Source organism: Gobio gobio (genome assembly GCF_949357685.1).
Source record: "Gobio gobio genome assembly, chromosome: 5".
In the NCBI taxonomy this organism is placed as follows: Eukaryota; Metazoa; Chordata; class Actinopteri; order Cypriniformes; family Gobionidae; genus Gobio; species Gobio gobio.
Genome location: NC_137101.1, coordinates 39406999 through 39479087, shown reverse-complemented (window position 1 = coordinate 39479087; position 72089 = coordinate 39406999). Strand labels below are relative to the sequence as shown.

The window sequence follows — 72089 nt, the reverse complement described above, 5'->3', positions numbered from 1 at the left end:
TTGATCAGTCAAAACTGAATAATCGTTGATTCAAACCTCTTTCAGCAGCTGTGGGGGATGAGTACAGATCAGTCTACGGTTTAAAACTCGAAGATGTCCTGGTCAGTGTGCACACGATGATGGACAGGAGTCATAAGGTGCGTTTACATGGAGCACTGTAATCGGTTTAAAAGTCCAATCCGAATAAAAATACTCCATATAAACACCTCAATCGGAATAAAAATGGCCAAACCGAATTAAATTGTAATCGGTTTGAGAGGGGTGGGATAAACCTTTTCATGAACCGATCAGACGAAAAATTCCACCATGTAAACGATCTGATCCGATTACTTTGAGTGCACGTCTTTCTGTGACGTGATATACAGTGCGCGCCTCCTCAACTGAAGAGTGCGCGCCGCGCTCACACCAGGCTAACGTTGACAAGAGAGGAAAGGTCATTTTTCTGAGGTATTAAACTTTTTATTTCGTAACATGTTATGAACATGATGTTTGAATAATGACACAGACATAGCCTGGCTACACCATCTCATCTTGACAGTGTTTGTCCTAGGCTTCAACTGCGCCTGACAGAATAATTTATTTTTCTGAGGTGATTCTTACACTTTACGACAAATAATAAATAGCTTTTATAAAACTGTACAAGTCCTGGTGGCCGTTGAGAGCTGCCATTTCAACGGGGAACATTCAAGCTGCTCTCTGTTTCTCGTTAGTTAAGTTAGCTATAAAAAAAAATTCAACAACTGCTTCAAATTGGTTAAGTAACATTACCCACAGTCTACTTTAATTACTTTTGTTAATATTTATACCTTTGTGATTATGGTATCTTTCCTTAATCATCTTAAATATATATGTTTAGTACTACTAGTATTGATGCTGAGCACGTCTTGAATGCTTCATTCATGTTTCACCGTATATCCTATGTTTTTATTAATAATTTGAGTGCATTTTATTGTTCATTTTGTGTTTTTCAAAATAAATGAATTGAATTCATTTTTGATTCCGCATTCATCATTCACAGCTGTTGAAATAGCCATTGTATAGGACATAAACTCTCAAACCATTGGTAGGCGAACTCATGAACTCGAACGTGATATCAACACACTTTTTTATTTATAGAATTTTTCTCCGCAGCCAAACGCCGCACGCCGGAGATCCGGCACGGTGCCGGAATACTTTAAGCCCTGCATTGTATGATTTTTTAAAAATTAATTTGCATTTTATTGCATGACATAAGTATTTGATCACCTACCAACCAGTAAGAATTCTGGCTCTCACAAACCTGTTAGATTTTCTTTAAGAAGCCCTCCTGCAGTCCACTCATTACCTGTATTAACTGCACCTGTTTGAACTCATTACTTGTACATGAGACACCTGTCCACACACTCAATCAAACAGACTCCAACCTCTCCACAATGGCCAATACCAGAGAGTGTAAGGACATCAGGGATAAAATTGTAGACCTGCACAAGGCTGGGATGGGCTACAGGACAATAGGCAAGCAGCTTGGTGAGGCGCAATTATTAGAAAATGGAAGAAGTTCAAGATGACGGTCAATCTCCCTCTGTCTGGGGCACCATGCAAGATCTCACCTTGTGGGGCATCAATGATCATGAGGAAGGTGAGGGATCAGCCCAGAACTACACGACAGGACCTGGTCAATGACATGAAGAGAGCTGGGACCACAGTCTCAAAGAAAACCGTAACACACTATGCCATCATGGATTAAAATCCTGCAGCACACGCAAGGTCCCCCTGCTCAAGCCAGCACATGTCCAGGCCCGTCTGAAGTTTGCCAATGACCATCTGGATGATCCAGAGGAGGAATGGGAATAGGTCATGTAGTCTGATGAGACACAAATAGATCTTCTTGGTCTAAACTCCACTCGCCGTGTTTGGAGGAAGAAGAAGGATGAGTACAACCCCAAGAACATCATCCCAACCGTGAAGCATGGAGGTGGAAACATCATTCTTTGGGGATGCTTTTCTGCAAAGGGGACAGGACAACTGCACAGTATTGAGGGGAGGATGGATGGGGCCATGTATCGTGAGATCTTGGCCAACAATGTCCTTCCCTCAGTAAGAGCACTGAAGATGGGTCGTGGCTGGGTCTTCCAACATGACAATGACCCGAAACACACAGCCAGGGCAACAAAGGAGTGGCTCCGTAAGAAGCATCTCAAGGTCCTGGAGTGGCCTAGCCAGTCTCCAGACCTGAACCCAATAGAAAACCTTTGGAGGGAGCTGAAAGTCCGTATTGCCCAGCAACAGCCCCAAAACCTGAAGGATCTGGAGAAGGTCTGTATGGATGAGTGGGCCAAAATCCCTGCTGCAGTGTGTGCAAACCTGGTCAAGAACTACAGGAAACGTATGCTCTCTGTAATTGCAAACAAAGGTTTCTGTACCAAATATTAAGTTCTGCTTTTCTGATGTATCAAATACTTATGTCAGGCAATAAAATGCAAATCATACATGTGATTTTCTGGATTTTTGTTTTAGATTCCGTCACTCACAGTTGAAGAGCACCTATGATAAAAATTACAGACTGCTACATGCTTTGTAATTGGGCAAACCTGCAAAATGAACCTGGTTCAAAATACTTGTTCTCCCCACTGTATCTTCCTTTTGTGTTCAGCTTTTTAAATGTATTTATACAGAACAACTTGAAGGTGAATTAATGATAGAATTTTAATTTTTGGGTAATGTTTCCTTTAACAACACAATGTAGTGTGTGTGTGTGTGTGTGTGTGTGTGTGTGTGTGTGTTCAATTGTTATAAAGTTGATACAATATTTTGTGTTGTCATGTCGAATGGGTTCAATTTTTTTTCAGCCATCTAGTGAAATTGAGGACGTTGTGAAAGGAACTGACGTGGGCATTCTAATTGTAACGGAGAGCAGCAATGTGATGTGCTTCCCAAAGACACAATTGATGTCACTGTCATTTTGGAGGAACATCTTGTTGTCACTGACATCTCCGATGTCCCCAAGGCATTTGGACTCCTGATGGGTCTTCTTTATGTTGTCAATATCGACTACCCCAAGACGATGAAAAACACCTTTGAAGCTCTGCAAAAACTTATGAACATTGGTGGGAGCAGCTGTTCATCATGTGTTCATGGGCTTCGCAACAGGCTCTTGTGCAAAAAGTAGACTTTGTTTTATTTTTTGGAAGGAGCTTTAAGCTATTTTGTGCCTTTTACTACTTTTAGAGTGCACATTTAAAGTTTGTCATGTTCCGAATTCGACTATGCCTGTTTACACATCTAATGAAAACAAATGTTATTGTTTCCTGTCTCAATTTTCTATACAGTAATGTGCAATTTCCTCTTCTATCTTTGTTTCTTGTTTTATGACCAATAAATTGCATTGTGGTAGGAGTGTTTGGACATTTGCAAGGTTAATATTCAATGTTTAAACTTCTGTCTTATTTAAGCCATGCTATGTAGAATCAGACCTTTATGCTTTTATTACATCTGTTTTAATTAATCGAAATGTAGTATTTAACATTTGTCTTATGATGTTTCTTTAACAGGCGTGGTCTTTTTATGCACTTTTTGCATAAAGTTGATTTAAGAACTTTCTCGTGATTTTATGCTATGCATATCCTACAATTTTTATTTCTCTTATAGTACAGTACACTCATTTTCCTTTAAATAGATGACTGCCTTTGTCTTGCTTACAAATCGATGCAAAAAAGTGATTCAGTTGATCTGTTGACAGGAAATTGCTTGTTCAACTTAAATGTGAATGAAAGTTGTCTATCATTAAAATAAAGGAATGCAAAGCAAATTGTGTTGTCATCTTTATTTTAAATCTAAGTAAAAATATTTTTCCAGTTGACATAACTTGACTTGTGTTGACTGGACTAGGAAATGATGGTTAATTCCACTCTAATGGGAAGTTACTTCAACAATTTTTGTCAAGTTGACAAAAAATTAAGGCAGCAGGGGTAACAAAGTTTTTTAAGTTGACTCAACAAATTGTTTTTTTACAGTGCAGATGATTTTTGAAATTGCTCCATTTCTAAATCTCGTCACACTGAGGAACACTACAACGTCTTTCCAGAATGAGTTTTCATATGCCGTTTCAGGTCTGAGTGATATGTGAAACTCTTCTCACACTGAAGACACTTGCAAGGCTTCTCTCCAGTGTGAACTCTCATGTGAACCTCAAGGGTTCCTTTCTGACTGAAACTCTTTCCACACTGAGAGCACGTAAAAGGCTTCTCTCCAGTGTGAACTCTCATGTGAGACTCAAGGTTTGCTTTAGTTCTGGAACTCTTTCCACACTGAGGGCAGACGAACGCCTTCTCTTCATTGTGAATTCTCATGTGATCTATAAGATGTCTATTTTCTGAGAAGCTCTTCTCACACAGTTTGCAGGTGTAAGGCTTTTCTCTAGTGTGAATTCTCATGTGAGTCTTAAGATTTCCTTTTTGTGAGAAGCTCTTCCCACACTGTTTGCAGGTGTAAGGCCTCTCTCCAGTGTGACTTATCAAGTGGATATCAAGGGATACCTTATATGGAAAACTCCTTCCACATTGGGTGCATGTGTAAGGCTTCTCTCCAGTGTGAATTCTCATGTGAGTCTTGAGGCTTCCTTTAGTTCTGAAACTCTTTCCACAGTGAGGGCAGGCGAACGCCTTCTCTCCAGAGTGAATACTCATGTGACACTTAAGATGTCCTTTTTGTGAGAAGCACTTCCCACACTGTTTGCAGGTGTAAGGCCTCTCTCCAGTGTGACTTCTCAAGTGGATATCAAGGGATACCTTGTATGGAAAACTCATTCCGCATTGGGTGCAGGTGTAAGGCTTCTCCCCGGTGTGAATTCTCATGTGAGTCTTGAGGATCCTTTTAGTACTGAAACTCTTTTTACAGTGAGCACACATGAAACGCTTCATTCCATTCTGATTTCCCATGTGGACTTTAAAGTTTCTAGTTCCTGTTTTTGTAGCTCTTTTTTGTGCAGAACTCTTTTCAGTCCGTGAACAACTAAAAGATTTTTCTCCAGTTATGAAATCATGATCTTTCTCTTCCATTTCATTCAGTTCTTGACTCTCTTCTTTCAGCAGCATCAGGTCTAAGGTGAACAGAGACAATAACACCAGTTTAATGGCACAAAGCAGTAGACATCAGAACATTTAGACATTATGGCAACAAACAACATATATACTAGATCCTATAGCCACTGTATCATTATCTGTAGTGTGAGTTTTCCTACAACCTTTTATAAATGGGGACAATATTTGAAAGATGAACAAATAATGTTTTGCTCATAATATTTAAAAGTTATTTTCAATGTGATAATATTATAGTTTTGAAGTGCTGGAATAAGACGTTTTTCTATTTTTGTCACAATACCATAGTTACAGATTTGTGGTCTTAAAGTCTTTTATAACTTGTTCATTCATGGCTCAGTGTTGCGCCTGGTTTCCACATCAGTATAGTTTGATCTGATATCTGATAAATATGTTTTATAACACCACTGAATCTTAATGCTTCTCACTAGACCTTGTAGCGATCAAAGAATTTATATACAGACTTTGCAGCGATGTTATTAATTCTGTGGCGAATTCAACGTATTTCTTCACTGGATCTCCCAGCACTGTCTAGTAACCATGTCACGTGATCGAGATCGTCTCGCGAGTAGTTCGCACCAATCTATTTTTGGTTTGAACTAATAAACAGTTGGTAAAGCATAAATGAGTAGCGCAGTTTCATTCCGCTTTAATTTAGTTTTCCATTTGATGTTGGGAAACGTTGTTGTGGTCGTGTCAGCGCGACCTATTTCAAAAATTCGGTCGCACCAGCAGAACATTTGGTCACAGTCTGAGGTCCGGCCTTATTGGTCGACCTCTAATATTAACTTAAACTGTGGTTTTGTCATGTTTCTAAAAAAAGATGTGAAATTCTAATCAAAGGGTGGAGATGATGGTGGACATTAGCAGCAGAGAAGAGCTACAACTCAGTACCAGTGGAGAGAATCAGCTTTAAACATCTCTGAGAACTCAATATGGTCACTCACAGGAGCATCAGATAAGACTAAAAGGGGTAGTTCACCCAAAAAATGAAAATTCTTTTATTAATTACTCACGTCGTTCAAAATTACTGTTGTTCCAAACCCGCAAGACTTTTGATCACCTTTGGAACACAAATAAAGATCTTTTTGATGAATTCTGAGCTTTCTCTCAATCCATTAACAGCTACGCAACAACCACTTTGACGCTTCAAAAAGTTCATAAAGGGCTTCCGATTTGGGCGACAGCAGGAAGGCAGCGTGAGAACAAGTTGCTCCCGACTAAGTGACGAAGAGGGCCTAAACTAATAGTATTACTCGATTTTATTTCTTCTAATTGACTTGGAAAAGTCTTGGGCCATGACAAAAGACAGACAAAATGCTCAGGGTTTTTCCTGCATAGAGAATTACGAGGCGGCCGCCTCCGTCAAATTTCGTGCCGCCTCCGTCTGTCGACAAAACTCAAGACAGGCAGTTACTTGCTCAGATTAGGCATGTCGTGATAATTAAATAATCATCAGAAATATATATTGTCACATGATCCTTCAGCAATCATTATTAGTATATTATGATTTGCAAGTACAAAGTCATCTAAAGCCATTCCATAGCTGAATGTCTTTCCCCGCAGTAGCTGTCAATCATTCTCTGTTCAGCATTCAAACTGCGCGTCACGTTCGGTTACAGTCAGCAGCAAGGTAAAGCTCACTTCAAGATGATATATTCCTGTTATAATACTTGATATGCAGATAAAATAATTAATATCTTCCTGGAGTTTATCTAGCGGTTTCTGAAGGATGTTGTGCTCGCTACCCGGGTGACAACACAAGGACTATTAATTAGCATCACACGCACAATAACCGGAATTTAAAACTGTGAAGAAACAAATAATCAGTGAACTTTTGGACCGATATACATAGTAGACTAGGATTTGTGCGCTCAACGCTCATCTTCTCTTTATGCCGTGAACTTTTCAATGTGCACTCGCGCTGCACTGCGCACTCTGACTCCATGTTGCTTTAAGCACATCCGGGATGCGCATAAGCGCTTTGTTGCCCCTCTGTTTTGAAGCGTTTCATATATTTTCATAGTTTTGTGCACTTAAAGATTATTAAAAAAATATCTTGTTCTCACGTATCTTACATATATTTGTTGTCCCTTTACAGAGCTGCACATTACGTTTACAATAAACTATAAATCTTGTAATTTTATATTATTTGTGTAGGCCCATATAATTATTTACATTCATATATAAATGAGTATATATTCTATAATGAATGTGTACTTAGTGGATTCTGGATTGTGCTTACCAAATAAAAGAGTGACCATTAGTTCCACAAACACAGATGTAGATATTCTATAGTGATGTAGAAAAATATGAATGATACATTTATAACCCTTTTATTTTACCAGTTTGTTGTGCTTGTTTCAGTTATTTGCTGAATTTAATATATATTTTAAATATTTAAAGGTGTTAGCTGAAATCTTACACTGCAAAGTGATAATTTAAAAGGGATTAAATTCATAATTATTTAATGATCGAGGCACACAAAAAATGTATAACAAAGCCCTAAAACTGACAATTAATTGGCAAAATCGCGAGCCGCGGGTCGGCTGGGCCAATCAGGATTTGACCACCTCCACCTCATTTTGAGCCGGGAAAAACCCTGAAGCTAAAGGTAAGAAAACAGTACACTGAAGGTTAATGACAAATCGCTAGCTAATCATAGCGAGGAAGATTTGGGACATGGAAGTGGACTTGAAGACGAGTTCCGTCAAAAAAACAAAAAAGAGTTTCAAGAGCTCAAAGAGGACATCAACAGAGCAAATCAAAGACTTGACAAAACGGAAGAACGGATAACAACAATGGAGGATCGAATGGAGGTTACAGCAGAGGCAATGATGGAGATGATAAAACTCCACTGCCAACTCAAAGCAAGGCTAATCGACCTAGAAGGACGTGACAGGCACAACATAATCTACACTGTACCTCAAGGATCTGAGTAAAAACACTCAATGACGACCTTTATTGAACTGTTGCTAACAGAAAATTTGCAACTCCCTACAGACATGAATCTGTTGATAGACCGGGGTGCTGATCCAGGAGGAACCGTGGTCTATCATTGTGAGATTTCTGGACTATTGAACAAAAGAAGAAATCATTAAAACTGCATGGCAAAACAAAGGATTTGTTTGTTAAAAAAAAGCAAATAATAAAGGGGGAGGGGGGAGGGGCAAATAAACTTTGATCATGATTATGCATCAGGAGTGTTGAAAAAGCGAAGAGAATACACAGTGGTAAGATCTTAAAAGAAAAGGGGATACTCTTCCAAACCCCCTTTCCTGCCACAATGCGGATCTTCTACGAAGACTGTGTATGCACGTACAATTTTGCTACAGAAGCGACGTGAGACATGGCTGAGAGAGGATTACCTGTTGCCGTAGTTAACCTGTTAGCCTGCAGCCTTTTGAAAAAATCCTAAGAAATGGCATAATCAGACTAAAACCGTTACAGTTAATGATTCCTTTGCACTAAAATCATAAGTATGGCGTCATTTGAAAGCAGACACTTGGCCGTTTACTGTAAATTCAAAATTATAATTATTTTCATAATCAAAAATAGCTATAATAAGCTTCAAAGTTTTGTAAAGTTATTAGAAATATATTTGTATGAAATATCTTTATGAAAATAAAATTGAAGTTGGCATTTTAGCAATCTAGAAGTGCACTACAGCTGAAGCCACGTCTGACCATGTTATATTTCAAATCTGAAGTTAAGTCTAAAACTCTGAATTTTATGAAATATTTTTCAAGATCATGTCATATGATTTTATTTTGAGATTTCTCTAAAATGTTAACTGATGTTTATTGCCATCTCTTCCATTCAGTTTATTGTCTCTATTGTTTTGAGGTGCAAACTGCCCATTCAGTTTCAGTCTCCCCAGAACACTTTCACACCTCTCTGGCCAGGTTATGGCTCTTATTAAATTATTATTTTGTCTTCATTGTAATCACTGACGACTCTCTATTCAAACTGTTCTATTCAAACCTAATTTATGATCAAACTTCTCACTTCACCTTCTAAAAAGACTCAAATGCTGTTGTTGACAATAGAAACATTTCAGTTGGTGACAATAGAAACATTTCAGTTGGTTTTTCATTTCAGTCTATTCAAAATTATTAATAAAAATAATGTATTTGCCCAGGTGGCAGGTGCATTGGCTAGCTAGCATGTTAGCTTAGCACACAATCAAAATACAATAAAGATTAAAACCATGTTTTTTTCTCCAAAATTACTTTATATCACAAGTGGGATGTTTTAATAACCTTCTGTGGTCTCATTTGGCTTCGGATCAAAAAATCAGACAGAAAATATATAATTTTACAATATTCTGCATATTGATAAAAGCTATGTCGAATAGCATTGCATTATAAATATAATCTATTATGAATACACCCAACATGGTATAAAGAACACAGACAAACCATACATCGTCGCGATTGTGTGTTTATTTATCTTCAAATGTCTCTATTTGCATCTTTAGCGATCTCAGGAAGCTTTTATTATGGACTTCTATTATGGCACATGGTATCTTCTTCGTCTGTCTGTACCATATATGGACTACATGTGCACAGAGCGCCCTCCGGCTGCCAGTATGAATTGAAAACAACACATAAGAGTCTCAATCGCTCATGATTAGGCTACATCTGCGCATTTTGAGGATGTATTGAATAAAAAATACTCCTCTGTTTAGAAATTTGACACAGACATATGAGAATCTATCAATATTTCTCCTCATCTGCACACTTTTGAACTAAAAGCCCTGAGGGATGTTGATTTGTCGCAAGTCTTCGTGACGAGAATAGAGGAGTTTTTTTATGAATGAGAGCAGCTGAGGCTCATATTACAATCAAACGGTACCGACGCAGTTTTCATATTCATAACTCCTGACACATATTAACAAATTACTGTCACTAAAAGACTTTGAGAATAAAACAGAGGTAAAAAATGGAAGCTTGACTCTTAGATCTTTTAAATGATGTATAGTTTGTCACTTGTAATTACTTCCATCTGACAGTCATTTGAGCTAATTTAAACAAATAAAGCTTAAGGATGAATGCGCCCTCAATCCGGTTAAGAGGTTAAGCAGCCAGAGACACTGATGGAGAAAATCCAGAGGATGACGTGGTCGAGCGATCGAAGAGGAAGAAGCAGTAGCAATAAATCCAACAATTCAGACGCGAATCCGCAGAGGATGTTTAACTTGTTAACCCACAGTGGATCGCCGGTGGGGGGGTTGACGTGTCTCTACTTTTATTTACTTTTGTTCTATACAAAATATTTAATCAACTATCACAAACTATGCATCATTTGAAAGCTAAAACACTCCAGATTCATATTCTGAACTTTATTGTTTTTGCAATAAATACACCAGAGAGGAAAGGGTTAAACTAAATGCTAAAGGGCCGACCATGTAAACATTAGCATAATCAGATCGGACGAATCCAAAAAACAGCAGCATACATGTAAGGGTCCACTCTTTACAATGCATCCCAATTTGTAATCGAAAACAACGAAGAAGAAGAAAAAAAATTCCTCTGTTGTTTACATGAGCGTTTTGATTTGGAGTAATCAATCGTGTCAATTTTCAATGAAATAGCGATTCTAATCAGTATTTTTAGCGATCTCCCCTGTGCTATGGACTCTTCCTCTCTTATTAAACCCTCCCAGGTCTCTCTCCTTCAATCGCAAGCTTTCTGATGAGTCATCATATAACGCATTTCAGGCTTCACCAGGTGTCAGTCAAAGCACCCATGGTTTTCGTTGGATAAAGGCAGTCAAAGGCTAGCCAATGCCTTGCCAGTAAAGGTTTGATTGATGGACGTAGTAACCAATCAAAAAGCATTATCCTGCACAGTGTTCGTAAGCATGGAATGAATACTACTCATGCTCACCCGTCTCCATGGCAGCGGCGCAGACTCTCTTATCGACACTTCTTATCAACTAAATTAGTTTTTTACACTTTGCAAATTCTGTAAATAGTTGATTTAGTTTTTCAGTAACTGTATATCCATTATAATTAGCAGTTTATTGCAGATTTATTTGAATAAAATTATTCAAGAGAATCATCCTCAAATTTGAATCAAAACATGATTAGACAGTTTTATATTTAGGTTATTTTCAGGCACTTAACATTTAAGTCTCATAAATTTTCCCTAAGTAAATTTAAAAAAAAAGTGAGTCCCTTACATGTTCCTCTGTTCCCATACTACTTTGAGTTATTGTGAGTTTAAAGTTTAAAATAAGACTAGATTTATGATTATAGACCATAGGGTTTAAAGGGATACTCCACCGTTTTTTTCATATTAAACTATGTTATTCCCTTAAATAAGACGATTTGATACATACCTCTCTCATCTCAGTGCGTGCACTTAATCTCTCTGACGCGCGGTGACACTTTGATAGCATTTAGCTTAGCATACTAAGTTCATTCACCAGGTACCAAACAGAGATCAAGTTAAAAGCGACCAAACGTTTTCCCTAAACGCGACGCAAAATGCGACAACGAAGACCCCGTACTGTTGCCCACCTTAAAGGGTTAGTTCACCCAAAAATGAAAATTCTGTCATTAATTACTTACCCTCATGTCGTTCGACACCCGTAAGACCTCCGTTCATCTTCAGGAACAGAAATGAAGATATTTTAGTTGAAATCTGATGGCTCTGAAAGGCCTCCATTGGCTCAATGGCACCGTTCACTCTCAAGACCCTTAAAAGGTACTAAAGACGTCGTTACAAAGTCCATCTCACTACAGTGGTTCTAAAATAACTTTATGAATCGGCAACAATAGTTTTTGTGCGCAAAAAAACCCTAAATAACGACTTACATTGTGATGACGATTTCAAAACAAAGCATCATGAAGCTTCGAAGCGTTATGAATCACTGAGTCGATTAAGCGGTTTGAATCGCCAAATTTCAGCAGTTTGGCGGTTTGACACGCGATCCGAATCGGCTGACTGATTCATAACGCTTCGGAGGTCTGACGGGTGTCGAACGACATGAGGGTAAGTAATTAATGACAGAATTTTCATTTTTGGGTGAACTAACCCTTTAAGACTTGTTTGCAGGAAGAATGGGACAAAATTACACCTGAAACACTTCATCACTTGGTGTCTTCAGTCCCTAAACGTCTTTTAAATGTCGTCTTTCTTAAATGTGTTGCAGGTCTGAATGACAGGAAAGGATGCATATTTACAAATGACATGAAGTTGACCAGACAAAACATGAAATATTTTGTGTTCATATTGTCTGCAATGAAATACAAGTCAAAGTAAATTTAGAAATCACTTCTTTTTTTTTTGCGTTTTCCATACTGTCCCAACTTTTTCTGATTTGGGGTTGTATGTTTGCTATCGATTATCCATAATGTAATTTATGGAAACCATTACACTTTGTTTCCTATCAAGACAGGTAATTGTTTACTCAGGATCTACTGGATGTGGCACTGGTATGCAAAACCAATGCAAAATTTGATTTTGATTTGTCTACAACAGGAACCACACCACATTGAAGCTACTGTGAAGGATATGAGTGCAACATCAGTGTTTGATGTTAGCATGACCTCAGAGCCTGCTGTTGATCCTGCAGACACCAGCTTTGTGCCACATTCAAGCCCCTCCACCACCACCACCACCACCACCACCACAGGATGTTCCTCAAGCCTCTCTGGACAACCCAGAAGATGGAAGGAGAGGAAGTGGATTGTAAATGAGTCCAAACTCATGGAACTCTTCCAGAAATGTACAACATGTGGTGCTGCGATGTGTGACCTGAACCAGACAATAACAGTTCGGTAGTAGAATCAATATAAATTGGCAATGCAGCAATGGGCATGTGGGACAATGGGAGTCATGTCCCAATATACGTGGAATGGCAGAAAATAACCTTCTCGCAGCAGCTGCCACTATCTTTACCGGCTCTACATACACGGACATAGCTGACTGGGCTGGACTTTTCAACGTGCAGTTGCCCCAGCAGGCAACTTTCTACAACATACAGGCAAGCTACCTGCTCCCGGTGATTGAGGAATCAAACACACAACAGGAGAACATAATCAAAGCAAGATTAATTTGCCAAACTGAAGACGGTGAAGGAGTGGAGCTATGTGGAGACGGCAGAATAGCAGACTCCAGCAAATACAACACATATTCTTTCATGGACGAATCCACTAACCAGATCGTGGTGTTTGAGCTGATGCAGGTAAATTGTAAATTATTTCCACATGTCTATGGTCAATTCTCTAACATGTTTTTAGATGTCATCATCCATACATTTGTGCTCTCTAGGTTTCCCAGGCCTCCAGTTCTGTTGCAATGGAACCATTGGCCTTCAAAAAAGTCCTGGAGAAGATCCTGGATGAGGGCATTGATGTAAAAGTGGTCACCACAGACCGGCATCCGTCCATAAGAAAAATTATGAGAGAAGAATATCCTCATATCATTCATCAGTTTGATCCGTGGCATGTTACCAAAGGTTATTCTACTGTTAGTCTAAGCTGTAGAGCTAGAGAACAACCCCAAATATTTTAGCTCCCTTATTGTCCTTTACCAATGTTTCACACTAGACTTTGTAGGGGTTTTACACCAGACTTGACCAATACTACTATGCATCCCGCTCATGACACAGTGCTTCGAAAGAACACACATCTTTTCTTGCTCTTGTTTTTCCATTGTAAAGCATTTTCTTTTGTTTTATTTTTCAGGACAACTTGAGGTGTTCCACAATGCCCTTTTGAAGTACTGTCCAAAGCGACTTCATTTTTAATACCCTTCAATGAAGGCACGCACTATTAGGGATGAAACGATTACCGGTTTCACGATAAACCACGATAAAATTTAGTGACGGTTAGTAATATTGTATAAAATTTAATTATCATTAAAACCGCGTGTGATTATCACGATTGTGAAAACTCGCGGTAAATCTTGTCCAGAAGAAGGCAGTGACAGCGCCGGGAGATTTTTCAGACTTCTAAAAGGACCAAATCTGAGGCGTTGTCATATTTTGGCTTTTACAAAAGTCCTGAGGGAAACTTAATCGAAGATGGTCACCCTGTCTGCAGAACATGCCAGGAGAAAGTCACTGTAATGGGGAAAACACTTCAAAACTACGAACGCAAGGCAAGTGGACTTTGACCTCAATACCAAAACTACGTCTGGGAAATAATAACGTGAAGCGAACAAACAAGTTCGGTAAAGACTAGGGCGACATTAAGGGATAATCAGGGCTTGATATAACAACCGCCATTTGCGGGTGTAACGTTATTTCGGCTGCACACTAGTCACTCTGACTGTTGAACTTATTATAGTCTTCTCAAAAGCCATCTGTTATAATCGCGTTGCGCATTATAACCATTTACACGTGTTTCTATTGAGTTTATGAAAGCGACGTCGTCTCATAATCTGAGGCGTTCAGATTAGCCAGAGTTATAACATGTTCAGAGCGCGCTCACTCGCTGAAATCTCTCAAAGCAGAGATAAACGTGCGATGTCCGCAGGAGATTCACTCATCATACAGTAGTCGACTGTTTTTGTTCTATTTCAGCAGCGAAAATGGTTTCAAACAAACACAGCAGAACCACAGCGCATCTGATATGACTGGCATAACGCAGGTGAATTTAGGGACCGTCTCTAAAGTTACACACAGCATTGGTAACGTTACACGCGTTTCAAACTTCAATAGAATTTGAAGGGAATGACAGTCATAAAACTGACTGTAAAGTGTTCATCTAGGTGTCAGGTATGATACACACCTTTTTGGAAATTTAATAAAATAAACTGTCAAATCATATGGAAATATGGATATGCATTATTTCACTAGGATACTGTTTGGGCTCTTACACAAAAATATGCTATATTAAAATGCATCATTGCTGAACACTGATGCGAATATTGCTTGAATATATTTACAGAGATAATATTAGAGATTATATTTACGACAAATTATTATTATTTATGCGTTATGCGTTGCTATTGACGACGGCCATTATAAGGAAGGAAATCTCACAGATTAGAATCTATCTTAAAAAAGTGCATAGAGCTGCTTGATTTATTTGTTGTTTGTTGATTTCAAATCTAAAACTTGTTTAAATGTTTTAAGTGTGTGCATCTGTTCTTTTTGAACACTTTCATCTCGTTTGAACAAAACCGTGATAATATTGATAACCGTGATAATTTGGGTCACTATAATCGTGATGTTAAATTTTCATACCGTTTCATCCCTACGCACTATGCTAGCCAATTTGGATTACAATGAGAATCACTCTACAAAGCGGGAACAGGCAACAACAGCAGCTGGTGGGTACTAAAGGAATGCAAATTACTGTAATGACACTGTGTGTTTTCCCTGCACCTCTCGATGTGTCATCCATACATGAACATGGTCTTCACATAACTGATGGCACAGATATGACTGACTAGTGTAATTTGTTTTTTAAAAAAGTCACAGTCCTAACATGTGTAATAACATCATAAATATCAAAATGATAAATTTACTATACTTCCAGCACCTTCGTTCATACTATTTTTGATTTCAGGCCTCACAAGACACAATGTTGTCTTTCAAAAGCAGTCAAAGCAGTTAGCATTGCTAGACCAATCTATGTGAAGACGACTCAAAAATTCAGAGATGACCTCATGGACAGAGTGACCCAAAGAAGACTTGACCCCACAGTCAGATTCAAAGACACATCATCCCGTATCAAAGTACCTCGCCTAGCTGCCAACATTGCATTGCTACCAAAGCCCAGCAAAGAGGAGGTCATACAATCACACACCTCAAGATTCAAAGGTCCATCAGAGCCATTGTAACTCTGGTTTACTGCTATCATGCAAAGGAAATTGTGCCATTGACAAACCACAGGATGGGACTTGTACTTGCATAGCAAGTGTATACGGCACATGTCAGTTATTGCAGTATTATGAGAGCAATCGTGTTTTTTTTTGCAGTTTATTATGAATTTTCCCACTTTGTGACTTCACTTATGTTTGGACAAATCTGACAAAACACAGTTTGCCTGGAGAACACATGGCCTATCGTATTTACTATGGGAATTATTTGATAAAAAAAAAAAGATGTAAGTTATTGCAGTAATATCAAGACAAGTTTTTTATTTATATATTTTGAAATAAATTACATATTTTCCCTTTTTTTGACTTCTCTCGTATTTACTATGGGATTGAAAAAAAAGATCCTGGATGTTGCATGAGTGATTATATCAGATGCCATTTGATTTAGCAACCGAGATCACTAGTATCAAGTATCACTCGAGATGTTATAGGTTCAAAGCTTTATTTATAAACATCAAATATAGTAAACTGAATTGAATACAAATGAGGAAATTGAAAATAATTAGTGATAGCAAGACATCTACATAATGGTTGTAATATAGAAAAATATACAAACTGGTAGTCTACTGTTCTGACGTAAGCTGCAGTTCAATTGTCCCACAGATGTCTGTGAAAAATGTAAACATAATCTGGATCTGAAGGCACATAATGTCCAGTTACAGTAGGGCCTACATATCCATTGCCTCATGTACTTCTTGAAATCCAACATAGACACCGGACTCGGAAGGATATCTTTGTCGTATAGCCCCAACCACACATGATGGCAGTGGTTTCTGATGCCCTCTGCCCAAAGTTTCGCCCTGTAGCGCCCATTCCAGCACTATCCGGTAGGACACCAACCTCTTTTGACTGAGAAGACAGCGACAGAATAAGTATATACATGATAATATGATACATAGGCATATTTCGATGGTTTCAGATAGCACTTACTCTGAGGACAGCTGGCCATCTGGTCCACTCGGCATGGGTCGTTTCCTCCAATTGACTTTGTCACGTTGAAAGAAAAAATTGACGACTGCCGGGTGAATCATCGCTGCAAACGCGTCGCTTTCCGCGAAACAGGTGATTTGTCCAGAGTCTTCTGGATCTACATTGACCCACACCATCGATGGCAACACCTGGACCCATTCTGAACAGCACAGGCTCTCAATTTCAGTCGGCATCTGTCCGCAACAGTCACACTTGCACCACCAATTGCTGTTTGCCCGTGTTCTTTCGCCGGCTCCGGTCTGTTCTTGTTCAGATCTTTCTTCCCTCTCACGGTCCATAAAAGCTAGTTCCTCCTCTGTGTACTCGGGTTCAAACAGATATGGCTTTGGGTCTGCTACAAACCAGTTGTCATCGTCTACAAAGTCCGTCATTGCAAATGATCTCTTGCAGTTTGCTAGTAGAACAGGTAGAAATAAAAGTCACGTTGGTTCTATTGATGGAAGTGAGAGGGGGAGGGGGAGGAGGAGAGGATCTTTCAGGTGTGACTTTTTACTGCACCGAGCCGAAGTACTCTCAAAAGTGCTATTCCGCCATACATTATAGTTATCCTTTTTAACCCGCCTAGAAAAGCGCCACGTTTTATTTTGTGTCACCATACTTCAATGTCGCTCAGCTATTCATGTGACTGTATTTAAATAGGGAAACCGTGGAGGTGTTTGGTCGCTTTTAACTTGATCTCTGTTTGGTACCTGGTGAATGAACTTAGTATGCTAAGCTAAATGCTATCAAAGTGTCACCGCGCGTCAGAGAGATTAAGTGCACGCACTGAGATGAGAGAGGTATGTATCAAATCGTCTTATTTAAGGGAATAGCATAGTTTAATATGAAAAAACGGTGGAGTATCCCTTTAAGAGCTGCAGACATTTTTATTTGGGTATGTCGTTTTCAGAAAATTCTCAAAAATAGGGGCACAGGTTAAGAGGTTAATTAATCAAGCATTTTTCAGTTAATACAGTAAATGTTTGACTTTGTAAAGAAAAATGTAGACACTGCTATTTTTTTTTTGAACAGCCAAATATTCCTTTTTCTTCACTTTCTGTAAAGAATTTTCTTCATGTTTTGATTTAGAATAGAATGTGCAGAGTTCCCAATGCATTTCCGTGTATTAAAATAAGTTATTATAAAGATTTTGAGCTTTACTCACTTGTTTAAATGCACTGCTATTATTTTGAACACAACTGTAATCTGTTTCACAAAATGTGGTTTATTTTTTAATAAAGCCATTATATGGAATTGTTGAATGTCTTTAAGATTTCAGGTATCATCCAAATGTAAAGAAATGAGAAAATGACTGTAATAACTTAAATTAAAAAAAAAGTTCATAAAAAGATCGTAAAACTAATCCATATGAATTGAGCGGTTTAGTCAGAATTTTTCTGAAGAGACACGATCGCTTTAGATGATTGAATTTCGGCTTTTATTCACATATTAGCAATTACCAACTCACACATCAGTTGTGGTAAACAGAAGCTCAAGCATGTTAACTTGACCTTTGAGGACCAATGAGGATCATTCTCATGTTACGCAGTACGTTTGAGCTTCAGAAAGAACCAATGAAGTTCATTCTCATGTTACGCAGCACGTTTGCGCTTCAGAAAGAACCAATGAAGTTCATTCTCGTGTTACGCAGCACGTTTGAGCTTCAGAAAGAACCAATGAAGTTAATCCTCGTGTTACGCAGCACGTTTGAGCTTCAGCAAGAACCAATGAAGTTCATTCTCGTGTTACGCATCACGTTTGAGCTTCAGAAAGAACCAATGAAGTTCATTCTTGTGTTACGCAGTACGTTTGAGCTTCAGAAAGAACCAATGAAGTTCATTCTTGTGTTACGCAGTACGTTTGAGCTTCAGAAAGAACCAATGAGGTTCATTCTCGTGTTGCGCAGCACGTTTGAGCTTCAGAAAGAACCAATGAGGTTCATTCTCGTGTTACGCAGCACGTTTGAGCTTCAGAAAGAACCAATGAGGTTCATTCTCGTGTTACGCAGCACGTTTGAGCTTCAGAAAGAACCAATGAGGTTCATTCTCGTGTTACGTACGTGGTCTGTTCTCGCACTTCAAGCAGGTTCAGTTGAGCTTCTGTTTATGTTCACTGATCAGTTTTCTTTTATGTAAAAAATATTTTTCGATAGATATAGTTGCATAATTCAGTGATATATATGATTGGTTGCTTTTGTGTTTAATGTTACTCAAAATAATTGATTTGTTTAAGCTACTTCTGTATTTTTACTAATTTAAAGTGTGACTTCATGTCATTGTTCAATGTGGAAGTCGGATCTTCTCAGGTTCACTTGAAGGCAAGCATGACCAGACCATATTTGTCTGGTCATGTGATCTCAACATGTCTGACCACATGAGGGACCCGTGTCAAATAAAACCACTTTAATTAAGACACACATACCCCTTTTCCACCAAAGCAGAGCTAGAGCTAGATCGGAGCCAGAGCCTAGTTTCAAATCGGCTCTTTGTGTTTCCACACACAAAGCCCCAGCTCCGAGCCAGGAAAAGTGGTTCTTAAGTAGCACCAAAACATTGCTGGGCTAGAACAGGGCTAGAAGTAAGAACCGATTACGTCAGGCACTGGGGGCGGGGTCAACAAGACGAACACAAACTTGAGATCTGCCATTGTTGAAATAGCAGCTAATGGAGCTAACAGCTGCTGCTCGTTTGTAATCTCCATCTATACAAATTACGGCGAACGGCATGAATGCGTTGGATTCGCTGTGTTTTGATGCCGATGTAGGATCGTAAAGCCATGTGAATCAATAGTAACGCAACGTTTGCTTTGTTGATGGAAGGCTTGTTCGCAGCGGTGCTGTGCAGAGACCGATCGCTGTATGATAACGAGTCCAGCGAGAGCATATGACTCCTTATGCTTTTGATTCACTCATGCGGTTTTTTTTTTATATCATACGTGGATCGGTCTGCGCAGCGCCGATGCATCTCGAACAAGCCTGGTGTGTTTTTGTTTCCCGCTGCCCAGGGTTGCCAGGTTTTCACAACAAAACCCGCCGAATTGCTACTCAAAACAAGCCCAATCGCGTTCCAGGGGGGCTTCCCCGGTAAAAATCACATTAGGGGGTAAAATATGTGTTTTTTTGGCATGGTTGCCTACTAAAATTCGCATTCCCGGGGCTAAATATCACATAATTAGGGTCGCTTCAACCCGAGGACATGAAAAAACAGCCCACGGCAAAACCGCGGAATTGGCAACACTGCCGCTGCCTCTCTAGCGTTGCTGAGAAAGATGAGACGTATACAGTGACGTAAGACCTGGCTCTGTAGTGGCTCTCAGCCATAGTTGCCAAGTCCACGTATAACACGCGACTTTGGGCTTCTTTTTTTGGCAAGTCGCGTTAAAAAATCACGAGTCGCGGGTTGCGGTTTTTTGGGCTTATTTAAAAAAATGTGGTTGCTTGTTAGGAAAATATAATAAGCAACTTCGTTTCTTTACATTTATGGTCACTGTTTTGTCCAATACATTGACTGACACTGTCTTCTCACAGCTAATAGGCATTCAGTGCAACGATAAGTGCTGTAGTAATCCGTCCTTTTATATCCCGCCTCCTTCTCCCCTTCATTGAAGAAAAATCGCGTTCAACGTGCAGGCATGTGACGTTATAAATGCACGTAATGATAGTCAGTAGACTTAAATAGACGTATACATTTTTACAAACTATAGCACAAGCAGAGATGGAGAGGAAAGAGGGAGTAGAGGCACCTAATTTAATTAAAAAAATATTTTTGTAATGTATTTAAAATTACAGGCTATTATAAAAAAACAAGTCTACTAATAATAACAGTAGGTATGGTTCGAATTTATTTATTTTATTTCCCAATGTGCACACAATCCATCCTAAATAGTGTGACATTAGTAATTTTCAGTACTATTTAGGGCAGATAGTGTGCACAATGAGATGCAGGGCTTGTCTTTTTCACGGTTTGCAGTGTGTGTGTTCACTACTTACTGCCCCTAATATGTGTGCACTAACTCCGACTATGGGTTACCATAATTGGCCTCCATGTCACTCTTCATTCTTCAAACCTCTTCTGTTCACAGCTGATCGGAGGATATTGTGTGTCCTTTATTGCAATTTGATGATTTTTGTAAAATCACATCTGTTTTTGCTTTTCAAACTCTGAGAGGTTTCAGTTTAATATGTTGCAGGCTCATTTATTGATAAAAAAATTATTTATTATAAATAATATTGATGATAATAAATAATATAGGGCTTGTTTTTGAAGCTGCGGTTGCTTATTTGTCTCGCGAGAGTTGGCAACACTGCTCTCAGCATGTGGAAAAGCAAACGGTTCTTAGAAGGCTCCTCAGTCGAACCAACTATGAACTGGGACTAGCTCTGGCTCTGAACTAGCTCTAGCACTGCCTTGGTGGAAAAGGGGTATCATATGACATTCTTCCAAAATATCATTCATTTCTGTAGAGATGTACATTTTAATAAGGATCAAATGAGCTTTGAGAATGAAACCAACCTGTTTGTTCATCAGTATCTTCTTGTTTCAGACTGAATGTTTCTTCAACCTTTATGTCTTCACTCTCCTCTTTAATAAAAGCCACCTTTCTTTGTTCCTCCGTATCTTCTTGTTTCAGACTGAATGTTTCTTCAATCCCCATGTCTTCACTCTCCTCTTTAATAAACACCATCTTTATTTGTTCATCAGTATCTTCTTGTTTCACACTGAATGTTTCTTCAAACCTCATGTCTTCATTCTCCTCTTTAATAAACGCCATCTTTATAATAGACGTGGATCTCTGTCGCTTCACCAGGAGTTTTTCTGTGTGTCAAGGTTTAAGATGAGAATAATTACCAGAAAGAAAAATAAATCTAAATTAACTAAATATCTGGGTGCGTCTCAATCAAAGTGATTACCACCCCAGCAGTACAAATTAATAAAATAACACAATAAAAGAACACAAATTATACCGTTGGTATTTAATGATTTGTACTATATTACATTTTATTACATTTTACATTCAATTTTCAAGAAAACATTTTCAGTTGGTTTGTAAAAGTTAATTAATTAAACATGGGTTTGTGTTCTTGCATTCACACTGGTTTGACCAGCAGGTCTCATTCATTCATTCGAGCTCTTAGAAGCATTTGATTCAATTGACTCGGAGTATCAAAAACCTTCTTTTAATACATCATAAGTTTCTCCAGTGACCGAGTTCGTGTTTACGATGAAATGATTCACAATATATTCGACGCGAGATGAGACGCACCTTTTCTGTTACTCGTGTGTGGATTGGACGTTTAGATTTAAATGGCATTATTACTGTTAGAGAAATAATACAATTGTGCATTTAATGCAAAATAATTCGTCTTAGATCTCTTCTAATAATTATAAAAATCGACTGAACGCTAATAATTTCTATCGATCCAAACAAGTTAAATGTTTTAAAACACAAACCTTTCTTCAGCCGATTCACAACAAACGCAGGGTCGCGACGCAGACTTATGACGTCACATCGCCAGACTAAAATAAAAGTCCTGTTCACAAGTTGCTGTCTAAAATCACAAAGTGGATTTAAAGTGACATGCAAAAACTCACAGTTCAAAATATTAAGAAACAAACAAGATTTGAATCCTTGAAGAAATGCATATTTAAATACACATAGCCTAATGATGTGTCCCATGATCTTATATGTGAGATTCTGTGTAAAACTTAAAACAGTCATGATAGGGTGCAGAAACTATTTCATACCAAGGGTTGGTAACTCATTTTTCAGTTACAAGACATTTATAAATTGATGTTTGGATGCATTTTTCTAAAGTGCCATAGCAAAAACTATAAATTAATCAAGAAACAAGGTTGCCAATAAAATTAAACCTTTATTATGACCACAGACAAATATACAACAATGTATAGGTAACATTCAGTCTAGCACTTTCAAATATGACAAACTGTCCTACATTAATAATAGATTTACAATATTTAAATAAATACACATCAATGTTTTGAATACACACGTTTATCTTATTCGAGTATCGTCAGAACACATTTTGTCCAGTGAAGTGAACACTGAATAGAAACCCTCAGTCGGAGCGCAGCTTGTTTAGATTTATGAAGTAAAAATTATTGACTGCTTAATTTGGGCATTTATTTGCATACTTTTACTATTACATATCTGATCAATCTCAGCATGTTTTAAGTGTGTGTCTTGCTTTGCTCTGCTCCATTTGAGAAATGAAGGCGTAGTTTCAAGAACTGTAAAAGCCTTATTTATCCTTGGAATGAAAACAAAATGTAAAGCTCTAATGAGGGTGCGGTTGTTGATTTGTAAAAGTCCTTCAGCCTCCATAAAAAGAAATACATATCTGAAGTATGCTGACAGCACCTCTGCCCATAGCCTTTCTATCCTCTGGTTATGCACACTTGGTCCAACCAGAAAACTGTCAGTTAAGTCCTCTGTGTTCAATCATGAAATGTGCAATGTCTATATTTTGTGAGCCTGCATCACCTCTTAGTCTACTTGGAACTTTTCAGAGATGCTGTGGATACGTTTTGATTACCAAAAGGCAGCGTACCATCTGTTGTTATTGCAACATCTGTATGTGATGCATCTGCTTTAGCACAACACAGCCATGATAAACAAGGCCCCAGTTTGAAAGTTTGTGATTGGCCCAGGACACACCAAGCCGTCGGACCGTTTTTGAGCATTGGCCGACTAAGTTTTTCTGGTGTGTTCCTCACCGCAGGCACTAGTCAGACTCCGTCAGGTTTTTTGGGGCCGATTCAACAAATTGAATTGAATCTGCTTTGAATCTGCTTTCATATCTGTTTCAACATGTAGAATCGGCATCGGTGACAGAGAGATAACTAATTGGCTGTTCAGCTTATTGAATGAGTCAGTGCATCAGAGAATAATAGTGAAACAGCGAGTGGAGTAGAAAAAACGGTGCAGATAAAAGGCTGTTCTAATCTTACCTGTTCCTGTGCGAATATTTTAATATTTAATGTTATTTTATATTAAGTAGATTAGTAAAATGAATTTAATAATTGCGACTTAAAATATGTATTGTTGATGTGACAATTGAATACAATATAAACAAAACATTAAAGCCATGATTTTAATATTCATACATGAGAATTGATACACATTCACACTTGGATACGTCAATATTGTACGTTTTAGTGCTGTCAATATGTCAGTATTGTACGTAGTGTGTAAATGAAAATGTGATAGAATCACACTTTACGTAAGAATACACACGTATACTCATGAGATCACGTTGGAATGATGAGTATAGATTAATATATCTGCAGAAATAGACAGTTGTCTCATTTACGTGCAGACACAGAACGCACATGCTATTTGACAGTTGGCTGTCGTTCTCTCTCGGTCTTCAAGTGCAGCTTTTTTGCCCCAACGTGAGGTTTTATGGTTCTTTTATGGCCTGCAAATTTCGATTCACACCAAGATGACGGCAAAGGTTGTTTGACCCCCCAAGACAAAGAAAAAAGCAGATCCCTGTTTTTTCACCACCTTTATATGAACTGTGACATGGTTAAAATCCACAGGAAAACTCACAGAAACTGTTGTTACAAATAAACTGCATCAAATCATTCAAAAAAGAATGATAGCTGGACTTGCATTCAAACGGCCTTCTACTGCATATGTAACCACTCCTGTTTAAACCGCCCGCTCCAAGTTTGTGTGTAAGAGAGTTGGCTCACCCCTCCCTCATGCAGTATAATTGGTTGACACCGTGTAATTGACAGGAACAGAATGTGAGACTGATCAGACAGTCGAAACGAATGTGTTCCAACAGTGCTCGTCACTGCAAAATGATTGAGAAGGCCAATCAAATCAAAGTAGGCGGGGTTTACGTTCTCTTTTGGCTCGTGCACACTGCACAGTCTTCACACACAGACGAGCGCGTCAATCTATCGCTTAATGCCGTTGCGGAGAGAGAATCTATTCTTTCCGGTGAAATTAGAAAACAAAATGCACACAAACGTGTCCATGCTCTAAATATATGATCATTGATGAACAGCTTTGATTTTAATGAAGAAGAAAAAAAAAACTATATGAGAGCGGATTAGAACCTGGAACCTTTGACACGGTTTACAAAAATTCTACCACCAGACAACTAGAGAACTCAAGTGTTAACAGCGGATCTATGTATTTATTGACTCATGCGAAGAATTTTGGGACTAATAATATATTTGATGCAAATTAATGCAAATATTGTTTTCAAATAGTCCCAAAAAGATTATTTCCCAACTAGAATTAGACCTAGAATTTCGTTCACTGTTCTGTTTGACCTGGTTACGGCCTTGCTTTGAATTAGTCTATTATTTTGAATAAAATCATTCATTATTTCATTATTACATAATGATTTAATTTCTATAGGCTATATTTAAAAAAAATAGAGTAGGCAAGAGAAGCCTATGTTCTGTAGAACCGTTCATGTTTAGAAGGAAAGTTCATGTTCAGAGGAAGGATAATTTTATTTAGCAAAATATCTTACCATTCACTGATGCGTCCAGGTCACACACGGTCTATTATTATGTTGTAAAAAATCATTAAAATTAAAATTAAATGAATGGTCTATAAGTATTTTGGAGATCTTATTATATTGGGCTTTATTAAACTTCATGGAACTATAATTAATTTATATGCTATTTTTACATGTCAATTTATTGAACAATTTTCAGTCTTTAAACTGATTTGCTATCCTGTGGCTCCCTCTGGTGGACAACATTAGTATTCATCTCTGAATCGCATTCATATAAATGGCTTTTTTTTTTTAATGATTAATTTTTTTTTTAATGATTACAAATACCCACACAAACTCAAATTCACTGATTTGTGGTACCTTATTTTCAACTAACATTTTTTGATGTAGTGATACATTACTATATCACTTGTTAAATGGTTATTTAACAACTACATTCAGTCCTGCATTAACAGTGTGATTTAAGTCAAGTCAGTGGCCCACCTTAAGCAAGTCAAGTCGAGTCCTGCTAAGGGTCAAGTCAAATTACAATAACAAACAGAAACAAGTAGATTTTATATTGGCCTCAACCTTATTTATTTTTCAAATAGGAACACAAACAGGACCGCATTGGGCAGGATGTGGAACAATGTGTTGAAATAGTTGTAGCCCTAAGAACATGAAAAGGATGGTCGAGCCCTGACAAAGTTGCTGTTCACCATCTCAATCTGCCTTCTAAAAATCAGTATCCTTAGAAACGCTTTGAACAACTCAGAACGGCATATAGTTCATCACAACAACATAACATCATATACATAATCCACCTGCTATAGGCCTATTGCTAAAGGTACACGATTTTTCATATCAAGAGAAAAATATACCAGGATAACCTGGCTTCTCTTGAGACTCCCCTGCTTCAGACAATAGTCAATGGTTGCATCCAAAATCACATATTTCCCTACTATATCACAGGCGAAAAACAGTATGTGACAATGTCCAAATTCACAGTACTCATAAAAGAGCGGGCAAAATGTACATACGAATGTAGTACGCCCAGATATGTTAAAGCCCTTTGGCACGTTGACGTGATTGGTAGGTAGTCAGAAACACCAGCGATTTCAAAGCGCATTTTTGAGCTTGTCTTTGGTTCACTGTCCTTTTAAGGAGAAAATACTCAGCAAAAACACCACATATACATATAAACAACCTTAAAAACTTAATTTTCACCACAGGGGGTCTTTAAGAACTCTTCATATTTTATGAGTTAATGTTGGTATTTAATTATCTGTAAATTATATTTAACATATACTATTTTCAATAAAACAAGCAGATGGTTTGTAAAAGTTAATTAATTACATGGGTGTTTGTGTTCTTGTTGCATTCAGTGTGCGGTGGATCGACATCTTTGAATCACTGAATCATTACGTGAAGCATCTAATTCAATTGATTCGGAGTATCAAAAACGTCTTGTAACAGTGGCGGGCCCAAAGTTTAAAGCAGCAGTCTAAATTAATTTACATAGTTCGGGTGCCAGACAAGCTCAATCTTGTCAAAATAAAAAATACAGTTTTTGTTTCCCAAAAAGACTACGTCACTCTGCTGCCAGCACCCCAAAGTGCAAACCAGCCGCACTACAGTGATGACCCCCGCAACTCACGTCCGCTTTAGCGATCCAGCCTGGCTCAAACACAGCAGCGATGCATTCAGTCTCACCAACTAGGCGGTTGTCTCAGATAATCTGTTTCTCTTTTCTTTCTTTTTTTCCTCTTACAACTCCTTCATATATACGCATTTCCTACCTGTAGGAAGGGAACTCCGTTACTACGTTACTTCAGTGACTGACTGGGAGAAAACCAAAATTGAGGTTTCTCGCATTTCGTGGAAAGAGAGCATGACCGCATACAGAAAAGACCATAAAAAATTAGTCATTAGAATTAGTCAATTACAGGCCGATCTCAAATCTACCCTTTCTGTCAAAAATACTTGAAAAGGCAGTGTCCTCACAATTATGCTCCTTTTATGGTATCTGTGAGGATTTCCAGTCAGGATTTAGACCGTATCATAGTACTGAGACTGCTCTCATCAGAGTTACAAATTATTTACTCTTATCATCCGATAGTGGTTGTATCTCTCTATTAGTGTAACTCGATCTTAGCGCTGCATTTGATACTATCGACCACAACATTCTTTTGAATAGACTCGAAAATTATGTTGGCATTAGTGGAATTGCATTGGCATGGTTTAAATCATACTTATCTGACTGTTATCAGTTTGTAGCAGTAAATGAAGAGATGTCACACCGATCACAAGTTCAGTATAGAGTACCGCAAGGCTCAGTGCTAGGACTGTTGCTTTTCACCCTGTACATGCTACCACTGGGAGATATCATTTGGAAGCATGGCGTTAGTTTTCATATTAGCCCGGTTCTGTCAACACTGCACTGACTTCCTATTAAACATTGCATACATTTAAAAACTTGCTTATTACTTACAAAGCACTAAATGGTTTAGCTCCCCAGTACTTGAGCAAGTTCTTAACACATTATACTCCATCACATCTATTGCGGTCTCAAAATTCTGTACAGTTGATAATACCTAGAATATCAAAATCAACTGCAGGCGGTCGATCCTTTTCCTATTTAGCACCTAAACTCTGGAACAGTCTTCCTAGCATTGCTCGGGAAGCAGACATACTCTGTCAGTTTAAATCTAGACTAAAAACACATCTCTTTACTATGGCATACACATAAACATTTTTTTTTTCAATTAAATAATTGTTAGGCTGCATTAGCTAGTTCAACTAACACTTAACACTTCCCATAACACCTGATGTACTCGTTACATCATAAAAAGGATGGCATCTACGCTAATGTTAGTCTCTCTGTTTATCCCGAGGTTTACTGCAGTCAGCCGGATCCAGGCCGTTTCCAGATCAGATGGTGGACCTGCGCCCAGACATGACCAACGCATCCCTGAAGTGTGCAGAGACCAAACCTAGACTCCCCCTGAAATTGCCTCATCGACACGGCATCCTCAATAAACCTGTCTCCGGCATGATGACTCCGATCTTTCAAATATTCCTACTTAATTGTTTGATCGACACATCATCCTCAATAAACTCGTATATAGCATGATACAGCACCCCGACTGTGCCTGGTTTCTCCCAAGGTTTATTTTTCTCCATTATGCTACCTGATGGAGTTTTGGTTCCTTGCCACTGTCACCTTTGGCTTGCTCAGTTGGGGACGCTAAATTTTCAACTTGAATTACTAAACTAAATTAAATACATCAACTAAATTACTGATCTGCCCACATTGTCACTATATGATAATTGAAATGAGCTAGATGACATCACTGTTTTCTCCAGAGCGGCTGTACAGCCAAATCAAATTGTGTTGCATTATTTTCCTGTTTAACACCGGGAAGCTGCTTTGAAACAATCGGCATTGTAAAAAGCGCTAAATAAATAAAGTTGACTTGACTGACGTAATGGAGGTTTCGCTTAGAAGCCAATCGCCTTCGAGTTCTACAAAACGAACCAATAGCATGAAAACTTACCTGAGTGAAATAGTGCACACATCCAGTCCATGGAGTGCAATGCCACAGCAAGCGATGACACCTGAGCCTGTCCATTACTGGCCATTTGGAGCGAGTACACAAGAGGACACTGGCTTTACACAGAGATTATAGAATCTCGCAAAAACCTGCAGCTCTATAAATGTCTGTCAGCGAGGCACCATGTGCTAAAGCCCAAGAAGAAGCCACAGTCCTGGTGGAGTGTGCTCTTACTCCTAGGGCAGTCCCTGAACCTGGTATGCCAGGACAATAGTGTCCACGATCCAGTGAGACAACCTCTGCTTGGAGAGAGCTTTCCCTTTCTGCTGCCCTCCAAAACAGACAAAGAGCTGGTCTGATGTCCTGAAACACTGCGTACTGTCTATGTAAGCTCTGACGGCACGTACTGGACAGAGCAGTGCCAAGGCTGGGTCTGCCTCCTCCAGGGACAGCGCTTGCAGGTTCACCACCTGGTCCCTAAAAGGAGTGGTGGGAACCTTGGACACATATTCAGGCCGGGGTCTCAGGATAACGTGTGAGTTAGCCGGCCCGAATACCAGGAACACTTCGTCAACCGAAAATGCCTGCAGATCCCCTATGCTCTTGATGGAGGCAAAAGCAATCAAGAGCGCTGTCGTCATAGACAAGAACTTAAACACAATGGACTGCAAAGGCTCAAAGGGAGCTCTGCAGGGCAGATAAGACTACTGGAAGGTCCCAAGAGGGCATCTGTAGAGGGTGAGGTGGATTTATCCTCCTAGCTCCTCTAAGGAACCTGCTGACCAAGTTGTGCTGTCCCACTGTTTTCGAATCCACAAGGTCATGGTGTGCTGATATTGCAGCCACATAGACCTTAAGGGTGGAAGGAGACAGCCTTTGATCCAACCTTTCTTGGAGGAAGGACAGCACAGACCCCATTTTCTGGGGTATTCTCTGAGAGAAGAGCACCAGGTGACAAAGAGGTTCCAAAGAGGCATAGGCCTGTTTTGTAGACAAGGCTCTAAGGGAAGTGATGGTAGCCACCACCTGAGGTGGTAGGGTACTCAAACCTTCTGTGTCCCGTCCAGGGCCCACACGTGTAGGTTCCACAGGTCGGGACACGGGTGCCATATGGTGCCCTGTCTGGCCGGCCAATATGGGGCGACCAAGAGGACCTGCTCCTTGTTCTCCCTGATCTTGCACAAAACCTGTGCAAGAAGGCTCACTGGGGGAAACGCATACTTGTGTAGGCCCCACAGCCAGCTGTGCGCTAGTGCATCCGTGCCGAGGGTCCCCTCGGTCAGAGAGTAAAACCAGCGGCAATGGGAAGTGTCGTGGGAGGCAAACAGATCTACCTGTGCATCACCGAACAGTTCCCAAATCAGCTGAACCGACTGGGGATGGAGTCTCCAGACATACAGCCAGCAACTTGAGGCTATTGAAATGCCATAGGCACTGGGGTCCTTTCCAGGAGCCCGCAGCAGCATAACCATTGCACATGGCACCCCAGCCAATGGTAGAGGCATCTGTTGATACAACAACATGCCTGGAAACTCGTTGTAAGGGCACTCCGGCCCGTAGAAAAGTGAGGTTCGACCACAGGGTGAAGGTCTTAAGGCAGGCCCGAGTGACTGGGACCCGGAGCGTGCCTGGTTGCTATGCCAATCTCAGGATTCAATCGCGAAGCCAGTAATGAAGTGGTCTCATATGAAGTAAACCTAGCGGCATTACTGCAGCTGCGGATGCCATATGTCCCAGGAGCCTCTGAAATAAATTCAGTGGAACCACATTCTTGCTCTCAAATTGGCGAAGAAAAGTCAGCAGTGACTGAGTGCACTTGCTTGCAAGCTGCGCGTACATGGCAGCTGAGTCGATATCCATACCGAGAAAAGAGATCCTCTGCACAGGGGAGAGTTTTCTCTTTTCCCAATTGACCCGAAGGCCCAGACAGGTGAGGTGCTGGAGCACCAAGTCCCTGTGTTCGTAAACCTGATCTCGAGAGTGAGCTAGAATCAGCCAGTCGTGGCACAAGGGCTGCCTCAACGACTTTCGTAAAGACACGAGGAGACAAAACTAACTCGAATGGGAGAACCGTGTACTGGTATGCCTGCCCCCCGAATGCAAATCATAGAAACGCTCTGTGTAAAGGAATAATGGAGACATGAAAGTACTCATCCTTCAGCATTTGCTGCAAACCAATCCAAAGGACGAATGCATTCAAAAATGAGTTTGGCTGTCAACATCTTGAATGGCAGCCTGTGAAGGGTTTGGTTCAAGACGCCAGGTCCAGGATTGGTCATAACCCACAGCTCTTCTTGAGTACAATGAAGTAGGGGCTGTAAAAGCCGGACTTCCTCTCGGCTGGAAGGACGATCTTGAGGCTGATCGAGATATAGCAATTTAATTATGTTGTTAACCTTTATAGCCTACCATGGTGATGTGCAAGTAAGGGCTCACTATATAGCCTAGTTTACAGCATTATCTTTAAGAAACTTTTAGTTGTAATTGAATTAATTTAAGGACAGACAAAAAAAATTTCAGTGAACTGTTTAAAATAATAAACAATTTTGTAAAACTGCTGTACCGAACCCGTAATGAACCGTGACTTCAAAACCGAGGTGCGTACCGAACCGTCAGTTTTGTGTACCATTACACCCCTAATATTTATATTATATTAATTATAATTATGTATAATATATTCATATAATTATAATATTAATTGACAATATTAAACTTCTTAAATTAAAATAAATATAATACATGCATTAATATACACACCTTTAAAGGGCATATTGCAGGTTAGAGTACCCAATGAGTCAATGTATAGAAAAATGATGTAGGAACTAGATTTTAAAATATACATATAAATACGCTACTAAGGCTTTTGGAGTCATTTTTATGAGAAAATGTTACTTCCGCAGCTAAAAATGCCAAAAACGGAAATGACATAATGGCAGAGTGCGGTCAATTTCAACAATAGGAAAACAATGGATCGCAATGACAGTTTGGACGCTGAGGAAATTATAAATGTTTATTAATACTCATATGGCAGACCACAGCCATACATTTATGACACACACTTAGGGATAGGTCAGGATTAGACATATCAATGATTAATGAAGACAAATTGAGTTGTTGTGTGAGGAGAACAGGTTGAGAACAGGGCAGGTGTCTCGGTGAGAGACCAGTGTTAGCTAATGATATGTACACGTTAGCTAACGTTTATCAGGTAATAGCAAAGCTGGTATTGGTCAACTAGGAGTATTGATACTTACCAATTACAGAAACTAATAAGCTTCAATCAGGCATAAGTCACATTTGTCAATATGCGTCCACACTAAACGTTATGTTATATAGAGAAACTTCAGGAGAAACCCCCCTGCTCTCCCCCCACTCACCATCATGGACAGCACTGTAAAAACAGTGGAGTCATTCAGGTTCCTGGGCACCACCATCTCTCAGGACCTGAAGTGGGACATTCACATTGCCTCCATTGGGAAAAAAGCCCAACAGAGGTTGAACTTCCTCTGCCAACTGATGAAGTTCAATCTGCCACAGGAACTGCTGAAACGGTTTTATTCTACCATCATTGAATCCATCCTATGCACTTCAATTACCATCTGGTACAGCTCAGCTACCAGATCTGACCTCAGGAGACTACAGAGGGTAGTCTGCTGAGCGAATCACTGGTACAACCCTCCCCACTCTCCAAGATCTGTAATTATCCATAGTACGTAAAAGGGCTGGCAAAATCACTCTGGACCCCTCTCATCCAGCACACTCCCTCTTCGAACTGTTGCCATCCGGTCGACGCTACAGAGCCCTGAGCACCAGAACGACCAGGCACAGGGACAGTTTCTTCCCTCAGGCAATCCATCTCATGAACACTTCACAATAAACGAGAAACTCACACGTTTACACACACACACACGCTCACACAGAATTGTACATTCCTTTTATTCACTTATTTTTAACACACTTATTTACATCACTAATTTAAACCTAAAATACGTGTACATAGTATGTTGCTTATATAATTTATTTTTAATTTGTATATTGGGTCTATGCTATTTTGCACATTGTCTGTATATTTGTATATTGTTATTTTTATTATCTGTGTCTTGTCACTGTCATTCTGTGCACTGTGGAGCTTCTGTCACTACAACAAATTCCTAGTATGTGTAAACATACCTGGCATTACCAGCACATAATTCAAAACTGTTTTGAAAAGTGTGAGACTATGCATTTGTGTTAATGTACATACTTTGTGTTCATCAATGTTGAAACTGATTCACAAACAACGGTGAAGAAGCATCGCGGACGTGGATGTTTATTCATTTAATATCACACTTTACATGCGTATTACAATGTTGAACTCCATCATATCCCCGGGATGATGATCGGGTCTAAAGTGAACGCTACACACCACCGCGTTTTTCGAAGCCGATGCAGAAGTTTCTTCACTGATACAAAACACCATCCATGCAGGTTTCCTAACTTTTTGTTTTGTTAGGAAACCTGTGGACTCGATGTCCTGACAGGCTGGACACAATAATATACCATGACGATGATAAATTGAAAACAAAAAACTACCGAAAACACCAACTTATTCTGCACTGAGCCACCGCAGAGCCTGGCAAATGACTCCCTCTCGTGACGTAATTTGACGCGATGTTGAAAAAATAAAGTTTTTTACAAAGTCAACAAAACGGCCACAAATTTAATAGATAAAGTGGCCATGTCCTTTTAAAACATTTTAAATATGGTATTTTCATTCAATGTTAAATATTCATTTTTAAAGAAAATAAAATGCAATATGCCCTTTAAAACAGATTAGGCTTACGTGTATTCTTTTGAGCTCTAGGTGAAACGATATAAATTGTTAGGCCTATTTGTTTGATTCACATGTATTGGATATTGTCAGATTTCTTTCTTTCTCCTGTCATCTTAAATGTTTTGCTTCAGCAGCAGTGATTATTCCTACCATGTAAATGCATTTTATTTCATGATTTCTTTTTTTAATAATGATCCCCCTCAAACTTCAGCAGAGACGTGAATTGCGTGGCTCTTTCGAGAGAAGTGAATAAAACTGCCTGAAAAACTAACAGAAAAAAACAGATGCGGATGGGCTGCCACAAAAAAAGACCCTGGTATCCTCTGTAATTTATGTAGGGTTGTTTGTGGGTATAACATGAGCAAGACACGACAGTTACAATATCATGATTAAATAAGACACATCTATTATTGTCATGAAACAAAGACACATAACAGAAGTAAACGTAACAGTTCTTTATTAAAGCGTTGGTGGTGATCTTGAAGATCTTCAGACAGGTGTCATGAGCATAAGCAGTTCAAATGACAGTCACATTTAACTGATGAGTCTTTCTGCTTGCACGTAGAAGACAAGGACGATGATGCTAACTGGTAATGTCTAATTTATTGAATCTTGCGATCAGTCTGGCCATTGGTTTGGGAGTGATAGCCGGAAGACAAGCTCACTGGAACTTCAAGAAGACAAAAGAAGGCTTTCCAGACAAGAGAGGTGAACTGTGAGCCTCTATCGAACACAATGTCTTCGGGTAACCTGAAGTTACAGAAGATGTTATGGAAAAAGGCCTTGTATTAGATGGGAGTATTTAAATGGGATGAGTTTGCAGGTTATGGAGAAGCAGTCGACAGCTACTAGGATGCATGCGTTTTCGTCGGATGGAGGTGTGTCGGTAACAAAGTCTATTTCCAGGTGAGACCATGAATGGTGAGGAATGGGTAGAGGATGGAGCTTGCCTTCTGTTGGCACAGAAGGGATATTGAACAAAGCGTTCACCTGGCCACCAGTAGCATTCACGGAGGAGCGAGAGGGTCTGCTGGTTACCTGGATCCCAGAGACGAATAAACCCATTAGGGTTATACGGAAATTAGGCCTGGTCCCAAATGGCACACTTTACATGCACTTTCATTCTTGTGGACTTACAATAGCTGCCGCACGTAAGTGTATGTTAAGACCATGAGACCGTAGGGTGTGCCATTTGTCATTATAGGTTTCAAAAGGGTGCTCACTGATCATAATTAATGTGCAGATGAATTTTGATATTGCTCCTTTTCTAAATCTCATCACACTGAGGAACACTACAATGTCTTTCCAGAATGAGTTTTCATATGCCGTTTCAGGTCTGTGCGATATGTGAAACTCTCTTCACACTGAAGACACCTGAAAGGCTTCTCTCCAGTGTGAACTCTCATGTGAACCTCAAGGGTTCCTTTCTGACTGAAACTCTTTCCACACTGAGAGCACGTAAAAGGCTTCTCTCCAGTGTGAACTCTCATGTGAGACTCAAGGTTTCCTTTAGTTCTGAAACTCTTTCCACAGTGAGGGCAGGCGAACGCCTTCTCTCCAGAGTGAATACTCATGTGAGTCTTTAGGTGTCCTTTTTGTGAGAAGCTCTTCCCACACTGTTTGCAACTGTAAGGGTCCTCTCCAGTGTGACTTCTCAAGTGGATATCAAGGGATACCTTGTATGTAAAACTCAATTCACACTGGGTGCAGGTGTAAGGCTTCTCTCCAGTGTGAATCCTCATGTGAGTTTTGAGGCTTAATTTACTACTTAAACTCTTTCTACACTGAGAGCACATGAAACGCTCCCCTCCATTGTGAATTCTCATGTGATCTATAAGATGTCTATTTTCTGCGAAGCTCTTCCCACACAGTTTGCAGGTGTAAGGCTTTTCTCCAGTGTGAATTCTCATGTGACACTTAAGACTTCCTTTTTGTGAGAAGCTCTTCCCACACTGTTCGCAGGTGTAAGGCCTCTCTCCAGTGTGACTTATCAAGTGGATATCAAAGGATACCTTGTATGTAAAACTCATTCCGCACTGGGTGCAGGTGTAAGGCTTCTCTCCGGTGTGAATTCTCATGTGAGTCTTGAGGTTTATTTTAGTACTGAAACTCTTTCTACAGTGAGCGCACATGAAACTCTCCCCTCCATTGTGAATTCTCATGTGACACTTAAGATTTCCTTTTTGAGAGAAGCTCTTCCCACACAGTTTGCAGGTGTAAGGCCTCTCTCCAGTGTGACTTATCAAGTGGATATCAAGGGATGCCTTATGTGTAAAACTCATTCCACATTGGGTGCAGGTGTAAGGCTTCTCTCCAGTGTGAATTCTCATGTGAGTCTTGAGGATCATTTTAGTACTGAAACTCTTTTTACAGTGAGCGCACATGAAACGCTTCTCTCCATTCTGATTTCCCATGTGGACTTTAAAGTTTCTAGTTCCTGTTTTTTTTGCTCTTTTTTGTGCAGAACTCTTTTCAGTCCGTGAACAACTAAAATATTTTTCTCCAGTTATGAAATCTTGATCTTTCTCTTCCATTTCATTCAGTTCTTGACTCTCTTCTTTCAGCAGCATCAGGTCTAAGGTGAACAGAGATAATAACACCAGTTTAATGGTACAAAGCAGTAGACATCAGAACATTTAGACATTCAAGGCAACAAACAACATATAATGATACAGTGGCAATAGGATCTAGTATATATGTAGTGTGAGTTTTCCTACATCTTAAAACTTTAAGTTTTATAAATGGGGACAATATTTGAAGGATGATCAAATAATGTTTTGCTCATCACATTGAAAATAACATTTAAACATTATAATATTATAGTTTTGAAGTGCTGGAGTAAGACGTTTGTCTATTTCTGTCACAATACCACAGTTGCAGATAGTATTACTACATTAAATCCTGGTGAATGTTGTTGATTTGTGGACTTAGTCTTTTATAACTTGTTCATTCATGGCTCAATGTTGCACCTGGTTTCCACGTCAGTGCTGTTTGATCTGATATCTGTTTTATAACAGAACTCAGCACCGAATCTTAATGCTTCTCACTAGACCTTGCAGCGATCAAATAATTTATATGCAGACTTTTACAGCGATGTTATTAATTCTGTGGAGAATTCAACGTATTTCTTCACAGGATATCCCAGCCCTGTCTAGTAACCATGTCACGTGATCGAGATTGACTCACAAGTAGTTCGAACTAGTGTTGTCACGATACTGGAATTTCTAACTTCGATACGAAACCTAAAAAAGTATCGATATTCGATACCATAGTCGATACCACAGGGGGAAAAAACGCTGCTTAAACTGTTGTAGCAATAATGCATTATAGCTCTGGACATCTGGCCGGATGGACTAAAGCTTGAACTCCTCACAGTCTCTCGTGACTTGTCTAATCAGATCATACATAGGCAAGGCAAGAGAAGTTTATTTGTATAGCACATTTCATACACAGTGGCAATTCAAAGTGCTTTACACAGAAATGAAATAAAAATATTACAGTTATAATAGGAATTTAAAGAAATAAAAAATAAAGAAAATATTGAAAGATAAAAATAAAGAGTATAATTAAAAATAAAAATAAAAACAGGGTTAAATTTAAGCATATAAATTAAAATGCAAGCAGTTCGGACAAAGCACGTACAGTGGCACAGTGCTCATTCAGTAAATGCACAGCTAAACAGATGTGTTTTGAGTCTGGATTTGAAAGTGGCTACTGTTGGAGCACATCTGATCTGTTCAGGAAGCTGGTTCCAGCTACGGCTGGCATAATAGCTAAAAGCAGACTCTCCTTGCTTTGAGTGAACCCTTGGTATTTCTAATTGACTTGATCCTGATGATCTGAGTGATCTGTTGGGTTTGTATTTAATCAGCATATCTGCAATGTATTGAGGTCCTAGGTCATTGAGTGATTTATATACAAGTAATAGCACTTTAAAATCGATCCTAAATGTAACTGGAAGCCAGTGTAAAGATCTGAGGACTGGTGTGATATGGTCATATTTTCTGGTTCGGCTCAGGATCCTGGCAGCAGCGTTCTGTATGAGCTGCAGCTGTCTAATGGTCTTTTTGGGAAGGCCGGTGAGAAGACCATTACAATAATCCACCCTACTGGTGATAAAAGCATGAACGAGTTTCTCTAAGTCTTGCCTGGAAACAAAGCATCTAATTCTTGATATATTTTTGAGATGATAGTAAGCGGATTTAGTTATTGCTTTGACATGACTATTGAAACTCAGGTCTGACTCCAAAATCACACCAAGATTCCTGACTTGATTTTTTGATTTCAGGCCTTTAGCCTCAAGATATGCATTCACCTTGAGAATTTCATCTTTGTTTCCAAATGTAGTAATTTCAGTTTTGTCTTTGTTTAACTGAAGAAAGTTTTGGCACATCCAACTGTTAACTTCATCAATGCATTTACATAGAGAGTCAATGGGGCTGTAGTCATTAGGTGATAGGGCTAAGTAGATCTGGGTGTCGTCAGCATAGCTGTGGTAAGCCATTTTGTTATTTTTCATTATTTGGCTCAGTGGCAGCATGTACAGGTTGAATAGGAGTGGTGCAAGAATTGACCCTTGTGGGACTCCGCATGTCATGGATGTCCACTCAGACTTATGGTCACCTATACTCACATAATAACCTCTCCCTTCTAAGTATGACCTGAACCATTTGAGGACCATTCCAGAAAGCCTAACCCAATTTTCTAGCCTGTCAAGAAGTATTTTGTGGTCAACAGTGTCGAATGCAGCACTGAGGTCCAGTAGTACCAGAATTGATGTTTTGCCTGTATCTGTATTGAGGCGAATATCATTTATTATCTTAATGAGGGCCGTCTCTGTGCTGTGATGCGGTCGGAAACCAGATTGAAAATTGTCAAAGTATCCGTTTGAGCTTAAGAATTTGTTCAGCTGACTGAAAACAACTTTTTCAATGATCTTGCCTATGAAGGGGAGATTTGAGATTGGTCTGTAGTTGCTCAATATGGAGTTATCCAGATTTCTCTTTTTCAGGAGAGGCTTAACTACTGCGGTTTTAAGGGAGTTTGGAAAAGTCCCAGAAAGAAGTGAGGCGTTTACCACTTCTAGGAGATCTGCTTCTAAACAGTTAAACACACTTTTGAAAAAAGAAGTGGGGAGTGTGTCAAGGGCGCAGGTTGATGTTTTAAGGTGCTGTACTGTTTCTTCTAAAATTTTACCATCAATTGCTTCGAAATCAGTCATAGTAACTTTCTGAGGCTGTGGTCTGATCTGATTCACCTCAGAGCAACTGAACGATGTGCTGATCGCATTTCTGATATTAATGATTTTCTCAGAGAAGAAGGAAGCAAACTCACTACATTTGCTGTCTGAGAGCATTTCACTGGGAATGTGACTCGGGGGGTTTGTTAGTCTCTCTACAGTAGCAAAAAGAGTGCGCGTGTTGTTTATGTTTCTGTTTATAATATTTGAAAAGAAGGTCTGTCTAGCTTTGCCTAGTTCCACATTGAAAGCACGAAGACTGTCTTTATAGATCTTATAATGGACTACAAGTTTTGTCTTTCGCCACATGCGTTCCGATTTCCTGCATTGTCTTTTCATTAATTGCACTGCTGTTGAGTTTCTCCAAGGTGCTTTTTGTTTGCCACTCTTTTTCCTGGCTTTTACAGGAGCAATATCATCAATTACACCCTTAACTTTTGAGTTAAAAGAGTCAAGGAGAAAATCAACAGAGTCTGCAGATATGCTTGGTGTTAGAGATATAGCCTTCATAAACAGCACACTAGTGTTCTCATTTAAGCATCTCTTTTTGATAGAGACAGATCTAGTTTCAATGGCAGGAGAGATTGATATATCAAAGAAAATACAGAAATGATCAGACATTGCCACATCCTTAATAACTATTGATGAAATATTTAGACCCTTACTGATAAGTAAATCTAGAGTGTGTCCACGATCATACATAGACAAAGGGTCTCTGTGTTGATGTGGCTTTTTAAGTTAATTAACAACCCAAGGAGCCACAATGCCTCGCAAGAGATTGGAGCGTTGAATGTTATAGCCCCGAGACATTCAGGGGACTTTACACCCTCACCCACACACACCCTTTGTACGAATGGGCACACACACACATAGCTGAGCATGCTGAACTGTCCAACACACACACACACACACACACACACACACACACACACACGCGTTATTTGAACCATGTGGACCAAAACTGCCTCAATAACGTTTAAATATATATATTTGGTTGATTTAATGTCTTTATACGATGTATTAGAATAACTAGGATGTTTACTGTATGTAAATCAAACTCTGTATGCCAGTAACTGTGATAATCCTGTATCTCTGTATGCTCAAGTCGCAGAATGACAGTTCTTGGTATCGCTGTTATCGCAGAGACCCGACTGTACCGAATCTCGTTCACAAATTACAACAAGATGCATTATTACAGAAGTACCAGCTTTCTAAGAATAGAGGCTTAAAATGATCACTCAATTGATTAGCCAAGAGGAGGGGGTCCAGGAACTAAGGAAAACTCGGGCCTTCTGTCTCCCCGGACATGATTGGATCCCTCCAACTCTCTGGGCGTCGGCCATCCCATCTATAAGAACGGGAACTGACCATTAACTCTTTGCATTCTGCCACAACGAGGAAGACCCCCCCCTGGCCTTCACCACCCTGAGAGAAGGCATCCCCGCAACGGAGAGAGAAACCGGCAGACTTCTTGAACGACTTTCCTAAACTTCAGAGAAATTTTCCTGGAACCCGCAAATCCTTAGCGAACTTCCCCGACGATTCGAACTCAGACACTTACACGAGAAGCCATAGTAATGCAAGTATTCTATTTCACAATCAAACTGCGTGTAAAAGGTTGTCTGAATTATTCCTGCTCACGGGACAGTTAATTTCTTGAGGTCTCTGAAAGGGCTGTGGAGCTGTCTCTGTCTCTTTCTCTCTCTCTCTCCCTCATTAACTCTCTCTTTCCATCATTCTTTTTCCCTTTATATTATTCGTTTGTATGATTTTTCCTTGTAGTTGTTTTCTTAAAACCCAATAATTGCATTAAATTGAATCCGTATTGTTTTGCTCAAAAATATCAAAGTCAATGAGACGTAAGATTTTAGCTACCCATTTAAGCTTGATTTTCCTGTATTACAACTTCAGTAATACAAATTGTACAAACATAAGAAATATTTGTCCTGATCAAGCAGATTAATGTTTCTTAAAGTTTGTAAGATTGATAATTGATGAAGAAATCAATTTGGATAAAGGTTACTTTTACATGATTAAAGGTTCCGTTATAAGTTAATATTGTCTGTACAACAAGCAAATCGTATTCATAGACTCATGAATATTTATACCATTTTAATTAATTATTCCCCGAAACTCATTGTTGTTACACTGTCAAATAGATATTTTTAATATAATTTATTTTTTTGTCCGTCTATTGAAAGTCTAGAGATAGGCAATTAAACATTTATTCTGAAGAGATCAGTTTATATGATAAAGCTTTTAAGCTTTTTCTCATATATAAACGTTGATCAACTACCATTACAATTATCTCACAAATATTTGATAAATAATTTTGTTGCAATAGCTTACATACAGCACAAGGAAGCTTGATTTCAAATTGAATTTAAAAAGACGAGTAAACAGTAATAAAATAAGAATAAATAAACAAATTACAAACAATGGCACAAATAAATACAATAGAATAATGATACAAATTAAATACTGCTTTATTTTTTCCAGGTAGGCATAACAGTATTCAGGTAAGAAATTGAAGTAAAAAAAAAACTAAGTAATTAAATTTAAAATAACATTGTATTTAATGTTTTACAATTAAGATTATCCAGAGGAATCATTAAAGCTAAAGAAGTTAATCAGTCAAGAGCAGTAAGTGATCGTTTGTCTTTTTTTATACCGGTATGTGTGTGCGCTTAAGATGCGAGCACGAAATCCGCAGCAATGAGTAGAATTATGTGCAATCCCGCGCGAAATTCAGACTGGTCACACCAACACTTACACGCCGTCATAAGGAAAAATCCAGCAGAACGCGCGTTCGCCGTGTTCAGAGGGTTAACTGGACTGCATGAGAGGAGGCGTGTGCGTGTCAACTCGCTGTCGGTTGGAGAGGAGAGCACAGCTGGTATCGATATTGGAGAAAAGGAGTTTCGTACCGTTTCAGATATTTCAGTATCAGTATCGACATATCGAAATATCGAAATTTTTGAACCAACCTATTATGAATTTGAACTAATAAACAGCCCGTGAAGCATAAATGAGTAGCGCAGTTTTGTTCCGCTTTAATTTAGTTTTCCATTCGATGTTGGGAAACGTTGTTGTGGTCGTGCCAGCGTGACCTATATCAAAATTTTGGTCGCACCAGCAGAATTTTTTTTGCAAAATGACTCAGTCTGAGGTCCTGCCTTATTGGGCGACCTCTAATATTAACTTAAACTGTGGTTTAGTCATGTTTCTAAAAAAGATGTGACATTTTAATTAAAGGGTGGAGATGATGGTGGACATTAGCAGCAGAGAAGAGCTACAACTCAGTACCAGTGGAAAGAGTCAGCTTTAAACATCTCTGAGAACTCAATATGGTCACTCACAGGAGCATCAGAAATGTCTAAAAGGGGTAGTTCACCCAAAAAATTTAAATTATTTTATTAATTACTCGCGTCATTCAAAATTAAGACTTTTGTTCATCTTCGGAACACAAACGAAGATCTTTTTGATGAATTCTGAAAGCTTTCTCTCAATCCATTAACAGCTACGCAACAACCCCTTTGACGCTTCAAAAAGTTCATAAAGGACTTCTGGTTTGAGCAACGCAAATCCGCAGAGGATGTTTAATTAATTGGCACGAGCGCACTCAGTGAACTAAGTGCCGGTATTTTCTTTGCCAGATAATCACGAGTTCACCGCATGGGTTGATTTTCGTCTTTTGTCATGTGAACTCGGGTAGGCTACATTTAGTTGAGTGACTGATTCGCCAGGACTTTTTATTTATTTTTTCGTTATGAGAACTCAAACCTGTGCAATGCAGTATTTTTTTTTCTCTCTGTCTCCTTTGATTGTAAAAGACTCGGATAAATAACGTTAATTTTTTTTTTTTTTTACATTAAAATGTCTGTCAGATTGAGATAATATGATCAGGAGCACCGCGAAACTCACTAGCCAGAAGAGATGAGTGACTATCACAGTAAGGTGATCTCGTAGGGCTCTCCTGTGGTGAAAACTGACTTTCCCAAACAGAGTAAAGGTTATTTTTAGAACCTATTTTTAGAAGTTTGGATTCAGATTATTACCATGTTTGTTACAGTATGTTTGTTGTTCCACTTTGTATTGTTTTGTAGCTGATGTTCATTGCAGCAAAGAGGATGTAGCACAGAAAATGGACCTTGTAAAAGAAGTACAGTTATTAATTGCAATTTTGATATGGAGACAATATGCAGAGACTGAGAGTTATCTCCTTTAATGTTAATGGTGTATTAAACCCTCAAAAGCGAAATGCTCTCTAAACTAAGAACTCAAACAGCCATTATACAAGAGACACATTTAAACGAAACTTAAACAAGGGAGATTTAAATATTTTTTATAAATCTGGTCACAGACAGGGAGTTACGATTCTTATATCAAGTCAAGTAACTTACAAGCATTTGTCGGAAAAGAAAGATAAAGAAGGTCGATTTACATCTACGCCCCTCCTGGTAGTCAATGGGCTTTCTTCAGGCAAATATTTAATATGATATCTACAGAATCCGAGGGCATATTTATACGTGGAGGTGACATGAATATTCACTGTCAAAACTGGACTATTCTAGGAAAAATCCTATACTTGAAAACTGGGTGAGCAAGAAAGTTAATATCATGTTAAGTGAAATTGGTATTGATATTTCCTATACTTGAAAACTGGGTGAGCAAGAAAGTTAATATGTTAAGTGAAATTGGTATTGATATTTGGAGAAATGTGTATCCAACTGGACGAGACTATACACACTTTTCAGCCCTTCATTCAACATAGTCAAATTACTTCTTTACTTTTCTTAAAAGACGAAAAAACCCTCAAACCAAGGTCATACATTATAGATTAAAGAGCACCTATCATGGAATTTTGAAATTTACCTTTCATGTAGTGTGTAACATAGATCTAAGTGAACAAAAACATCCTGCATAGTTTGAAATATGACAGTGCACCGTATATATAGTTATTTTCTTTCAAAAGTAAGAGTCGACTCGGAGTCATTTTTAAGAATCGTTAGAAGACCGAAGCTTTTTCTCTGACTAGATGACGTCAACTTGTCAAGTTATTTGAATACGATACGCCCACTTATTGCGCTCCAAGAGGCCAGTGAAAACTAGAAAACATCATGGCGACGAGATGCTGTGTTCTGAAGTGAGACTCAAAAGCAAACTTTTTTCATCTGCCCAAGGATGAGCATTTGAAGACTAAGTGGCTTGAAGACAAACCATACATCGTCACGATTGAGTGTTTATTAGTTGTCAAATGTATGTTTCGCGATCTCAGGAAGCTTTTATTATGGACTTCTATTATGGCACATGGTATCTTCTTCGTCTGTCTGTACATGGACTACATGTGCACAGAGCGCCCCCCGGCTGCCAGGATGAATTGAAAACAACACATAAGAGACTCAATCGCTCATGATCAGGCTACATCTGCGCATTTTGAGGAAGTATTGAATAAAAAATACTCCTCTGTTTAGAAATTTGACACAGACATATGAGAATCTATCAATATGTCTCCTCATCTGCACACTTTTGAACTAAAAGCCCTGAGGGATGTTGATTTGTCGCGAGTCTTCGAGAGGAGAGAGAGGAGTTTTTTTATGAATGAGATCAGCTGAGGCTCATATTACAATCAAACGGTACAGACGCGGTTTTCATATTCATAACTCCTGACACATATTAACAAATTACTGTCACTATAAGACTTTGATGGGCGTTCCGTTTCCGAAAATATCTGCACAGACTATACCAATCACAACTGGCTGGGTCATCGGACCAATCACCGCAGATTAGCGTCACGTAAAGGCGGGGTTTTGAAAAGTGAGTCACTAAAGGAATCATTTGAGAATCGCTGTCAAAACAGGTAAAAATCAATGCATATTATTAGAAAACTAAAGTCTTTTTTGTCATTGCATGCATGCAAAACTGTTGTTGGGGACTTCTAAAACAATATTTGGAACATTTTAAATGCCATGATAGGTGCTCTTTAAAAGAAATACATCAGAGTTTTGAAATTTAGTGTAGAACTCTATACTCACAACCAACAATGCAAAATTAACTGCATACAAAAAAAAATCCTTAATTCCTTAAACCTGCCAGAAGTCACTGAAGAGCAGAATGCTAGCTTAACAAAAGAAATTACAGAAATGGAAATAAATAAATCAATAACAAGACTAAAAGCTAACAAAAGCCTGGGTACAGATGGATACACATCTGAATGGTACAAAGGCTTTCGAGAACAGATAGTCCCAAGACTCCAAACTGCATGCAACTGGGCTCTCCAAAGGGGGTAGCTACAATTACAATAAAGACGCAAAAGAAATGCAAAATTCTGGACTCTTCCCTATATGTAGGGTTGGGTACCGAAACTCAGTGCCGTTCCTTTATAACCGGTATGTAACCGGACCGAATCAGAACACAGATTTCGGTGCCACTTAAATTCAAACGTGCTTTCGCGCTTTGGCTGGCGCAGAGGCAGAGAGATGCACTCAGCGCTTGTCACATATCACAACTATTCAGTATTTTCAACCACATAATGTTTATTTTAGGTTTCAGACATTAAAGGTAGGGTAGGTAAGAATGATCTAAAACATTTTTGTCCAAATTTGTTTAAACTTTCTTTATATGAAGCGACCCCAATTATGTGATATGTTTTATGTGATATGTTTTATCGGGATTTGCTCATTTTAGCAGGCAGCCCTACCAAAAAGACACATATTTTACCCTCCAAATTTTTACCGGAGAAACACGATTGGGCTTGTTTTGGGCTAGTTTTGAGTAGCAATTGGGCGGATTTTGTTGTGAAAACCTGGCAACCCTGGCGCACCCGTTTGATTTGAGGAGTTCACGAGGCTGTATTTCTGCTGGACAGGTAATCTTTCATTTTGATTATACATTTTTTTGGTTTATGTTTTCATGAAGCATGTCTCACTAGCACACGTAGCTGCCTAATATAGCTAACATAACATTACTTAGCATAAAGTTACAATGTTATACACAAGCCATTAGTAGAGATGATAAATACTCAATATGCTTAGCTCAAGTTGATCGCTGTCGTGTTGAATTTCACAAAATGTAACTTTAGATAACAAAATGCATGTGTAAAAGCTAGTACACCGCATCCAGGAACTTTTTTTTAGAACTAAGATAGCTTTAGCTACTACCCTCTGTCTAAACTCTTTTACCGTGTTCACCGGGAACTTTACCTGCAAGTTTATTTCGGCCCTTGGTTTGTTTTTAAATTCTGTACCTATGTTTACCGATGTTTTTCTTGTATCTGTGTGTGTCGTAGACACTGTGTTGTGTGTGTATTTTAAACTTAACCAGTATCGTTATTCTAGCTTGATAGTGAGTACTAAAAGACATTTTATTTATTTATATTCATAATGATAAAGTTAGATTTTTTATTACATGTGATTCTGACATAATGTCACTACATGCATAGATATACATAATAAAGGCTAGATGTCTCACGGCGGAGTCTCTAACGTCATCACCGGCGGCCATCTTGTCACAGGCAGGGCTCTGTGGTACCCGATGATCTGCATGAACACAAATACTCTTATCTCTGAAATCTTGACGGATTTACAAATGGTTTGGTTTCTTACAAACGTTATTAACGTGGCTATAATTATGGATGCTTGAACAAATTATGAATAATTTTCCAAAAGTATGCAGTGTCATAACTACACTCTCTGACGTTTATAACAAACCACACAGTTTGATAATCGGTAGAAAATTTAGCAAGTTATGGTTATTTAAAAAGTGCAAGCACCATGAAAACAATGTTACGAGTGAGCGAGCTGCCTGTGACTATATGGCCGCCAGGTGCAGACGTCAACCTCCATTGGCCAGCAGCGCGGACGAGACATCTAGCCTTTATTATGGATATCTATGACTACATGCACTTCTTCTCCGCTCGCCTCAGGTAAATATTGCGTCTTTCAGCTGAGCGGTGGGCGTAGCGCGTTCATGTGTTTGAGGCGTGGCTTTGGAAAGAGCCTAGAAGGGAGAAGGTGGAGTGAATGGAAATAATGAGCTGTCTTTAAAGCAGCACTAGGTAACTTTTCAACCTTCATAATATATTTTCAAAACTCTTGTGATGATACATCGACTTACAATAGGTTGAATGACACGTCTGCAATAGCCTGACGGGGTCTGTATCGTTTTTAATCGTACTTTTAAACTTCGGGTTTCGGGTAGTAACCAGAGAAAATAAAGAACTACCAAATTCGACTGCTTTACGGCATATACGTCACTTCCACCACCACCCCCACTAACTTAAATTCGGACGTGCGAGAAAAACTATAATTGTTTGCCAAATGTTATAGTCATGGCCGAAGCAGCACAGAAAAATAAGAAAGCAAAGGTTTTGTCGGAGGAAAGCAAAAAGAGGAAACGAGAAAGTGATGGGATTAAAGGCAGTACGAGGATCAACATTGGGCAGCGTTTGCTCGTTGGCGTGAGCTGGAGGAGGAGGGGCTACATTCTTGCAAGTAAATACTTAATACATACAAAATCATATTTTAGGATACCTAACATGTCTGTGATATTGGTTTATTTGTCTTTCCTCAAGCTATAATGCAAATCGATTTTTCAAATTTGCAGATTCATCTAGGGGAGCTTGATATTATAATATTGACGATATATGGTTATTACCTACCACTCAAACATTGAATTGAATGCCGTGTTCAAGGCAACCCGTAACCCGTGTTTTTCCAACCTTCTACCCGTGAAAGTGCACTGGAACGGCAGTCAAACCCGTGTCTTCCCACCCGTGAACTCGTACTAGATCGATGTACACGAGTTTTGACGTCACATAGCCCGCGAAGCAGCCCCCTACGGATGCGGTGTTTATGAAACAAATATACAAATAACGTAAAATAAAAGGTATAACAGCTTTTCTTGCCGTCTGCGCTTTTTTTCTCCTCCGTTTGCCTCAAATAAATAAGCAATGAGTAAGCACCTTTGGCGCTAGAAATGATTGTAAATGAGCATACACCCCATAAGGTCCGACATGCTTTGTTTACATCAAACTACCACACAATTCCTTGCGCTCAGGCAGTTTGGCGTGACTTTGCCTGGAACACTACAAAGTCGTGAGTCGTGGTTTGAAGTTGTAATTTACGGGCACAAAAACCTGCCTGGAACGCAGCAGAAGTATCATATAGATTCTGTAAAACGGGAACCAATAGACTAGGCTACTATAATGACGCTGGCTTGTAAACGTGAGCATCGCGATCATTTGGCGTTTGAAAAAAATAAAACCCATGAAATTATATTCATATGACATGCTGAAACATATGCCACTGTACCTGGGATGAAGACATTTCACACGCGACGCAAGCAGAACACCTCCATATGAACTCCTGCAGTGTTCAGGGCTATCATAGTTGTCATGTCAACAAATGCACATGCGATGCATCCGCTGATGTAGAATGACAGTTTACGACAGTGGTTCCCAACCACGTTCCTGGAGGACCCCCAACAGTGCACATTTTGGATGTGTCCTTTGTCTGACACACCCACATCAGGTCTTGGAGTAGCTACTAATGAGCTGATAACCTGAATCAGGTGTGTTTGATTGAGGAGACATGCAAAAATGTGCACTGTTGGGGGTCCTCCAGGAACGTGGTTGGGAACCACTGGTTTACGACAGTAGTAGAGGACAATACTGTTTCACAACTGTAGGGGGAGCCCGAGAGCAAAAGTTACCTAGTGCTGCTTTAAAACAGTCGTGAGAGGTCTACAGACACTCAATTTTTATACTTTCTTTTTCAGAGTACTTACATTTTAATTATGTATTGATATATAAAGAAAGTTTAAACAAATTTGGAAAAAAAGTTTTTTAACCAAATCTTAACCAAATAAAATTCTAGCTTTAAATGCACATTAGCAAAAAATACACACTGATGTCTATAGCGGCAATGACAATCCTTTCAGACGGTTATAATTTAACTACGTGTTTACACATTATATAATTTACTCTAGTCTTCTCCCAGTTCAGCGGTCACTTACTTTCATGTATTTTGTGAGACGTGGATGAATTTATGCGCCCATCGCGCATTATAGATCAACTAACAGACATATATGAAAATCAGAATCTCAGAAAGTACATGACATGGTTAACAAGTTTGTGAATATTTTGAATTAAAAAGAAAAAACTAAATATGACAGATAAAGAGCCAACCTTCAAACAGAACACTCAAGCCAGAGGGTTAAAATCTGCCTTTTATTTCTAAATTATGACATTTTATGATGTAAAAATCATACTAACAATGAGTAAACCTCAGAAAACATTATAAAATTAATTTAAAAAAAATCCACATCATGGGATATTTAAAAGACAAGCTATAATGGCAGATGAACATTTGACTAAAACATATATACAGGAATTCAATCCGTGGACACGTAACTTATTTAGGATTTGGCAAGATATAATTAATAATTTGATAGACTTGGTATCAATATTGAGATGGCCTGCTTACGATTCAACATTTGCTCCAAATACTATAGACGATAGTGTTGGTAACTCTTTTCCTCGTTGAAGCAGAGACCAGTATCACGTACGGTAGCATTTTTAGCCATTTTCAGTAGCCTGTGATGGTAAGGCGATGAACAATTTGAAAAGCTCAGAGGCGTATCATTATCTGTCATAAACAAGCTTGTGTATCTAAAAGCAGACATTGAGCCCAGTCAGAGCCTACCCGTATCCCATAATAAGGCTTGTGTGCTAGCATCGGTTACAGGTGAAGTACAGACAGTGGGTTGTTCATGTATTGCAAGGTCAGGACGCTGTTGTAGTCATGCAGCAGCACTTTTATGGAAGGTCAGTAAAGTAAGGACAATTAAAGGGTTAGTTCACCCAAAAATGAAAATTCTGTCATTAATTACTCACCCTCATGTCGTTCGACACCCGTAAGACCTCCGTTCATCTTCGGAACACAAATGAAGATATTGTTGTTGAAAGCTGATGCTGAGAAAGGCTTCAGATAGGCCTCCATTGGCATTCAGTACATTTACACCCACAAGACCCATAAAAGGCATTTAAAACGCCGTTACAAAGTCCATCTCATCACAGTGGCTCTACAATAATCTTACGATGCGACGACAATAGTTTTTGTGCGCAAAAAAAAAATCAAAATAACACCTTTATCCAACTTGTTCTTGTCTTCCGTGTGTGTCTCCACGACGCATGCGCGAGAATATGACGCAGATCTGGCGAATGAGAGAGAACACCGCCCCATCACCATCGATGGAGCACCGGTGGAGAGAGTCAGCAGCTTCAAGTTCCTCGGTGTCCACATCACAGAGGAACTCTCATGGTCCGTCCACACCGAGGCCGTTGTGAAGAAGGCTCATCAGCGCCTTTTCTTCCTGCGACGGCTGAGGAGGTTTGGAATGAACCGCCACATCCTCACACGGTTCTACACCAGCACTACAGAGAGCCTGCTGACTGGCTGCATCACCACCTGGTACGGCAACAGTACCGCCCGCAGCCGCAAAGCCCTGCAAAGGGTAGTGCGCACGGCCAGCTGCATCATCGGAGGTGAGCTTCCCTCCCTCCAGGACATTTATGTCAGGCGGTGTGTGAAGAGAGCTCAGAGGATCATCAGAGACTCTAGCCACCCGAGCCATGGGCTGCTCTCACTGCTGCCATCAGGCAGACGGTACCGCAGCATCAGAACACGCACCAGCCGACTCCAGAACAGCTTCTTCCCACAAGCAATTAGACTCCTGAACTCTTGATCCATCAGGATCATAACACACACTGGACAGAATATCACTCAGCACAACCCACTGTAGATACACACACATTATATACACATTTATTATAATTTATTATTATCATATAGCACCTATTGCACATTGGATCTCTACTGTGAATAATAATGTATACTGTACATTGTATACTATTATTATTATTATTATAGCGTAATGTATATTGTTTAATGTATGTTTTAGTGTGTATATTGTTTAAAGTATATTGTTTAAAGTATATGTATATTGTAAGTATGTGTATATTGGTTAAAGCTGTGAGAACCACACTCACATTGTGTAAATTATTTATTGTTTATTGTAGAGTTTACTGTGCTGTGAGTAATTGTGGGCGCATCAGTGTAATCTGATGCTGCTCTAAATGTTGTACATGTCATGTCGTGACTACTATGTTGCTCGGAACTGCACCAAGAATTTCACCTGCTGTTGCACTTGTGTACATGGCTGTGTGACAATAAAGTGATTTGATTTTGATTTGATTTGAATTACAAAAATGCTGTAATACTGTGATGGCTGACATTTTTTTGCAACATTGCATTGTTACCACAATTGATGTCTTTTATGTCAATTTTTTCTCTCCCTCTTATAATATTTGACACTGCTATTATGGATGAAATCTCTGTTTCACAAATGTTGGTTTGTTTTTTTATTAAAGCCATTATACTCAATTGTTGAATGTCTTTAAGATTTCAGGCATCATCCAAATGTAAAGAAATTAGAAAATTACTGTAATAATAAAAAATAACAAAAGTAAGTTCATAAAGAGATCGTAAAAATAATCCATATGAATGGAGTGGTTTGGTCCAAAATTCTGAAGAGACACGATCGCTTTATATGATGAGCAGATTGAATTTAGGCTTTTATTCACATAAAAATAATTACCAACTCACACATCAGTTGTGGTAAACAGAAGCTCAAGCATGTTTGACGTGCGAGGAGCAATGAGGTTCATTCTTGTGTTACGCAGCACGTTTGAGCTTCAGAAAAAACCCTGTTCTTCAAGCAGGTTCAGTTGAGCTTCTGTTTATGTTAGCTGATCAGTTTATTTATGCAAAATAAATGTTTTTCGATAGATATAGTTGCATAATTAAGTGATATTTATGATTGGTTGATTTTGTGTTTAATGTTACTCAAAATAATTGATTTGTTTAAGCTACTTCTGTATTTTTCCTAATTTAAAGTGTGACTTCATGTCAATGTTCAATGTGGAATTCGGATCTTCTCAGGTTCACTTGAAGGCAAGCATGACCAGACCATATCATGAGGGACCCGCTCCATGTTATATAAAACCACTTTAATTAGACATTCTTCAAAAATATCATTAATTTCTGTAGAGCTGGACATTTTAATAAGGATCAAATAATTTCAAATTTGAGAATGAAACCAACCTGTTTGTTCCTCAGTATCTTCTTGTTTCACACTCAATGTTTCTTCAATCTTCATGTCTTCACTCTCCTCTTTAATAAACGCCATCTTTATAAAAGTGTCATGTGGATCTCAGTCGCTTCACCAGGAGCTTTTCTGTGTCATGTTTAAGATGAAAATAATTACCAGAAAGAAAAATAAATCTAAACTAAATATCTGGGTGCGTCAGTACCCCAGCAGTACAAATGATTAAAATAACACAATAAAAGAACACAAATTATACATAAAGTTCGTATTTAATGATTTGTATATTATATTATTACATTACATTTTCAAGAAAAAAATTTCAGTTGGTTTGTAAAAGTTAATTAATTAAACCTCCTTTCATCACATCATAACTTTCTCCAGTGACCGAATTCGTGTTTAAGATGAACTGATTCACAATATACGCCGTATAACATGTTATATAAATAAATACAATTGTCCATTTAATGCAGAATATTCATTTTAATTAGATAATTCATTTGAGTAATCTCTAATAATTATAAAAATCGATTGAACGCTATTCATTTCTATCGATCCAAACACTTTAAATGTTTTAAAACACAAACCTTTCTTCAGCCGATTCACAACAAACGCAGGGTCGCGACGCAGACTTATGACGTCACATCGCCAGACCAAAATAAAAGTCCTACTTCTTCTTCTTTCGGGTTTAATGGCGGTTGGCAGCTAATCTCAAAGGTGCATTACCGCCACCTACTAGACTGGAGTGTGGGTATTAGACTGACATCAAAGGAGAGGTGAAGAAAATTAAATAATTAAATAAAATAAAAAATTATATAAAACCTTTACAAAAAAAAATTCCTTCCTATTAAATTCTTTCACTTAATCCAGTGTTTTTCAAAAACAAAATTAATACATTTTGTATACTCCCAGATAATTTCCCTAATAAATGTCATGCTCGTGTCATGCTTTGTTCATCCATCGGTGCCTTTAATTCTGCCCGATCTTCTTCATATTTTTTGCAGTCTAACAGTATATGCTTCACTGTCTCTTGCACATTACACTCAGTGCATAACCCAGTGGGATGTTTTCCTATTCTGTGCAATGTTGTATTTAAACCAGTGTGACCCATTCTAAGACGTGAGACTAACATCTCCTCCCTAGGGCTTCTGCCCTTCCTCATGCTTGTGGCTACTTGATTTTGAAATAAAAATCACAATTTGCTGTCTAAAATCACAAAGTGGATTTAAATGTACATGCAATAACACACAGTTCAAAATATTAAGAAACAAATAAGGTTCATATTTGAATCCTTGAAGAAATGCATATTTAAATACATGTAGCCTAATGATGTGTGTGAGATTTAAAACAGTCATGATAGGGTGCAGAAACTATTTCATACCAAGGGTTGGTAACAAATTTTTCAGTAACAAGACATTTATAAATTGATGTTTGGATGCATTTTTCTAAAGTGCCATAGCAAAAACTATAACTTACTCAAACAAGGTTGCCAATAAAATTAAACCTTTATTATGGCCACAGACAAATATACAGCAATGTATAGGTAACATTCAGTCTAGCACTTTCAAATATGACAAACTGTCCTAAATTAATAATAGATTTACAATATTTAAATAAATACACATCAATGTTTTGAATACACACGTTTATCTTATTCGAGTATCGTCAGTGTTTGATGAATGAACACATTTTGTCCAGTGAAGTGAACACTGAATAGAAACCCTCAGTCGGAGCACAGCTTGTATAGATTTATGAAGTAAAAATTATTGACTGCTTAATTTGGGCATTTATTTGCATACTTTTACTATTACATATCTGGGGCTCGTTTCAGAAAGGAGGTTAAGTGAAAACTCGGAGTAGGTTGACCCTGAAATGAGGGAAACTATGGGTTTTCTATTTCAGAATGGGAGGTATGTTAAACAATAAAACAATAAAAAAAAACAATAAAAAAAATATGGACGTAGTGTCCGTGACGTCACCCGTAGGTTTCTGAAGAGCGTTTCTGAAGCCTAGAGTAGGGTCGATCTGGCCGTTGCCATCTTTGGAGCGCGTCACTTCCGGGAAACAGAAAATGGGCAAAGAGGCGGGACATGGGCAGGACGCGGGTGGAGCTGAGGCGGAGGCGGAGCTGAGGTGCGCTAGCTCACGTGAAGGTCGGGTGGAATATATTGGCGGTTGATTTTGAATTCCTATTACTTTCCAATTTACTACTGAGGTAAGTTAACCTGAAACTACACAACAAAACTTGAAATTACAATTTATTTGTTATTTATATTATAACACACAAGGTTTAAAACACTGCAGAACTTTTAATTCATGTGAAGACGTTTATTTGCAACACAGATGTCTTAAATCATAAATCAGAATTAACGTTACTTTATAATTTGCATCTCAAACAAATAATATGAAGCAAATAAATTAACCCTAGTTTATTAAGTGTGGATGTCACCTGATTATGATTATAACGTTAAAGGGTTAGTTCACCCAAAAATGAAAATTCTGTCATTAATTACTCACCCTAATGTCGTTCGACACCCGTAAGACCTCCGTTCATATTCGGAACACAAATGAAGATATTTTTGTTGAAAGCTGATGGCTGAGAAAGGCTTCAGATAGGCCTCCATTGGCATTCAGTACACTTATACTCCCAAGACCGATAAAAGGCACTTAAAATGTCGTTACAAAGTCCATCTCACCACAGTGACTCTACAATAATCTTACGATGCGACGACAATAGTTTTTGTGCGCAAAAAAAAATCAAAATAACACCTTTATCCAACTTGTTCTTGTCTTCCGTGTGTGCCTCCACGACGCATGCGCGAGAATATGACGCAGATCCGGCGTTCGGACACATGACCCAGAAGGGATTTGTTTACAATCAGAGGAAGACGCGCGTGTCTAAGCTGTTGGATTCTACATTGATCGTTGTGGCGAGCAGCGAGGCCGAGGGACCGTGAGGGCGGGACGAGGCGGCGCTCATCAGAGAGGATGAGCGCCAGCTGCGAGCCGCAGCGATCTCGGCCCTTGCGGAGGAGTGAGGGAGTATAAAGGAGGAGTGACGACAGTGAGGGACGAGAGAGGACCAGGCCTGGAATTTATGTTGTATTTTATTTTGTGTTCGCTGCAGTCGTCCGTGAGGGGCTGCAGCTTTTTATTTTCATTTTGTATTTGTTTGTATGTAGGCGGCAGTCGACCGTGAGGGGCTGTCGCCGCCATTTTATTTTGAGTAAATGTTTTGACTGTTCGCCGGTTCCCGCCTCCTTCCCGTACAAACAACATTTACTACAGTGGTGCCGAAGCCCGGGAGGAAGGAGGGACACGCTGTCGAAGAGCCCTCGCAGCTGAGGGGGATCGCGGTGCCGCGGAGTTCGGGCAGCGCGGAGGAGAGAAGTCCGCGAGCGGCTGCCCGAAGCGGTGGTGCTGGAGCGGATGAAGATCGGTGGGACGGAGAGCTCGCTGCCGCGCCCCTGGGTCGAGGTGGGGTGGCTGCCGTCCGCGAGGGGGCGAAGGAGTCCCCAGCGCTTGCCTGGAGCCGGAGCCTGCTGTCGTCCGCCGCATAGGGGAGGAGCAGGGAGCGCGGGATGGGGACTCGCTTCCGGCCGCCCTCAGAAGGAGGAGCCACCGCCGGCCGCCAGGGGGCGGAGGAGTCTCGGGCCGTCCACCGAGCGTCCAGTGCCACCGCATGGCACCGCGAAGAAGAGCCTCTCGGCTGGCTGAGGACCGAGCGGCAGTGTGTCTGGGAACCGGACCAGAATTTTTTATTTTTATTTTTTCTCCTCTCTCCACTCTCTCGTCTCTGTCGCTCCTCATGCTCCCCGCTCCGTTCTCTCACCTCGCTGTTCTTACCCCCAGGTCCCGCGGCCGCCGTGATCGGCCCCCCCGGGGAGGGGGGGGGGGGGGAGTAGAGCGCAGACTCGGGAGTGCCCCCCGGCCTGCGAAGGGCGTTGGGGGTATGTGGCGAGCAGCGAGGCCGAGGGACCGTGAGGGCGGGACGAGGCGGCGCTCATCAGAGAGGATGAGCGCCAGCTGCGAGCCGCAGCGATCTCGGCCCTTGCGGAGGAGTGAGGGAGTATAAAGGAGGAGCGACGACAGTGAGGGACGAGAGAGGACCAGGCCTGGAATTTATGTTGTATTTTATTTTGTGTTCGCTGCAGTCGTCCGTGAGGGGCTGCAGCTTTTTATTTTCATTTGGTGTTTATTTGTTTGTAGGCGACAGTCGTCCGCGAGGGGCTGTCGCCGCCATTTTAGTTTGTGTTTGTTTAATTAAAAGTTTGTTTATTGTTCGCCGGTTCCCGCCTCCTTCTTCCCGTACAAACAACGTTTTACTACAATCGTGCTTTAGGTCTCGGCGTAGTGCTCAAAATGGGGTTAAAGTGTGCATTTCATGGATTTCCGAACCCCGGCGCTACGTCATATTCTCGCACATGCGTCGTGGAGGCACACGCGGAAGGCAATAACAAGCTGGATAAAGGTGTTATTTTGATTTTTTTTTGCGCACAAAAACTATTGTCGTCGCATCGTAAGATTATTGTAGAGTCACTGTGGTGAGATGGACTTTGTAACGACATTTTAAGTGCCTTTTATCGGTCTTGGGAGTGTAAATGTACTGAATGCCAATGGAGGCCTATCTGAAGCCTTTCTCAGCCATCAGCTTTCAACAAAAATATCTTCATTTGTGTTCCGAATATGAACGGAGGTCTTACGGGTGTCGAACGACATGAGGGTGAGTAATTAATGACAGAATTTTCATTTTTGGGTGAACTAACCCTTTAACTTGTCATGAAAGTCATAACGTGAATTAGCTAGGGTTAGATTTTTATTAACTAAATCTACAAATGTTATTAACTTTGCGTTAGCTTATTAAATCGCTTAAGTTAATTTTTTTTACAAGATGTTTATTTTCTTTTGGTGACCACAGGAGTTAAAAATGACCACTCGTGACCATCATGGCACATCTACCACGTCTGCACACAGCTTAAACTGTAAGTAGCCTACTAGTCTTGACATTTGACAGCTGATTACAATGTCTTAAAATGACAACAAACAATTAGACTGTCATCTATATTTCGAGGTGTTGCTCACTTGATCTGTTTTCCCACGTGTGACATAAATGTCAACTTAAAAAAACTGAGCTACATTTCATCATTCATTACCTAAAGCATTTATTAAACTAATTTATTTTCCTTCCATAGCCACAGTGTGGATCATAGGTCACAGCTATGTCAGACGTGGTGTCCAGAGAGCTGCAGAGACCATGGAAAGAAACCTCAGTCTGCCAGGCGTCCGTGTCTGCTGGTTTGGCTGGGGTGGACTGCGGTGGAGAGGACTTCTCCCCTTCTTCTCCCAGTCCCTGCGAGGAAGAGCAGAGCCTGATGTCCTCCTCATCCACTGTGGTGGAAACGACGAGGTCAGCAGCGTCCGGCTGGTGAATGCCATGAAGGAGGACCTGCACCAGCTTAAACTCCAGCATCCTGGCATGAAGATCATGTTGTCGGCTGTGACCCAGAGGTGCCGGTGGAAGGCTGGTGCAAAACCGGCGAAACTTGATAAGGCTATGAAGTTTGTTAACAGTGTCATGGCTACATTTGTTTGTAGCTTAAATGGTGCCATGATTGAGCACACTCACATTAGACATGACAGTCCTGGGCTATTTTTGAAAGATGGAGTTCATTTCACACCTAGAGGAAATGATATGTTTTTAAGTACTGTAGCTACCTGCCTTAAAGACCACATCCAATTGCAGTGAACTGCTTACACTTGGCAGTGTCACTGCTTTTGAATTTGGCCTTTAGGGCCCATTTAGTTAAACATAAATAAATATAGCCCTGACCATCATGGCTAATGTTGAGTTTTTTATGTTCATGTTTACGTAACACCTGTAGTCATTACACTGTTACCACCTCTGCTCTTCCTCATCCCTACATACAACCCCCCCCCCCTTCTCATGGACTCTGCAGTGATATCAACCTAAAGACTGGCAATGTACTTATTGCATATTGAAATAAATTCAATAAATTCAATCATATACCGTTGTTTGAGCACTTTTTTAAGGCATGCATTGATTATTTTTGAGTGTGATAAATTAATCTGATTTTTTTAAGTGTCAAGAAGTTCTTAAAAGCGAAGAACACCGCTTTAAATGGATAGCCTAGTTAACCCAAAAATGAAAACTGACTACCATAGCATTTTTTCCAACAAACTAATTCATACAGGTTTGCAACAAATTTAACTTCAGATATGGGGTACACTAATCAGTAGTGAAATCATAAGATAAGGTGGAGTACAAGCTAAGCTAAGCAATAGGGTACAAGCAATGGCAGAGTAGATAAAAAGAAAAAAAGACATGATGGAAGCGGGGATCAGAAGGCTCCACATCGGAGGTTGGATACAGCAATCAGCTCCTCTGGCACATCAACAAACAACATGGGTATGGTTACTGACAAAGCACACAAACAAGCAAGGGACGTCACATCCTACATGACAGAAAACTGACAGGGTTAAAAAATACTGGTAGAACAGTATGGCCTGTCTTGGTTAAAAGCCCACTCACCACGAAAGGTGCAGGCCAAGATTGGGAACATATAACATATAACATGGGACAAACATACAAGACACTACAAAACCACAGGGACAAGACGAGAAATAGAGAACACAACCGATACAACACTGGTAATACAATGGTGAAAGCTGAGGGCGGGCGATAGGAACCTCAAAAATAAAAATTTCGCCCAGCCCTTTTTTATAACAATGTAAAATACTACATTAATGTATTACCGTAACACTTCAATAACCTTTTAACCAAGTTGCAACTTAACATGTAGAAAACTTTTTTTAGTTGAGGTTTTTTTTTTAATGTCATTAACTGACACAGAAGTCCAGAAACTATCCACAGAAACATTGACCAAGGAGGTTGCATATGTATTTCACATAAGAGATGGCAAAAAGATCAATATCACCTTACAGTCCTTAATGTGACAGGAAAGCCCATTTAAACTCTGAGTTTAATCATCGATATCTGTGTGGGTTAAGAAAGGCACCAAGTATAAAGGCTCTATGTACAACTTACAATTGTGACGTTATTGCATGTTACCGTAGCATCGCAGCATTCTATGATTTGTAAGAGTTGGGCCCCTTTCAGGCAGACTCCAACTGAAAATCATCCTGGGAATCGGTGGGGTTCTTTGTAGTTGAGGAATGGTAAAAGCTTAGAGGAATGGTAAAAGCTTAGAGGAATGGTAAAAGATGAGCAGACCACAATAAAATAATCACTTATCATTAAAAGTGGATGTATAAATATATAAATAAATATATACACACTGTTCACACACTATATACAATCATAACAACATTAACATACAATAACAACAACAACAATTATGTACAACATGTATACACCCCGTTTATGCAGGCTCTAAATTAATGTTATAATTTGAGACAAGACATGTACATACTTCCTTTACATCCAACATTGAAAGTTACTTAGGCCCCTTTCAAGCAGGCTCCAAGTAACATTTACAATGTTGTTCAAAGAGAGTTAGGCACAGTGCCATTTTCCATGTTCAACTCTGACATATATATAGACACATAGAAAAACGTGCTACACACACACACACACACACACACACACACACACACACACACACACACACACACACACACACACACACACACACACACACACACACACACACACACACACACACAACACAAACACAAACACACAGATGACCAACCACCTTTCCCTTAATCTCCATAAAAATTGATTAATTTGGTAAGTTTTTTGCGGACGACCTTGCCTTCTTTAATTTTATCTGTCTGCCGCCTTGCTATATGATTTAATCTAACTTTGCAGTACCATGCAGAAGCCATCTTCACCAGAACATGTACATGGTTTGCTTCAACACACATGTCAAACATGTGATTGTGCAGCTGTGGGAAGAGATTCTTCTCAGAACAATCAGAAAGAACCTGGGTGACAATGGCTGCTGTTGTTCTTCTTCCCTGTGGAGCCCTTCCTGCATTGGTTTTTAGAAGCCGCTGAAAGCATCTTTCTGTAGCTTGGCAAACAGCAGTGATGTCTGGAGATGGTTTCTGTAGGCCACCTCTGTCCTTCAAAGTAAGGAAACGATGCACCAAGTCTTCTGAGGTCAGTGCTTGTGAGCAAGGTATGCAAGTAACCTTCTCTTTCATCTTTTTCACAATGAAGCCTGTGATGTAAGAGATTGCTGCTTCCTTGTACTCAGAGAGATTGTCAATATCTGGAAGGTTAGAGATGGAGTCATCCTCAGGCATAAGCACTTCCACAGGCTCCACATCCACTCGGCGAGCGATGTTCACAGTCGCAGTTGCTGAGTCAAGGATGGTTGTGTTGTCACGAAGGAGACAGTTGCCTGTGCCCCTTTTCACCTGGTGCCTTACAAGGAGGCGCTTGTATGCCCCTCGGAACTGCCTTACATTGGGGTTGTTGTTGTAACCTCTACGTGCTCTGACTGCAGAGAAGAACAACTCCAAGTGGTCCTGACTGAGTTTGTAGGTCAGAAGGTATCGGCATGGGGCAGCTGACTGCTCTACCAGGTCTTCGTAGATGCCCATCACACTCCTGCCACAAGCAATGAAACCATAGATGGGTGTCTTTTTCTGTGTGCTATGCACATGTACAAGTGTGTTGTCTCTCCCTTTCATTTTGAGCCCACGGAGAAGTGACTCTGCTTCTTCTAAAATACCCTTGGCACGGTTTTTAGTAGTTGCCTTGATGGGTGCTTTATGTCCTTTGCCAAGTGGATTGCGGCTGTTTAGGACATCAAATGCCGCATCAATTGTGGACTTTTTGTGTGTGATCCTCAGGATGGGAAAAGTAAGGTCTCATGTCCATGATGCCCAAGTTAGCACCAAGCTCCCTGATCGTTGCCAAGTTTTGGGAGGGTCCATCACACGTCAAGGAGACAACCCTAACTCCAATTGCATGAAGCCTAACAAGGCTCTCTCGGATGATGCTTGCTCTCTCTGGTCCTGTCATGCTGTTGATAAGAAAATAAGCAATGGGAATCTTCCAAGACTCATTGATTGCAACAACCATGAGGACCAGTGCTTGTGTTGCCACAACATTTTCAATTTCACCACCACCGATGTCAACATAGCCATGAATTTGGTCCCCGCAAAAATCAGTTTGCTTATGAATGTACATTTCATCCATCATCAATGAGCAAACTGTGTCTTTTCCAACTTTCTTCTGCTCAGCAACATGACTTTTTAAAGCTGTGAATGAAGCAACAGTAAATCCAGGATCTGCAGAGATGCTACTGTACCATTTTCGTATGGTCTGAGGATGAGGCAAAGCGGAAAGAAACTTCTCTCTTACATAGTCATAGGCCTTTGGAGAGTAGAAGTGCAGTGTAGTTGCAAATTGCTTCAAGTTTTCGCAAAACACTGAATTTTTCTTCTTTTGGATTCTCTGAAAGATCTTCCGGGGAACATCATCCAGACTTTCAAGAAGAGAGGCACATTCAGTTGAAATTATACGTTTCTTTTGAAGCACTTTGATTATATCTTTCGAGGAAGAAACTCTTGCCTTTAGTCTCCTTGTCTGTTGCGCTTTCAACCTCAGTTGTTTGCGAGCTACACATAGCTTGTCCTTTACCTCATCAGCCTTCCTTTTAATTGTTTTCGGTGACTCTAAAATATGGTAGGAGTGATCACAATGGCTAGGCAGCTGTTCTGACATAGTGTAAGAGTGATCTAATGAGTGTGATTGTTTTCCACTAAGACTTGCGTGTGGAACTCTACTACCCGAAACAACTTCCACACACATATTCGCTGTCAGAGCAATGTCATCATGTACAACATCTTGAGCAACAAAGGCCAGTTCAGATGTGTCTTCCATCATTATGACATTGCTCTGTTTGGCAGCAGGGCTGTTGGCACTACTCTCATTGTCTACAAATGCAACCTCCTCATTACTATTTACAGCAGAAATATAGATGCCACTTACCACCTCATCGCGTCGTCTTTTTGGCTGTTGTTCTTTGCCCTTGGAGAAAGAGAAAATGGTAGGCACGGCGGTGTCCTTCAGGCATGTCCTTCCCTAATAAAAATTACAAGAAACATACAAAATATTTTTGCATCAGTCAATTTTTTCTGATGTTTTTTAACACTAAACTTCACTGGTGTGTCACTCATTTCGCATTAAAGGGTTAGTTCATACAAAAATGAACATTTTGTTATTAATTACTCACCCTCATGTCATTCCAAAACTATAAGACCTTTGTTCATTCGAGTTATACAGCAGCCGATGCTGTTCACATGAGCACAACGCATGCATGTGATGACATGAAGGTCTCACGGATTTGGAACAACATGAGGGAGAGAAATTAATGACAGAATTTTCATTTTTGGGTGAACTAACCCTTTAACAGTGACCTGTAATGTAAATTAATCAGAGGTGGACAAAGTACACAACTCTATTACTTGAGTAAAAGTAAAAGTACTACTGGTCAAATATTACTCTGTTACAAGTGAAAGTTCTAAAAACAGATTTTTACTTTAAAGGTCCTGTTCTTCGTGATCCCATTTTTCAAACTTTAGTTAGTGTGTAATGTTGCTGTTAGAGCATATATAATACCTGTAAAATTATAAAGCTCAAAGTTCAATGCCAATTGAGATATTTTATTTAACAGAAGTTCCCTTTCAAAGCCTACAGCGAACGGCTGGTTAGGACTACATCCTGGTATTTCCTGCTTTAATTACGTCAGTAGAGCAGTATGTCGACTAACCTCCGCCCACAAGAGTACGCGAAAAAGGGGGTGTGGTCTTGTTGCTCCCGCGTGGAGAATAGGAAGTGTTGCGTTCGGTTGCATTCGTATAGTTTGTTTGTCGCCATGTCGTCGAGACGCTGTTATTTTCATCCCGGAGTCAAGTCACCTTTGTTTGGCTTTCCCAGGGACGCTGTACTTAGAGATCATTGAGCGCATGCATCCCCGTTATGGTAAGAGGCGTGACCTTTCTGGTAACGTGCGCTCTGCGTGCCCTAAGCTGCTGTCGAATCACAACACGGGAACCGCTGGCACAATCAGAACTCGTTACGTATTTCTGAAGGAGGGACTTCATAGAACAGGGAAATCTTTCAAGCCGTTTTGAGGACAGTGAAAACAGCAGTATACAAATAAGTAAATTGTGTGAAAAATACTGTGTTTTTTTACACGCGAAACATGAACACTGTAAACACAATCAAAGCTTCAAAAAAAACGCGAAAAACGGGACCTTTAAGTAAAAGTACAGCAGTATTTGTTTTTAAAAGTACTTAAGTATCAAAAGTAAATTTTCTTTTTTATGTAAATGCATTATTTTCAAATGTAGTGAAGTTCAGGCACATGCAAAGGGGTGGGGGGGGGGGGTAATTGGGGTTTTGGGTGCTCGAGCCCCTGCCCTTTTTCAAAATGAATCAAAAGTGCCCCTCTCAGACAAATATCAATAATAATATCGTGGTCAATAAAACTAAATAAATGTAATTATTATAACATGACAATGTATACGTTTGTCATGTACATACACCAAACAATCGTGATCTGGCAAAGCAAGTTCAAATTCCATTGGGCGATGTGAAGTGGAGCGGTCATTTTCTGTTCTTATTCATAAATCGGTAGAAAATTACATGGACAGACGAACTAACGTTTGTGGAACGTTTGTCAAACCACAATTTCCTGTGGTTTGTGACAACTTACCATTTTTGAATATTATGCAGCATTATAAGTCTCTTATGTTCATCAAGCCTGCTTTTATTTGAAAAAAAACAGCAATATTGTGAAATATTGTTAAAATAATGGTTTTCTATTTTAAAATAATTTAAAATATAATTTATTGCTGTGATCACAGCTGGATTTTCAGCATCATTACTCCACTCTTCAGTGTCACATGATCATTCAGAAATCATTCTAATATGAGGATTTAATGCCAGTGATGGAAACTGTGATACTCTTTTCAAGATTCTTTGATTAATAAAAAGTTAAAAATAACATAATGTAATAATATTTCACAATATTAGGCTACTGTTTTTTCTGTATTTTTGATAAAATAAATGCAGGCTTGATGAGCATAAGGATATATATATATATATATATATATATATATATATATATATATATATATATATATATATATATATATATATATATATATACATATATATATATATATACATATATATATATATATATATATATATACATATATATATATATATATATACATATATATATATATATACATATATATATACATATATATATATATATATATATATACATATATATATATATATATACATATATATATATATATATATATATATATATATACATATATAGATATATACATATATATATACATACATACATATATACATATATATATATATATATATATATATATATATATATATATATATATATATATATATATTGCCCCTTTTTTACATTTGAGCCCCTGCCCCTGAAGAACTCTCTGCACGGCCCTGGTGAAGTTAAAGAAATACGTTTCCAGAAAAGAATAATACTCAAGTACAGATACTCAAAATGTGTACTTAAGTACAGTACTCAAGTAAATATACTTAGTTACTGTCCACCTTTGAAATGAATGTATGACGGTCAATACTTCATCAATTTGAACAAATGATTAAGTTGCTTGACTCTTTATAAGGTATGAAACAAGGTCTCTGTACCCTGAGGTCAGTGGTGAAGTGATGTCTCTCGAAGTGTTCACTGCACAGACGACAATCCTTCTTAGGTGTCCAATTCTGTCGTTTCATATTGAGCATACACTGGTCCAGCCTGAGATGGTCTGGATCACCTAGAGGAAAACTTTACACAGACAAATAGATAGTTACCTCCTTCACAGACTAATTTGCATGCAAACAATTAAGCATTTTAAATTACTAGTGTCCAAAAGGTCGTAATGAATGTAGTTTAGCTTAAAAAAGTTGGCAGACTTCACAGTCCTTATTCTGTTGCGCTGTACTGTCTATTCTTGAGTAATTAATTACAGGCCTATTTTCTACACATATTTTAGAGGACATGTCAATTATTAAAACAAATATTTCCAATATAGTTTGTGTAAGTAAATGTTACGCTATTTATAAAATGCAGGCACAACATTATATGACAACGTTTCAGAACGTTTGACGTTATACAGTCTATGGTTTCAGCCTACATCTAATCACAGTCTGTCAGATTCTGGAGTATAACGTTAATAAAGTTTTAAATAAAATTATAAATGATAAATAAATGATTTGACATAAAATGAATAAATAAAATGATATTAGAATTTCACTCACCGGAAAAAATGGAGCCCAGGCTTCTGACGGTCTGTTAGTACAATTAACCCCACAGCATGCCATATTATATTATGATTTTGAAATGATCCCGAATAAAGCACAAACACAGCAGAGATGCCAAGTTTAATGGCTGGATTTTTTTTTTTTTTTAACAGTCGATGAAATTAGCTGAGGTAACGTGACGGCTAACAGAGATCAGACGGCTAATCATTAATAATGACAGCAGCGGGAATCCACCTGTCACTCAAAGTGGTTATAATGTAAACTAATGAGTTATAAAAAAATTCACCCCCCTCACAGTCGTCATGAAGGGCAAAATTAGCCGTATAGACCAAAACCACAATTTGTACCAGGCTGTAAACATGTTTTTTTCTGCTGTAAAGTTGGTCTTTTTAACATGGGGCTCAATGACAATCTGCTCACTTCTGGATCCTGTCCCTAGTGGCCAGTCGAGGAATTGCCGTTCGAATCACTTCCGCATTGGCTTCAAGAGAAACTGGGGGAGGTTGCCGCTTGGTTAAACCCGAGAAAGCAGGGTAAATCAAGCCCTTTTCTAAAAGAGAGGTAACATACTCAGAGTCAGTTACCAGGGTAACTTACTGTATGAACCTAACCTGGTCAGGAGCAGGTTTTCTGCCAGAGTTTCTATCGGTCTCCTCCCTCTTTTTAAAGCGCCAGCCGTGTTTAAATACTTCATTCATTCATGTTGCACTAATGCTTTTCATACTGACTATTTTTTCTTACCCTATTGGCAGATAATTTGCAAAATAAGAAAAATGCACTTAAATTAGCTTTTTTTTTTCCTCTAGGAAACAAGACTAAATACTTATGTATTTTCTCTTACGTAGAAAATGCACATTGATTTAAGAATCTTTAGATATTTTGACTGGAAATTAAATTTTTTGCAGTGCAGGTACATTCATTCACTGTGAATATTTTCATCAAGAGGACACTGTCAAAGTGACAAATATAGCATCCTGTAGATGGCTGCAGTCATCTGTAGGGAGTTACAGTCATGTCAGGAGAGGATTTTCTTTGCTTGCTATATCCACATGCATATTTATTTGAACAGTACCAAGTTTTAATGATGGTTTTCCTTATAATGTCAGGGATGCAGAGCATATTAGTAAGGCCGCTGTGTGCAGAGAGGTAAGGAAAGTTTGCCTCACTCTCACGTTAGCTCTTTCAGAATATGTTTGTGTTGTTTCCTGTGCACAAACTTTTCACGTTTCACAGGATTGCAGGTCAGTGGGGTAGAAATCAGGTTAAATGATGTTCACTTGATATCTTGCTGCAACCTCTGGAAGTAACCTAATAATTAGAATTTCCTTTAGGATTTCCAATGTGGTTGGACCCATATTCCAATCGCACCTTCCGAAAATGAAACAGATTACTGAATGGAAGAATACCAGATGGAAGTGTAGTCTGAAATACATGCCATACACCACAGGCGTTAAATAAACACATATTATTCACAATTCTTTTGGTAATCTTTATAAATGCCAAAGCATCAGTTATTTTTTTCCTGTTGGATTTTAATACTCTTCTTTCATCTCCTCTTCATCTGCCAGTGGTGCTGGTGTTTGGCTGGCCTAAGTAGAAGTCAAATGTTAATGTCATTACCCTAATTATTAAATGTAACAGGGGGGATCAGAGAACATTTCATTATGTGAAAAGAGCATAGACCCTTTTCACATTTCTGGGTTTCTCAGAGCGGAAGTCGTCATAGTTAGTTTAACTTTTATAGCGGTGAATGAGAGAATACATTAAATATATATTTTTGTGTCCCCATTTGCTCAAATAGCAAAAGAAAAACTCCACAATAGAGATTTCATAACTTTCAAAAAGAGGGAAAAAATAGAGTGAGATTGATAACAGAAGTGAAAAGAGAAAATATATTTTTCACCATCACTCCCAAAGACGCTTTATCAAAAACACCCTCACAGCAGCGGTAACTAAGCAAAAGTAATAAAATACAAATTATTAGTGTTATAAATGTACATACATAAAAAATAAAAATACAAAAAACGTTGCAGGATATTGATGACCATTAAAACACGTCATCACAGTCTGTGAAAAGGGTCTATGAGGGAAAAGCTGCTGCACATTGGACACTGAATGATATTTATGTCAAATGTTTGTAACGTCATTAAACCTACACCCATGAACATTTTGTGCTTAAAGCTTTACCTGATTATGTTTTTATTTTTCATTTTTAAATGCTGTCACATTCTTTTTTTGCCTTTTGGATACCATGAAAATTAAACTTAATTAAAAGAATTAAAAATTAAACTTACATATTGACCCGGAAGTATGCAAAAGTATTTTTGTTGGGTACTGTTGCCATGGTGAATCATAATTTCGGAGCTCCGTTGATCATGGCTTTTCATAGCCGTGGTGCACACGCTTAACCTGTTAGCCTGCACCCCCGATTTTGAAAAAATCCTAAGAAATGGCATAATCAGACTAAAACCGTTACAGTTAATGATTCCTTTGCACTAAAATCATAAGTATGGCGTCATTTGAAAGCAGACACTTGGCAGTTTACTGTAAATTCAAAATTATAATTATTTTCATAATCAAAAATAGCTATAAGCTTCAAAGTTTTGTAAAGTTATTAGAAATATATTTGTATGAAATATCTTTATGAAAATAAAATTGAAGTTGGCATTTTAGCAATCTAGAAGTGCACTACAGCTGAAGCCACGTCTGACCATGTTATATTTCAAATCTGAAGATGATAAGTCTAAAACTCTGAATTTTATTAAATGTTTTTCAAGATCATTTCATATGATGTTTATTGCCATCTCTTCTGAGCAACCATTCAGTTTATTGTCTCTATTGTTTTGAGGTGCAAACTGCCCATTCAGTTTCAGTCCCCCAGAACACTTTCACACCTCTCTGGCCAGGTTATGGCTCTCATTAAATTATTATTTTGTCTTCATTGTAATCACTGACGACTCTCTTTTCAAACTGTTCTATTCAAACCTAATTTATGATCAAACTTCTCACTTCACCTTCTAAAAGGGGACAGTGGGGCGACAGTGGCTCAGTGGTTCATGTAGGTTGTCTACAAACCGGAAGGTTGGTGGTTTGATCCCCGGTTCCACCTGACCAAGTGTCGAGGTGTCCATGAGCAAGACACCTAACCCCAGCTGCTCCCGACGAGCTGGATGGCGCCTTGCATGGCTGACACCGCCGTGAATGTGAGGCAATGTGTAAAGCGCTTTGGATGGCCATTGGTCTGTTAAAAGCGCTATATAAATACAGTCCATTTAAAAAGCCTCAAATGCCGTTGTTGACAATAGAAACATTTCAGTTGGTTTTGCATTTCAGTCTATTCAAAATTATTAATAAAAATAACGTATTTGCCCAGGTGGCAGGTGCATTGGCTAGCTAGCATGTTAGCTTAGCACACAATCAAAATACAATAAAGATTAAAACCATGTTTTTTCTCCAAAATTACTTTATATCACAAGTGGGATGTTTTAAATAACCTTCTGTGGTCTCATTTGGCTTCGGATCAAAAAATCAGACAGAAAATATATAATTTTACAATATTCTGCATATTGATAAAAGCTATGTCGAATAGCATTGCATTATAAATATAATCTATTATGAATACACCCAACATGGTATAAAGAACACAGACAAACCATACATCGTTGCGATTGTGTGTTTATTATCTTCAAATGTCTCTATTTGCATCTTTAGCGATTTCAATAAGCTTTTATTATGGACTTCTATTATGGCCAGTGTTGCCAACTCTCGCGAGACAAATAAGCAACCGCAGCTTCAAAAACAAGCCCAAAACAAGCCCAATATTATTATATTATTTATTATCATCAATATTATTTATAATAAATAATTTTTTTTTATCAATAAATGAGCCTGCAACATATTAAACTGAAACCTCTCAGAGTTTGAAAAGCAAAAACAGATGTGATTTTATAAAAATCATCAAATTGCAATAAAGGACACACAATATCCTCCGATCAGCTGTGAACAGAAGAGGTTTGGAGAGTGAAGAGTGACATGGAGGCCAATTATGGTAACCCATAGTCGGAGTTAGTGCACACATATTAGGGGCAGTAAGTAGTGAACACACACACTGCAAACCGTGAAAAAGACAAGCCCTGCATCTCATTGTGCACACTATCTGCCCTAAATAGTACTGAAAATTACTAATGTCACACTATTTAGGATGGATAGTGTGCACATTGGGACACAAGCACTAGAGCGCTGCAATATAGCCACATATTTAAAATAAAATAAATTCGAACCATACCTACTGTTATTATTAATAGACTTGTTTTTTTTATAATAGCCTGTAATTTTAAATACATTACATACACAAAAATATTTTTTCAATTAAATTAGGTGCCTCTCCTCCCTCTTTCCTCTCCATCTCTGCTTGTGCTACTGTTTGTAAAAATTTATACGTCTATTTATGTCTACTGACTATCATTACGTGCATTTATAACGTCACATGCCTGCACGTTGAACGCGATTTTTCTTCAATGAGGGGGAGAAGGAGGCGGGATATAAAAGGACGGATTACTACAGCACTTATCGTTGCACTGAATGCCTATTAGCTGTGAGAAGACAGTGTCAGTCAATGTATTGGACAAAACAGCGACCATAAATGTAAAGAAACGAAGTTGCTTATTATATTTTCCTAACAAGCAACCACATTTTTTAAAATAAGCCCAAAAAACCGCAACCCGCGACTCGTGATTTTTTAACGCGACTTGCCAAAAAAATAAGCCCAAAGTCGCGTGTTATACCCGGACATGGCAACTATGATTATGGCACATGGTATCTTCTTCGTCTGTCTGTACCATATATGGACTACATGTGCACAGAGCGCCCTCCGGCTGCCAGTATGAATTGAAAACAACAGATAAGAGTCTCAATCGCTCATGATTAGGCTACATCTGCGCATTTTGAGGAAATATTGAATAAAAAATACTCCTCTGTTTAGAAATTTGTCACAGACATATGAGAATCTATCAATATTTCTCCTCATCTGCACACTTTTGAAATAAAAGCCCTGAGGGATGTTGATTTGTCGCAAGTCTTCATGACGAGAATAGAGGAGTTTTTTTATGAATGAGAGCAGCTGAGGCTCATATTACAATCAAACGGTACCGATGCAGTTTTCATATTCATAACTCCTGACACATATTAACAAATTACTGTCACTATAAGACTTTGAGAATAAAACAGAGGTAAAAAATGGAAGCTTGACTCTTAAATCTTTTAAATGATGTATAGTTTGGCACTTGTAATTACTTACATCTGACGGTCATTTGAGCGAATTTAAACAAATAAAGCTTAAGGACGAATGCGCCCTCAATCCGGCTAAGAGGTTAACTCAGAGTCAGTCTACTCAGAGTTGATTGAACTACCTCAATTTAGCTGTTCTGAAACCCAAAACTCAGAGTTTCCCATCTCAGGGTAAGTCAACTCCGAGTTCAAGTTTAAACTCAGATTTAGTTGAACCCCCTTTCTGAAACGGGCCCCTGATCAATCTCAGCATGTTTTAAGTGTGTGTCTCTACATTTGCATCACTAAACTTAAATTAAAATGTCTTGCTTTGCTCTGCTCCATTTGAGAAATGAAGGCATAGTTTCAAGAACTATGTAAGAAAATGTAATCATTAAAAAAAAGCCTTATTTATCCTTGGAATGAAAACAAAATGTAAAGCTCTAATGAGGGTGTGGTTGTTGATTTGTAAAAGTACTTCAGCCTCCATAAAAATATGCTGACAGGACCTCTGCTCATAGCCTTTCTATCCTCTGGTTATGCACACTTGGTCCAACCAGAAAACTGCCACAGTTAAGTCCTCTGTGTTCAACCATGATAAACAAAGCCCCAGTTTGAAAGTTTGTGATTGGCCCAGGACAGCAAGCCGTCGGGCAACGTCGGACCGTTTTTGAGCATTGGCCGACTTTCTGGTGTGTTCCTCACTGCAGGCACTAGTCGGACCACGTCAGGTTTTTTGGGGCCAATTCAACAAATCAAATTGAATCAGCTTTGAATCTGCTTTCATATCTGATTCAACATGTTGAATCGGTGTCGGGCCGTCGGTGAGAGAGAGACATAACTCTAATTGGCTGTTCAGCTTATTGAATGAGTCAGTGCATGAGAATAATAGCAAAACAGCGAGCGGAGTAGAACAATTTTTACAGATAGAAGGCTGTTCTAATTCTACATCATCTTACCTGAGTGTTCTTGTGCGAATTTGTTTATATTTACATGAGTGGAGTGGAATGAAGAAAGTGATCAGCATGATTGAAATTCAAACCACGCACTGCTTTGTTTACGCTGCAATCACACAGGGCGTCTGCGTTAACGCTTCTCATTTACTTTGAATGGGTGACGTCATGCGTTACCGAACTGAATTGTGGGTTTCATCACATCACTTCACTCGTGTTGCAAGCGGCAGAAGTTGAAGATTTCTCAACTTTTCAAGCGCCAACGCAAGTGTCATCCAATCATATCACCCTATGCAAATACCCTAGAGCAGACGCCAGCCAATTGCCTTCATGTGACCCTAGAGCAGATGCTAACCAATTGTGTTCATTTAAAACACAGGTGAATGAAGAATGATAAAAAACTGATA

The 72089-nt window shown here is 39.0% G+C and overlaps 1 protein-coding gene across 3 annotated transcripts; it reads right to left on the bottom strand.

Annotated features, from left to right (window-relative positions):
• Positions 1–16346: 16346 nt before the first annotated feature.
• On the bottom strand, positions 16347–52781 carry LOC307126269 (uncharacterized protein). Of its 3 annotated transcripts, XM_079816734.1 has the most exons (5): positions 52725–52779; positions 52137–52269; positions 21397–21699; positions 16847–17300; positions 16347–16765 (listed from the first exon to the last, which is right to left on the bottom strand). In XM_079816734.1, the coding sequence occupies exons 2-5, from the start codon at positions 52219–52221 to the stop codon at positions 16585–16587; spliced, it is 1023 nt and encodes a 340-aa protein (XP_079672860.1). In that variant the 5' UTR covers positions 52222–52269; positions 52725–52779; the 3' UTR covers positions 16347–16584. The 3 variants fall into 3 exon arrangements, with proteins under 3 accessions (XP_079672860.1, XP_079672859.1, XP_079672858.1); XM_079816733.1 differs by lacking the exons at positions 16347–16765; positions 16847–17300; positions 21397–21699 and adding an exon at positions 34177–36309 and having other exon boundaries at positions 52725–52781; XM_079816732.1 differs by lacking the exons at positions 16347–16765; positions 16847–17300; positions 21397–21699; positions 52137–52269; positions 52725–52779 and adding exons at positions 34177–36309; positions 49868–50769.
• Between the last annotated feature and the right edge of the window lie 19308 nt (positions 52782–72089).

What these genes read in the sequence shown, in the direction of transcription:
- LOC307126269 (XM_079816732.1), bottom strand. Translation starts at nt 49,979, where the DNA reads ATGCCAATGGAGGCCTATCTGAAGCCTTTCTCAGCATCAGCTTTCAAC. An exon ending in GGGTGTCGAACGACATGAGG is followed by an intron (nt 36,310 to 49,867) that starts GTGAGTAATTAA and finishes TGTTCACCTTAG; the next exon opens with ACCTGATGCTGCTGAAAGAA.